The following is a 60,948-nucleotide window of genomic DNA, read 5'->3' on the forward strand; positions in this document are numbered from 1 at the left end:
GCGAAAACTAGCCGTCAGGGCGTCGTGATCGAGACCTTTGGAGTCGCGCTGCCGATACGTGTAACGGTTTTACAAATAAATACGGAAACTCGATTTTATATTTTGTGTACGATTTTCGGACAGAGCGATAGATGACAACGAACAGCATTAGTCGATGTGGCTCGCTGCTCGTGTTGAGAGGGATCGGTATCGATTTTCCGAATTTTCCACAATTTTATTAGATTTTGAAAACTGTATTTTGTATTTACCACAAACCTATTTAAGGGTCGGTGTATGGTGTATCAAATTAACATAAATAACTTTACAGAAAAAACTCGCAGGCTTCGTACAATTGTCGCATTTTGGTCATGAATGAAGGAAGACTTTCTTTAACTTGTTAAAGTTTCTATTAAACTCTGAATTTTTATTTTATATCAAATAATGGTATAAAATAATTTGTAAAAAAGCTTAAAATTATATTTTTAAAAGACTTGTAGCTATAAAGTTTAACATTAAAATATCATAATGTAGAGTTCAGCGTGGGCATTAAATTATTTCCCGATATCAATCTTTTTTAATTATTATGTTATGGTTCTAGAATTCCCGTAATGAGTGGGTATTTTTTAAGACAAAAAGACATTAGCACGGAGCATCTCCTAAGAATGTTTCACCGTCATACAATATCTAAGGAATTTTGTATTGACAGTTATCTGGCTTTTATGTAAATGTACACGCATTTAGCATTTGTATAGGAGTGGATGGGAATTCCAGGCAAGACTAAATAAGAGTGTTAGTTGTGTTGTGGAGTGGGAGCCGTGCAGGTGTGTAATTGTAAGTTATAAAAGTGTACGCGCTTACTTAAAACTAAGAATAAAATGGTAACTCAGGAATTTATATGCTTTTTTTGTATGGTATTAACAAGTATATAAATAATAAGGTTGTATACAACTGTTTTGGTTCAACATGTAAAAAATAATAGCTAAATATATTATGTGTTGCTGTTTATTACAGTAAAATAATAAGTTACGTACATAAAAGACCTAGGATGGATACTAAATAAAAGATGGATTTGTATAATTTTGTTATTAATTAATTTAAAAATATATTTTATATATCACATGAACTTAGAATATTTTACGATAAAAAGTTGAATAAAATCTCCAATGATATACGTCATGTAACGTATCTATGTCCACCAACTCGATGTACATCCCAGCATTCAGTATGCAAAACAATTGCGATTCAATTTTATGATTGGAAATATTAGAAATTGGAGTGTTGAAATTTTAGAATTATCTTTTACTAATTCTATTTAAAGTAATACTATTAAAGACAAATCAATTATCAATAAAATATAAATCAATTTATTTATCTCTTTTTTTAATTGTTGAACACCTGCGTTAAAAATATTTGATAATAATTTAAGAATTCTCCAGGCTTTAATGAATTAATATTGATTTGGTGCACTTATATGTACTAATATTTAATTTAAAATTGATAAAAAAAGTTTGAAATAAAGCTAAAATGGGAAACTAAAATTATACGTAAATATACTTTTGTGATGAAGATCTTGGTGCTGAAATTAAATGTTATAATAAAGAAAAAATTAAGAATGAAACTTTTATATTATTATAAAATAAAATGTAAATACATTTTATGAAATATTTCTATAGTGTGTCATTAAACACAGCATTAACTAATGTAAAAGTTCTAATACAAATATAAATTTCTATGCCAACGTGTAAGTAAAAAAAAAATGAATTTTACGTAATTAAAAGAGTAAACAATTATTTTGTTCATCATTATGACACGGTACGCAACGGTCACTGGTAAAAAGTACAGACACCGCAGCGACCTGTCTACACTGTCACCACTACCAACACGATAAAGACACAATATAGTCAACTCTCCTACCAACGTCGTAAAGCCAAGGCGGGACAGGAAGATGAGTCGTGCCGGACAAGCATCGGCCGCCAGCGATCACTCTCAGGTGTCACGACCGTCGGACGTCTAACAGTGTCTCATGTTCCGACTTGTTGTCCAAGGAACTCTACAACAACCCTACAAGGACTCTACTTCGTTGGATTCACCAAGTCGCGTCCAACCACTGAAGGTTAAAAATGTCTTCGCCGTATCCGTCTAACCAACCTGTTTGTGTGGTTCCACACTCGTGTGAGCATCCACGATCATACGACCAGCTTTCCGCAAATCAAAACCACGATAGCCGCCGAAGCCGCGTCAATTAGCATTAATAATAGAGACATTTATAACCATAAGAAATTATATTATACTTAGTCATTGAATCGTTTGACGTTCGACCTTTAAAGTGGTAAAATATATATTAGTATTTAGTTGTGGCCTGTGGGACGATGAGTTCTTCATAAGAAACGGACATAAAACAATAAATGTATATCATTGCATCTCACCAAAAATTGTCATTTAACAGAACAATTGAAATTGAATTTTGGATGTGGGTTCATTAATTCGGAGCGTCATAGAGTTTAGCGCGTGTTACTTAATAGTTAATACGAGTAATACCTATGTCAGTTCATAGTTGTTTATTTATAAATTATCATAATAATATTAAAAAAATTAATTCAACTTAAAAGTATTTAAATTATTTGTAGAAACATTTAAAATAAAAATATGTAATCTTATGATTAGAATGACAGGTATTTTTATTGTTTAATTATAATGTAAAAATATGATGTGAAAAATGTACGAAGCTTGTATTATCCTGATAAAGTAAAAATTTCTGAGTATAACAAGTGGCTTATGTACAGATTTAAATGCATGTAAAATTTTTGCTTCTATAAAAATTATACCAAAAGTCATGTAGTAAGGTACATTAAATAATATGGTTGCTCTAGAGCGTCAATAATAATTAGCACAGTACTGTTTGTTTATATTATATAACACCTAATCACTAATTTTATTTTTTAATATCAAATATGCTGACAATATAAAGTAAAATGTAATATATATCTATCTCAGTAAAATTAAAATATAAACAACCAAATTTACTTCATTCTTTTAGTAAGAAGTAGAGTGCGGATTTCTATACAATTGCATATTATTTTTCTTTTCACTTTTTTGGATTTTTGTCAGTTATCTTCATGAATCATAATAATTTAAATCTAATGATAATTTTTTTTTTTTTGCATATTTTTAAAAAAATTGACATATATTGCATATTAAAACAAAAAATTTTCATTAAGTATTTAAGTAATTAATTATTATAATTTATTCAATTTGTGAATTTTATAAAAATAAAAAAATAAATGTTTGCATATTATATATCATATTTTGATACTTTTTAGTGTATACAAATCCGTGCTCTAGTGTTAATAGTATGTCTATATACGTAAATACTGTAATAATTAATATTATATAGTATTTTTCCAGAATTTTGACAATAAATTTATTAATAACAATAAGCGATCGATTTAAGGATGGTATTTTGTCAATTTTACATTCTACTTCTACTTCTTATTTTTGTGTATTTTGTATTATTATTTATTTTATACATTTTTAAATAATTTTTGTTCTTTTTAATACTCGATAATTGTTGATTACACATGATTGTTTATTTGTTAATTGATTTTATGTTTATTATTGTTAATTAAAAGAGTTTTAAGCTCGTTCATGAAATATAAATTTATTTATTCTGTGTCTAATTTCTGTAGTTCAAATAAGACGATGTAGGTACATTTCTATTTCTATATATTTTTGTATACTCATTTATTAAAATCTCAATTTCTATTTTTGATGTATCTTAAATATATCTTTGCAACTTCTTTTATTTGCTATAAAAGTACCTATACTATTTAATAAAATGTTAGTTCTATGAAAATAAATTAAATAAATAATATTTTTCAATATCTATTTAAAATATAGATATTTTTAAATTTATATATCTGCTTCCCATACAATACTAATAACAATCCTTACCAAATTACAAAAGAACTATTAATCACATTATTTTTAACACTTAATAAATAATACTATAAAATATTAAACATCATCAAATCGACCAAATATTTTGATTTCAGCTAGATCGGTATAAGATTATTTTAATTTAAAAATATATTTCTGATTGTAACTGAATAGTTAATTGACAATGTACAATTTGTAGTTACATTGATAAATCTAAAAAAAAAATACCTAATCATAGTATTTATATTATTATTTTAAGTTAAAACTTAAAATGTTAAAAAAGAAATTGCATGTAAAAATAATAAATAATATAGTAAATTACACGTTAAATTACTTCAATTATAGTTAGAATAATTGTAACATTAATATTACAATACAACTTAACAAATATAATTTAAATGTGTTTTCAATAAAATAAATTTCTCAGTATTAATAGTGATTTCAATAGCTGTCTTATGATACTCACCCATTGTTCATTGTAGGTAGATTACAACAGTTTGTGAAACAAAAATTTAGTTTAAAAAAGTCATATTTGTTCTATTAAATCAACTAATGTTTTTGCGAATATTTACTGTTTTTTTTTTATTGTTTTAATTACTTGTCGAATTATTTCTTTACACAACAATAATAATATACCTAAAAGTATAGTATAACTCAAAATACAGTAACTTTTAACTTTTAAGTATCGTCAAGAACACTTTAAATGTGGTTTTGTAAATGAAAAATGATCAAGACGGGGACCATTCGCAATTTTACGAAATGCAAATTAAAATTAAAAATATGTATTTACTTAAAACGTTTACGAACTATAAAAATACAATATAAATCATTGAAAAAACTACCTAATCGCATGTTAAAATACACTAGTGTAGTGTAGTGTACCAAAAGGAATTACGGCTCTTGCCAATTGACATCAGCCCATGCGGGCATAGGTGTTTCGTATGCCCAGTCCGGCCCACTGTATTTTAAAGCGTGCAAATACATGACAAGATCTGAGGGTTTTGGGTCTTTGTAACGGATCTTGCACTCTTGACAGTGAGCGTCTACCGTGAGCTTTTTTTCGTCAAACCCGACGTCCGGCATGTCGATTCCGGTCTGTGTGGATACGTCGACCGTCGCACGAACCTTCACCGGTCCTCCATTCTCGGCCGTAGATAAAACCGAAAGTCCGTCGTCTGCTACCGGTAAAACGGGAAATCCGTCGTCGGTCGTCGACCAATTTTCAGCGTTGTGAGCGTGTATCAGGTCCTGGACCAGTTGCTTGTCGGTCTTGCCGAAATTGCCGGCTCGCCCCTTCTCCGGGCCGAATATGGTATCGTTATACAACGGATCGTTTTGAATCGGATGACCCAGGTACTGCAAGTGGACGCGGATCTGGTGCATGCGACCCGAACGGGGCTTACATAACACGACGCTGATGTCTGCCTGCTCGTTGTACCCGATCAGCTGGAACGATGTGCTACATTGTTTCCCGCTCGGCGACACCTTGCACACGCCAATCTTGTAGCTGATCACCTCGATTGGCTGCTCGCACTCGACCGACTCGGGAAACCTGCCGTCGACACGACACACGTACTGTTTGTTTACCAACCGGTCCCGTATCTGTGCCTCCAGTGTCCGTGCTCTGTTCTGCGTCCGGCCGAACATTAGAACGCCGCTAGTCAACCGATCGAGTCGGTGGATGGTTTTTAAGTCTCTCAGACCGTGCTCTTTCGCCAGCACGAATATCACGGTGTTGTGCCTGTAACGGCCACACGGGTGCACCGGAATGCTGGAGGGCTTGTTGACGACCACGATATCGTCATCCAAGTGTACGACGTCGATTGTGCCACTTGCCACTGGCACTTCGTGTCTGTGCACAACGTTCGCCAGAAGATCGTTGTGCTTCAACACGTAATCGGCGGTTACGCGTTCATTGTTTATGGTCAGCGATCCTTTTTCGATGTGACGTTCGTATTCGTCGGATGAATGGGCACGAAACTCCTCGCCAAACACGTCCATCAGGGTCCTGCCCACCCATCGTCCTTTTGTGTAGGTGGTGAACGTGAAGTAATAAGGATAAACCTTCCTCAGACCGTTTTCGATGTAATAAGACGTTTCGTCAAACCTTTCAGCCGTATAACCTGGGCGCGTTGTTAAAACCGGATCCAATTTGACTTTCTTAGGCTTCTTTGAGTGCCCAGTCTGACCATCAAGTTTACGTTTGCTTATCTGCAAGTCTGGGTTTTCCTGCCGGGCGTCTTCGTCGGTGTCAGATTTACAGTCGGTCGTTTCTAGACCATTTAGTGTGGAACACTGTACACCGACATCTGATTTATTGCGAACAAGCAAAACCGAATGTTGTAATAAATTATTTTCCATATTTTTTATCGGAACAGCGATCGATTTCATTGAAAACAATTGTATTAATCTCTGAATTCCTAATCCAATTCGACCACACAACATACATACAGCTCTGTGAACAAATTGTAAAATCAAATTTATAGCATTACAACACAATATTTGTATTTTATTTATATTTTTATACAAATAAAATAATATATTATACTACTACTACATACTAAAATACATTTATGTTATGTTATGTTATTATAATTATTATTTCTGCATTTGTAAAATTTTTTTTTTTTTAATTCTAAAACTGTTGAATACATCATATCATTTTAATTTCTTCTACCAGAGTCCAATACATACACATGTTACCATATAACTATTGTGCCATTTATATAATATCGGAAATTATATTAGATGCATACAATTTCAAACAATTGTCTCATAAATCAATTTATATCTGAAATAAATTAGTTTATTAATTTAAATATTTTATATTTTAACATTTTTAGTGTAATAAATTATCAACCGTACTTTTAAAAAGCCAAAAAATATTTTTTATAATATGTTTGCACTGTTTAAATTGAACTTTTTTTCAAAATATTTTTATAATTATTATTTTAATTTATAAGTACTATTAACAGTAGTAATAATAGCACTAAATATGTTTAATGTAGTTATGGTGTTAGGATGGTCATACATAGGACATTTTTCTTAATAATTGGAAACAATGATACAGTTTTCAAAATATTTTGTCAATTTTCAAGTTGTTTATAGACAATTGATATTTTCAAATACTATTAGTTTTACAATTGGTGGTGACTAGCAATCCTTTAAATGAAATTAAATATTAGGTTTTTCTAGGGGTTTGTACATATGTACACCAATAAATAAATCTGCAATGGCCAAACTTAAAAAACAATTTTATTTCAATTTAAAACTAAATGAACTTAAATATATTTTATACACAAACCTCTTGGAACAGTAGTTTCATTTACAAACAAATAAAGATAATTATCACCTATTTTCCTATTATTCGCTATATATTATAATAAACTGCATTATTTTAAATTTTCAGAATTTACATTTTTTTTTTTTTTAAGTGTTTTGTTTAGAATATTTTAGTCTATTCACTCTAATATTAAAAATAACACCGTAAAATGTATTATTCTGAACACAAAATTAGCTATGAGTCAGTAAGATGATAGTACAACAATATAACCACAGACCTATAAATTAGTTTACAATGTTAATATATACCAAATTAAAATTTTAATACCTATCTAGATTCTAGTTCTAGTATATTATATTATCAGATATTAGTATTGTATAAAAACTTTAATATAATCAAATATTATCTATTAAATAAATTGACACCAATTATATTAGCTTTATGTCTACACATAGCATGTTTACAAGTAATTTGATAGTCAAAAAGTAAATTAGACTTGTATTAGAAGACCAAATAAAAAATAGAGATGCACCACCTCACATCATTACAAATTCCTGGGTATGCCACTGGATTGCACAATTTTTGCTAAAGAATATTTTACACAAATGCTTAATTCAAGTATTTAAAAATACAATTCCATTTCTCACTTTTGGATAAGTAATGAAAAGTTATTTATTTTTTTTAATTATTAATTTTATCTAAATATTATTCATTTTTGTGTGGAATTAAAAATACATTTTAAATATTTATAGAGGTGTAAAAATTACTTTTTTAAAGTGATGAAAATATTTATTTTTTCAAATAATGCATTTTTGTGATAAAATAAATAATTTTATCATTTGTAGGAAGTATTTCCTTGTTTTTATTGTACTGAGCGATCCAATCTATATTTCATATTTTTAATTCATAAAAAAAAGCTATATCACAATCCATGGGTAAATCAGTATCAGTAAACTTAGCTTTGTGAAATGATTTGACCACGATGGGAAATTTGCTTGTAGTTTTATTTTGTCAGAAAGAGTTGAGTATTTTACGAGTATATAAGTTACAAATATGCAATCTTTTATTTTTTATTATTATTATACAATATAGATTTTATAAGTCTCTTTAATTTCTATAATATAAACAAAAAAATACTTTATTTTTATAATCCAAAACCATATTCTTGTGTGAAATACATTGTAGAAACCTCATTGGTTATTAAATAGGGATATCTTAAGGAAAATGTATGCAAAATTTAGTCTTAATTGGCAATTAGTTCAAAAGTTTCCAATATTACCAAATATTAACAAATGTGCAATCATTTTTATACATAACAATTAAAACTGTGTAATTTAACTAGATTCTTCAGTTAAGAATACAATTATTATTAAGTATCACTCATAGAATTTATTTACAAGCATTTTAAAAACTTTATCATAATTTAAAATCACCTATAATAGGTAGTCTGAGTAATTTGCTATAATTCACTACAAGCAATACAAAACCAACTAAACTTTTATTATCTTAAGACTACTAATAACATTGGTTTTATAATATAAATATTAAGAGATATGAATATTAAACGTGTTTCACTAGAATAAAAAGATGAAATATATAAAATGATTTAAAATAATAAATAATACAGTAATCAAAAAGTCACAATGATGTAGATTTCCTTGCTATAGTAGAGCACAAAATGACATTAAGCTGCATATAAAGAGATAAATATAATAAAAATATCTGTGATAACAAGCAAAAGAATTTAGAAAAATTATATCCAGGTGTGCAAGAAGCTAAATGAAGCAACTAGTACTTGTTAATGAAGGCAATATTATAAAAAAATATCTATAAAACACAGAGTAAAAACTTTTGGTCAATAACAAATAATTATTACCAGTTGACATCTTAATATCACTTGATTGGTTTACCTATACAATATCTTCTATATTTACACTTACTCAACTCAATTATAAACAAAACTTTATAGTATCGTAGTTATATTTTTAAGGTAAAATTAGCTAAGAGATAATTATTTACTCATTTCTATTACATAAATAATACAAAATTAATTAATCTGATGGAAAAAATTGCAATATTCATTAAGTCCAGTGTTTTTTTATTAAATATGTCTGCAAGTCAACTATCTAATAAATACAATAATTATTAAAATCAAAAATATGTATCTTACCTGAATAACTTTGTTATGTGTTCATAGAACTGTATATAATACAGGTAATTAAATCATAAAATAGAATGTGGTTTTTCTATATTATGACATCGACAAAGAAGTAATTATTATAAAATATTAAATCAAAATTTCAAAAATGAACAATTTTACAAGTTTGAAGTTTCTCAACGAAGTATGAACTGCGAAAGATAAGAGTTATCAGCTCTAAACACGATGTGTGATAATGCAGACATTTGTATATAGTACTGATAATTATGATAAACGATTTCAGAGTTTCAGACGAATACTATAAGAATCTGTTATTGGCGATAATGCTGTTGCAAATAAAATTAAGAGATTTTTATTTTTAGTGAATTTTTTGTTAAAATTACCACAAAGCTCAACTGATTTTTTACTCATAATTTTCATAAATACAAATATTTCATCAAAAAATATTTTTACATTTTATAATATTTCTAAATATTAATTATTATTTATTACTTCATAAAAATGGGAAATGTATGTCAACTAGGGATTTAAAAAACACATTACAATAATACCTAGTGAAAACCCTCAAAATTAATACACATTGTAACGTAGGTATTATTTATTTTTTTTCATTATCAAATTTTCAAATTGTACCTATCATAAAATTTATATATCATCAAAATATATACTCTAATAAATAGTAAAATTAAAAACATGCTATAAAACTACAATTATGCCAAATCATTAAAATATGCTCTATAGCCTTTTAATATTTTTTCGTAGTGTCATGAAATTAATTTTAAGCTTACTTAGCGATAAATCTTATAGCCAAAGAAAAATATGCAAATGTAATAACACTTATGTAATAACTTCCGAATCCTAGCATGGCACAAAAATAAAAAGTTAACAGACAATAGACTAAATCAAAACAACACCGAATTAACTTGTCTGAACGCAAAGATTACCAAAATACTACAACTAACTACTAGCTAGGCCACCTAACGTTCGATACTGTTGTGGCGCCACGATAATAATATAGGTAGTAAATACTAAATAGTAATAACTAATAAAAGTAATACAAATAATATAAACAATAATAATATTTGGGGTCATAGGTACTAACAAAAAACGATTCTGAGCAGCGACTTTCTATACTTCTATAAAAATAAAAACTAAACATTTTATAAATAATTTACATATTTTTGTAATTTTTAAAATGATTTCTAATTGATTACAAAAAGTAAACTGTAAATATGTTTTTTTAATAATTTTAAATTTCAAAAAAAAAAAAAAAAATTTATAGGATTTTGTATTAACTTTTAAGCTTTTCAACTAAACAAAAATATTTCATTATCATTTAAAAAAAATGACTCAAAATTTAAAATGACTATACATAACTTGGGTTTTATTTCATTGAGTATAGTTAATAATAATGAAACGTTTTTCGAAACATTATTAATTTTCTACGATTAATACTCTTTGAGTTATATTTAAAATAGGTGAGGATTACATTTTGAGTTATGTTTATTAATTGATATAATACGGTATAAATATACATCATTATAATAATTAATTACTTTTTATATAATAAATGCAATATTTTTAGAAAAATTATTTTAACCTACCTTAATACTTAGCAAATTACTTTGATAGATATACAAAATTGTTTCCGTTCAGAATAGTTTTTGTTTACAATGATCAATTATTGAACTCAAATTTAACACACTTATAATTGTGATCCACTCGACAACTAAATTATAGCAGAGCGGTATCTACTTGCCTACCTTTATTATTATTATTTTGAATATCACTTTATGCATAATATTTTACTTACTTACCTTGATTTTATAACACTCTATTAATGCCAAAATTAACATATTATTAAGATACCAATCTAACAATAAAAATAATAATTTTAATTTTAATATTAATCTTAGTTCATAGGTACATGGTTAGTCTAATTATTGTTTATATAATGGTATAATGTTATAATCGTGTTTTTTACTCCAAAATTTAATTATTTTTACAACAAAATCCAAAATAAAAATACCTTAAATTGAACGTCTTATTGTGATGTTATTTATTAAAAAAAAGTTTTCTTTTATGATCATATCTGATATTTGTATAATTAAGTACATCTTTTTTCCAATCAGTAATAAGTTTACCGTTTGTTGTTTTGTATTTTTATAATTTTCTTTAAACGAGGTTATACGAATAGTTTTAAGTTTTAATAAATTCGTAGTTTAGAATAGTAAAATATTTTGAAAATTATGTAGGTTCGTTATATGTATAATAGGTACTTATTAAATAATTTAATAACTTGTTTGAATATCACTGATATAATTAATGTTTAACAATAAAGTTTCAATAATAATAATTATTATTTATCCATCCTGAATCTTAAATTATATTTAAAAAACAAAATATATGTTAATTTTAACTCCTTTTAAGATATGCATAGGCAATAGATTATATAGTATTACTGTTATCATTCATTAAGCATATAAGTAGGTATAATAAATTCTACTTTCCTTATCAGAGTTGATAAGTAATAAATGTATGGTCAATCACTTAATGGATTTTACAATGTTTTTTAAAATAAAAATCTGTGGTATAAATGTTAAGCATATGGAGTATGGATGACTTTAGTCATTAAAATTCTTAAAAATGTATGTATAATTCATCCAGTAGAATGTAACCAAGTTTGCTAAACAATTGGTTTTGAAATGGAGATCTAAGTAAGTACTCACTAAATAAATTATCTTTATTAGCTATTTTAATAATATATTTTCTATTAATTTTTATTTTTCAAACCACTTAGTATTTAGAGTATCTGGGGTGTGATAAATGTGTTTAACATTAAATAAATAAAGAGTAAATTTATCCTTTAATTTAAGTCTTGTACATTCAATGGTTATTGGTATTTGCATTTAACATATTTTTGATATAAGTGGCAAGATTCCTAAGAAAAATCTTAAGTTTAATTTATTTGAAATTTTTATCTTTGCAGAGACAATTAAATTTGGATCACTGTTGGAAGTCCTGCAAAGTTTAATGATTCCATAAAGAATTGAACAAGATGTGATCAATATAATTAACCATAAACAGTTAATTGACAATACTAAATTGGATTGAACAACACTTTTAAAAATTATAAGTCTATTGTACAGATATTTTGTGGAGGTGCTTGTATGTACCAAGGGATAATAGGTATATATATATATATATATATACAGGGACGGATTGGGCCATCAGGAAATCGGGAAATTCCCGATGGGCCGCATACTAACTAAATGACAGGCTTACTGCTCGCTATATAATCTCCACTGCTGTAGTCTGTTAAAAACTTACTAAGATTAGGGATATACAATTTTCTTTGTTATAAGTATTTAATTTTATTATTTTTATTTATTATAATTTAATTTTTTTTCATAGCAAGAATTGTAATTTGCAGAACAACAAACTAGAAAGCTATAGACCAATATTTTATATGACTATTAAATATTAGTACAATGTAACAGTATAACATTTTATACTGGGCAATATTGTATTATTGTAATGTTAATATTTTCTATAGGTACTCTATAATATTGCTAATAATAAGATATGTAATTAAATAGTAATATTTTAGTATTTTTTAAACAGTATATTAGTACATTGTATATATACATTTAAAGTAAATTGATTTTTAACTAAAAATTACATCTAATCACAACTGAGTATCTATTTAATCTATCTATATGTAAACCTCACAAATATATTATAATATAATAATTTTTATTGAAACAATGAAAACACCATAAATTATCAATAAATATTTTCTGCGCCTTTAAAGAATAAAAAAAAAATTATTATCTTCAATACACTTAGTATACTTGCGCTTAAACCGCCAACCCAACGAATTACTGCTAGTGCAGGACCGCTAAAAAGTTATTTTCCCAGGCTGGTCCGAAATTCCAATCTGTTCCTATATAAATTTGATTTAAGTGATGAAAATTGAGTTAAAATAATTATTATAATTTTATTAAATCTGAAAAATAAGTAATAATAATTCAATGATATAATTACTTAGTTTGTTTTATTAATTGCAACTCAAATAAAACAATTTTAGAATATAATCCAATTGAACTTGTTAGATATACATACATACATAATTTAAAAACTGTTAAATACATTTTATGAAAATTATAGTTCTTAAAAAGTAATTATACAGCTTAATACAACAATATGCAACAAGACCAAAAACAATTGAAAATTAAGAATTTTTGTTGACAATTAATACCAGACACAGAATGAAAGTAGCGTGTGGATAATTGATATTGATTTTGTTGCTCGTATAATGCCAGCATTATGTGTAGTATACTTGGTTATTTACATTATATCTATAAAACTTAATTTGCGTTTGTGAAATTTATATCTTTGTTCTTTTAAAAAAGAGATGGTTGTCAACTCATGTACTTATTTCATCTGACCTGTGCTATATTTTCAAATTACTTAATACAATTTTAGTATTTATCCGTATTTTATTTTATTATGTATGTTAACTAAATATTAAAAACAACATTATTTAATATTTTTCTAGAAAGATACTCCCTAGGCGCTATGAAGAATCAGTGGTAATATATATTATGGATGACTGCAAAGTTTTGAGTGGAAGATTGGTAAAATGAAGCTGTGACATAATACCAATATTGATATCCGAACCTTTGTTAAATGTTTTTAATAGAATAGCTAATAATCTAAATAATCTATAATTGTCGACAAATTTAATATTATTTCAATCAACTAATATAATATATACATACTTATTTTATCTAAATTCTATAAAGTTAATAATATAAAAAAAATTTTTTTATACCAATTACAGATTTCTCTTGTAAGTCTATAATTTTTATTTATAAAATAATTGTATATAAACAAATCATAACATAATATTATAGTTGAATATTATTGTATGTTTTATGTTAGGTACCTATGTAATAATACATGATCATGCAATACACTTGTATAATATCAAGATTCAAATAATAATCATACAATAAAGTAATTAATATTTAATATGGTTATTAAATATATACTAGCTTATAATTCAAAAAATTTATATTGGTAATAATTTCATCTGTAATGTAGTAAGTTTAAAAATAGAAGCCAAGATATTTATTTTTAAATATGACAGATCATCTTATAATAACTAAATTAAATGGCATTCATAAAACAAAAAACATTTTAAAATGATTTTAATTAAGTAAACATATTAGTAATTATATACATCTTATTTAGTTAATTCTTATACTTGTTTTTTTTTTTTTTTTTTTAATTTTCATTCATTACTTCCTTGTTATGTTCAGTAACACTTTAATAACCCATGTTTACTATTTTTAATTCATTCATTGTATCCTTTCTTATTAGTTATTATTAGGGCTGGGATTTATATGTAAATACATATTTTTAGTGAAACACGATAAATTAATTATTGCAAATGATAAATTCGTTTCACGTAATTTGCAATAAAATAAGACATATTTTATTTTACATATTTTTACATATTTCGTCATAAATACATATTTTTACATACTTTGTAAAATTTTCGATTTTTTTTTACATACTTCGTAAATTTTGACAATTTTGATGGTTTAGTAATATTTTATATTTTATTTCGATAACGGTACTCGACAAATTGTAAGTGTATAATGCATATAGGAAATAAGTAGGTTAAAATAAATATTAATAACTTGATTTTAGTTTATCTTATCTGTTTCTGTTCAATAACCATATCTTAATGATTTTAGATTAAACTTTATGTTCAACAATTATTTGACAAAATATATTTATGAATTTACTTTGTAATGTGGAACGCTCCTTTAGTAGGCATAAGTCAGTGTTAAGACCAAATCGCCGTACATTTAATTTTGAAATTTTAAAACAATATATGGTTTGTCATTGTTTCCCTTACGATTGATTAAACATCAATTTATTGTATTTCAATTTTTCTTAGTACATAATTTTTATTTTATACAACATATTTTTTATTTTATACTACATATTTTGGCAATTTTAATTACATATATAAGTACATATTTTTCGTTTTTTATTACATATAAATCCCAGCCCTAGTTATTATTATCCTACTATTCCTAATATAACATCGTAACTAGGGCTAGAATTTGTATGTAATCACATATTTTTAGTTAAACATGATTAATTAATAAAATTAAGATAAATAATAAACAATTTCACATAATATGAACTAAAATAAAGCATGTTTTATTTTACATATTTTATCATGAATGCATATTTTTACGTTATTTTTAAAATTTCTGCTTTAATTATATATATTTCATCAATTTCGTTAATAATACTAAAAAATTGAAGGTTTGGTAGTAGGTTAATAACTAGACTAACTAATGTCTAATAGTAAGTACAATGTTTTATATTATACTTTATTATAATGTTTTGGCGACTTTCTTTGTTTCTTTTCGATAATTATGAAGTAAGAGCCATGAATTATGGCAGTGAATAACCATCCTGTAATGTGGAACAATCTTTTAGTAATTTTTACTTAAAGCCTTGAAATTAAATCTTGAATATTATATTATTTACAATAAAATAATAATTCATAACTCAAGTTGTAGGCTTTTTGATTTGATTAATTATAAATTGATAAATTTTAATAAAAATCGCATATTAAAAACTATATTATTAACTATATACTATTATAGGTACTATTAAATACATAACATGTTTTTGATTTCTAACTACAAATAGGCATATGTCATAGATTATTTAGGCATCAAAAACTCTTGTTCTTCCTTCATATTATTTTTTTTTATTAGCGTCACTTAATGGTTATGCCAGTCTTATTTGAAATTATCATAATAAATAAGTCAAAACTTATGTTAAACTAATAAGATAACAGTTTTCATCGTATAATCATCACCTACGAGAAAAATAATGCTAAGCAAATAGTAATAGCTCTTAGTATAGTAATTATTTTTCGGTTTTATTGACATTAGTCACGGTATGTGGTTAACTCTAAAATCATGGAATAGGTAGGTATTACATAGATTACAAAATGTATTTAATTTATTTTGTAGAAAAATATTAAAGCACACAAACACACACTGAAAAAAAACGGGTAAGTAGAAAATTGCTTTGTTGTACAGTAGATGTCGAGTACTACAGAATTAAGTAAGGTACTTAAGTCTTAACTCATAAATGGACGTTTTAAACTGTTTAATTTTAGTTTAATAAGTAACAAATTATTGAAAAAATAAAAACAACTTTGAGTGGAAATGGTTTGTCAGCCTATATTAGGTAGGTACCAAGTATATTTTAAGATGATATAATATTATATTATTATATTGCTATTATAGTAATTTATACTAGATAGGTTCTGTCAGTAATACGGTAGGTTGAATGCATATTTATCATATTACTATAGTATTATTACAAGTAGATCTATAATATTTATTTTTAGTTTTTTCAAAAGTGTATAACGGTAATTAAAAATTATAAATACCAATAGATTATTTTGAAAATTTTATTAAGTATTGAAACTGATAATTTGAATAACAGTGGAATGTATCAAGTTACTATGGTTAATAATTATTACCTACTTTGAGAATTACTAAAAAAAAAAACCTAAGCCGTCCAATGAGAAATTGTATTTTTACGTGTGAATATCCAAGTTCGATGATATTTAAACTTCAGACGTCTATAAAAATATCCGTGTAATTACACACAACTAAGATTTTCTTAAAGTTCATATAATACGATATAGGAACCTTAATTCATAGGACATAATTATTCTACTATTATAGTAATATTGTATTATTTTCTACTGTGATGATATTATATAGTTGAAACCAACCCACTAGATTCATTTTTAATCACAGCGGCTAATCTTTGTTATAATATACTAGAACTAAACTTCTAAACTTGATAATTTGTGTGGCTTATACTATTTTTGATATAGTTATTAGTATTTTTTTTATTATTTAATCGCATGAACCACATTAATTTTATTGTAGATTCGATATCAACCTAAGGAGTTGAATATAGGCAATTTTTGATGGGCCCTTGTGTATGTAGTATTGTAGTGTAAATGTGTGCGAATAGTAAATAATCATTAATCATTAGTCATTAGTATGATTCATTTAGTGTTAAAAATTATAAGGAATACCAGACCGCTCCTGAATATATCATTAACACAGTACATGAATATAAATTATTTTACTTCAAATTATTAATATATTTTACCAATTTATAGTTTTAACTTATCTAATATATTATTTAATATTGAATATATATATATTATATTTTTTTAGACCATAATTATTAAAATAGTTCAATTAGTAACTTAATATCTTAAAATATTTATGACTTTAGTTTGACTATTATTACATGTTTAATGTCTAGCATACATTTGTTTTGTACTTTTAGAGGAAAATTTAATATGATTTATTTGGTCTTAGAAAATTAATAGGTAGGTAATTTAAAATTATATTTTTTTTCAGCTATGATTTCTTTTTAAGTTCAATCAATTTGCCAACAGCTTTAAATTGCCTAAATTATTAATTTATTTTTGCTTATAAACATATTTTCTTGATTATTTGTTATAGGTAGGTAGGAAGGTACTAGGTATATTAGTACATATCTATAAATTTAGTCTTTTCTAACATTGAATTCACTGTAATATTATAGAATTTTCATCTTTAGCAGCAATTAATACACATTCAAAATAAATGTTATCATTTTTAATATAAGTAACCCATATATTTTTGATTGTGTTTGAATTGCATTCTTCTATGCTTAACAATGGGGAATTAATAGCTAAATAATTTGCTAATAATTACAGTTAAAAGTGATATTTCAGACAAAATTGATATAGATAAAGCAACAAATATATTTATTTTTTTAATTAAAAGAGGAAAATGCACTAATATTTTGGTTATTCAATTAAAATTTCCTAAAGTTTATAGAATTTTAATTTGTAAATGCAATTATTTTTGTAAAACATCTAGCTACTATTTTATAATTCCAAATCATGTTATTAGTTAATAAAAAAAGTTTTATTTCAAAAGATTAAAGTAAAAAAACTATTTAAGTTTTAAAATATATAAGATGATAATGTTAATTTGATAAAAATGTAAGTAGAATTATTGCGTTTCTAAAAGATACTGTCAGATTTTTTAAATTATTTATTTGGGCTGTTCAAAACTATTGTTTCCTCCTTTTATTGAAAACTGAAATGTTGATATTAATTCTAAATAATTTTGTCTGGGAAATTATATCTGAAGACAATTGATAAAAACAATTTGTAGGTACATCAATACATTTTTAGAAATATATTTTGTTTCAGATTATTAAATTATAAATATGGTCTTCTGTTTCAATACCAACATTTTCATCAACAAACATTAAATAAAAAGATTAAAATTTTTGAGTCGTAAGTAGCCATGAAACGTTGTTTTAATAATTTTCCTACCTTAATGATACAAGATATAACATTATCTTAAAACTGTTTCTAAAAAGAAAAAGTTAAAGAATGTTTATAGTTAATTAATTAAATACCTATTAGCATTTTTAATTTTTTTTTATGTGATGAATGTGTTCAGCTTTCATTATTAAAATAGAATCACCCTACGTATAAACTATAAGTTATTCATGTATTTCTTTTTGTTATTTAAGTATAATTTTAGTATTATGAGGCACCAAGGTGTGTAAAAATCTATGTATACGCTATTAGTTTTTTTTTATAATAGAACGCATTGTACAATAATTATTAATTCCCCAATTACCCACACTACACTATTAATGAGTAGTATGTAATTTATTTAGCTTATATTATGAATATACAATTAAATCATACAATAAAATACAATTTTACGTCAATTAGATGCCGTATTTGAATTTGCAAATATTTTATACATTCATTTTACAAAGAAAAAAATAAGGCAATCAATAACAACTTAATAAATAAATAATTTAGTAATATATTCATATAATCACATGATTATTAATTAAAACAATACATTGCAATATTTTTTAAATTTTTTTATTTCAAACTTTGTATTATAATGAACACTTTTATAACTATATTTTATTTTGTCTATAAATAACTCCGTTTAACAATTTCATAACATTTATAATATTATCATTTAATATAAATTTATATTACTTGGAAAAATATTATAACTAAAAACTATTAATTGAAAAAAATTGTCTGCTTTTATTTCTAAAGTAGAATTAAATTTTGTATTATAACATGAATAATACATTTAGGTATTAATAAGTATAATTATTGATTTAAACAGTTTTGCTCTATATTTCGTTAAATAAATACATTTATAGATATTTAGGTAATTTACGAACATATGTATAAGTGTTCGGGTGTTCCTATTTGCTGTTTTTTCTCATAAAATAAATCAAATAAACAAATCTTTTATGATATTTAATATATATATATATTTTAAACAGGCTAAATTGTTTTTTTTATGGAATAATTTAAAATTAAATATGTGTATAATAAAACGTTAAGTTCATTATATAAGTTTATTCATGTATATTTTATCTACTTAAAATCAAAATGTTTAAAAAAACATTGAAAAATTCATCAGGCTTTAAAACATTATAGGTAGCCCACCTTTTTTCAATACTATCTTTAAAAAAGAATGATCCTGCTGCAGAGTCCAAAAAATATCTGACAATCGGTGTTTTATAATTGCAAACAAAATAACATAACTACGTATGTAAGTTGTGGGCGGAACAAAAAAAAAGTTTGCGAATTACAAAGTTAAATATATCATACCAATTGCGGAAAAGTTTTCAATTATCATTTTTGATACGATTGCGGACGTTGGGCAATTATTGTTTGGTATCAACGATTGACATTATTGGACTGATTATATATCAGCATTAAGACCGCCGGTGCTTTTGAGACGACCGTAAAAAATATTTTAAAACAGTTTAACTACAACTTTACAACAATAATCTTTTTTACAAATTACTATACGTACAGTAAAAAATGTAAAGAGTTATGCGTGATTGAAGGTTTTTGGTTCCGTTTTCATTGCACAATGCGCAATGAAACTCAAAGGTGGGCATATACAAAAAAAAAATATGTAATGAATTTTTAAAATTTGATATACATGGTATTCAAATAGAAAATAATCTTGAACATAATCATGCGGCTATTGAAAAGTGGTCAATTTTATGGCAGAAGCTGGTAAGCAATTGCATTAAGCGCAAAGCGGTAGAGCATCCTAGCAAAATTATACTTTCAGAAATTTCACTAGATGATTTGAATATATGAAGCATAAAGGATGTGAATTTAATTCAAAAAAATATTCACATTGTTTGTATGAGTAAGTACCTATGATTAACTGAAACACTTTTTAGACGTAATAGATAAATTACACACCAAGAGAGCTGAAAAATTGATTATTGACATTGACATTAATAAAAGTTTTGTCTGTTTCTCTACGTTAAAAAAATAAAATTAATTTTATAAGTGTGATGCTGTTATGATGGATGGTGCTTTTCAAGCTGTCTATCTTAATTTAGTCAATTATTCGTGATTCATAGCTCAAAGAATAGTATTTATACGTACCATTATTTTTTTGTTTGTTGTTGGACAAAATCAGTTACCGATTATTGTACAGCACTTGAGTTCTGAAATAACGTTCAATAATATTACCAATATCTATTCATATTGGTTTTGAACAATCTATCCACTCAACTGTTCATCTAGTATAGCCAATGAGCAAAAATAAGGATTTAGGTTCCATATTGGATAAGCTTAGTATAGGAAAATGCAGTCATTAGGTTTAGCTTAAGTATATAAAACTAAAAATGAAAAAAAAAACATTTTAAAAACATTTTCGGGCTTTCGTTTTCGTCACCGAACGAAGTGGATGACTGCTTTACAGATGCCATTATGTTTACGTAGTCGATTGACTATTTATAATTTTACAAATTATGTGTTTATGAATAATATAAATACAGATTCTGCAATGTTTTTTTTTTAGAAATATAGGTAGAATTTTCTTCCTCGATTTCATAAACTACAAATGCTTGTGAAAGTTCTTATGTTAAACTTAATGTTATTTTATCATATTCATCTAAATAATAAACATCAACTGATCGAGGTCTTAAATTAAGTACAGATTGGTAGTGATATGAAAATGGTTTCAGTAATAGTTATGTCTTTCAATATTTGGAAATTTGGTATAAATTTGTTTATACAATTATGAGTAAAATTTAAAAATAATACAATATTTTTAAAAGGGAAAATAAAAAATAATTCGTGAAAAAAATAATTATTAATTTAATGTGACATAAAAATATTATACAGAAATAAAATTAAGTATTTGTATTCAAAATACTAATTTTATTAGAAATATTTTAAGAATACTGTTTTCAACAAGTAATAAAATACATAATTGAAATTTTTTCATAAGTATTTGAGAATTTGAATCAATTAATTATTTTTAAAAGTATTTTGCTCATGCTTGTTCGATACAAATAAAAACATTTAAATACTTAAAACCTTGAATTCAATACTTAAAAAGTTAAAATATTTAAATATATATCTATATATTTTTGAAATGTTATTGAAAAATTAAAAAAAATGAATTTAAATACTCAATTTTAATAAAAATCGAATTACACGGAACAATATAAATTGAAAAACGCTTTTAATAAATATCTATTGTTATTGTTTAAAAACTTGGCTTTGATCAGTTCAAAACAAATTAACACACGAAACGTGCTTTGATTTATAAGTCTTAACTATAAAATATTATTTTCTTATGCCATGGTAATTAAATTTCACCAAAAATGTCTAGGTAATTCAAAGTTCAATACGTATTACAATGTTAAAAAAATAAAAGTATTCTAAATAAAAAAAAAGAATAAAATTAATCATGTGACTTCGTATGTATTGTATAGTATTAAAATTAATAATATACTGAACTTATTTCTAGAAGATGGAAATTGTGTTTCAATCATATTATTGATTACTTTTTTCTTTGCATTTCTTCTCATATAATTAAAATATAATTTTTATCATATTTTTATCCACGTAAAACGCAGATTTTTTTTTTCATAAAATTGTTTTATTTTATTATTTAAAAAATATAAATCGTAAGAATTTGAAATTTTTTTTTTATTACGTATATAATCTATTGCTATTCACAATTATTATATTTTAAAAATGTTTAAAATCATTTTAAGCATATGACGAGTAAATTTACACCAATACCATTCTACGGTACGTGCGTTTATATTAAATTATAACGTACTTAGGGTTAGCATGTTTATGACCTAAAAATATCTAAAAAAATGCATGGAAATATACACAAAAAACTATTTAAAATTTCTTTAATAAAATCAAATATGGCATTTTAAAATTTTTATAGAAATTATATTATCTATTATTCGTTTAAAATAATATGTTATTAATTATTATGAGAAACTACGTTTTTATAAAAAAACAAAGATATATTTTAGGAAATTTAAAAAACTTCTTATTCTACAAAACTAATGATAATAAATTCTTACGATAATATCAAATTCAATTTTTAAATAGGTGTACATAAATACTCCATAAAGTTATCATAATAATTTAGCGATAACTACAGTTATTTAATAATTAATAATTAATATATTATATTATACGTGGGTAATATAATTACAGCAGTTCATATTTTGTAGTATAAATATTATAAAATATGAACGTTATAAATTTAAATTCTCACATAACTTTATTAAACTATTCCAATATTAATCGAAATTCGAAAAATATAAAAACTAATATTCAAATAAATATCATTTTTATTGGTAATGATTATTGGAATTTTTCAAAAATGTTTTAAAAACACCTAAATACTATACATTGAAAAAAATATATACACATTTTAAATCATAAAATAAGTCCTTAAAATGTAAAAACATACTAATAATATTTACACTAAAAAAAGGTGGTTTAATCTCATCGTGATAAGACATACATATAAAATGGGCGTACTTAGCTTATCACACAACTGACTAAAAAACACAAATGCGTACAAAATACAAACACTAATAACTTATTGGTAATAAATAATAACTGAAAATATGTGCATTTATTTAATATAAGTAATATAATTTACTGAAGACAATATAATTTCGATTCTATTAAAATTCTAAAATAATTTTTATAGTTGTACGAAATATACATACCTATCATAATTATTGGTTCTAATTGCTACATGCAGTGAAGATCTAACATAAGGAGATTTAAACTCAATTTGCGTTAATTAGAACTAAATTTGTGTTGTTAGTTTTAATATTAAAGCGAATTCACTTATTTTCAAGTAAGTTCTTTGCTCTCCTCTCTCTAAAATGAGAATTATTATTTTATTCTAGAAATTGGAATCTATTAAATAGTTAAAACTTGAAATACAACAACATAATATCATGATAAATTACATTTTAAAAACAATAGTAGTTAATCATAAAATAATAAAGGTTGTAAAAATTTAAAAATAAATAAAATATTAAAAATTGGCATTAATTTATTAAGAATTATAATTTTGATTATTTATGTGATCCTTTTAATTTAGTTTCCACTATTCATTTATTAGACATCTGTTATTCTATTTTTTCCCAACCGTTATTCTTGTAATTTATTACTTTTTACATTATGTCATTGCACATACCACTGCCCATTAAAAAAGTTCCAAACTGTATCATTGTATCATCGGCCGTCCTAATTTCGCACGCAACGAACGGATAATGAAACTATTTATGTACAACAGAATGTATTGCAGGGCTTAATATTTAATAATGAACTTAGCGTATACGCATAGACGGAAATGAAATCCTCGTTAATGGTTCATAACAGTATATAATTTAAATTTAATTATATACTTAATTTTTGTCATTAGAATATTTGACTCATGGCTTATTAAATATATTTAAATATCCGCGGACACAGCAATTTATTATACGAATATATTTCACACTTTGATAACATGAAAACTATATCTGCTATAATAGTATTTATTATAATATAGGCATTAGACACTATATACATTTTATAGTAGTGCACCACCTATTGTTAATTAAAAATGATATTGCAAAACATGCTAGTTCATCTGTTAACAAAACCATATTAGGCGAATTTATTAAACATCACTCATGTGTTTTTTTAGTCCAATATATGCTATAATCGTAACACTCTTGTTTAATTCGTTGTATAGATAAAATAAAGTTAATCAAACTTCTAAGAATTAGTATTAACTAGGTATATGGCTATATATATTATATTATTAATAAATGCTTATATAAAGTTCATTTTAAAGCAGATATATACATAAGTTCACTACATTGGTTAAAAATAATAATTTTTAATTACTCTTTTTTATATAGACGATGTTCAATACTACGTATACAATAATATATTTCATTATTTTTTTGTATATTATAATATTACTATCTACTGGAATTTTAGCACCTATAATTTTTTTTATTCTATTAATTTCCTGTAAATTATAATGCTATAATTATATTAGTAAGTAGGTAATTTATAAAATTAACTTGTTTGTTTATCTTACTAAAAATCATCATTATAAACTTTGAGATCAATTATGAATTTTAATTTTTAATGATCTATCGCATTGTTTCAATTTATTATTACACAATACGGATATATATATATATACATATTATAAATCATTGTTTAATACTAACTATACATTTATGCACTTCCAGTTTGCAATATAAATTTAAATCACTAAATTTATGTTCGAGTTGAATTCGTTCAAATTTACAAACATGATTTATTAAATCATTTGAATCCAATATGAATCCGTTTAAATTTCTTTAGATTGAAATGCTTGAAATTTCTTTTTTTAAATATAAATGTATGAATTAAAATTTTGAATTGTATCAACATTTTTTTTTATTTCAATTTATACAAACTAAATAAAAAATTTAGTTTTTTCCTTGTGGTATTTTGGTATTTTTAATTTAATTTATATTTTTTTATAGATTTTAATATATAATGTATTATATATACCTGTATATCATAATATATATTATAATATATTTTTTTATTTTAAAATTATTTTTCAATTTTATTTCAAAGATTAACTTTTGGATAGTATTAATTTTTGAAAATGTCGTAAAAATCATATATTTATTTTAAATTCTGAAATCTGAGTGAAACAATAAATGTATTTGTCTTAATATGAAAATGAATCATATTTTTCTAAAGAATTTTTTTTACGAACAAGAGTACATCAAAACTTTGAGTAGCATATCTGTAGATAAAAATCCTATCCGTCTTACCCAGATAGGAAGTTTTTGATATTTTCTTAAGTTTTTCTAAATAACCATCAGGAATTTTTAATGAAACATCAAGGAAATTTTAACTAAAAATCATTTTTCTAAAGCTTACTTTAAATGTATAGTAAGTCAACTATCTCATATCTGTCAATAAATTTCTAGACTACAGCGAGTTGAGTAAAACGATACAAGTTTAATCTAACATCTGCGGTTTCTATATTATATTGTATTCTATCCAAATTTCTTTTTTATATTCATTTAAAAAGCTTTTCATAAAAAAATTATAAGACCCCGAGTTGTACACAGAGTCATTTCCCTAAAGTAATGAATTATTTTTATTATTTTAAATATCAAAACAATTATACAATACTAGGTACATGGCTATGCGCCAAGGTGATATTATAATGATTATTGCGTAACTGACATATTTTAATGATCTCTATATTCTACAAGCTATCTTTTTTATTTGCTATAAATAGATTATTGATTAACTATAGTAGGATTTAAAATTTTTGCTTGAAAAACATGTCTTGAATGTATTATACTGTAAGTGTTCCACCAATCACCGATAATATAATAATTATCAATACGAGTATACCCATTTTAAGACTTCATTCACTGTTCTCACTTTTTAACTCGTCCATATTTCAAAGTTTCCTTAGCTAACACTTGACCAACTAATATTTTTTATTTAAAATCTCAAACAACTAATTATGCTTCAAACATACCACTTTTAAGAATCATGAAAATGTAAATAATTATAATGTTGATCCGGTTTATTCCATTTCATTTTACGCATTTAAAAATCATGTTTCCGCTAGTATAATTAAACTTTTATATTGATATATTTACAATATATAATTGTATTTTGTTTCTGTTTTATAAACTAATTATTTTTATTGTTAAAAATCTTTTCGAATCCTATGTATAATAATAATAATTAATTCATGTAATTGGGTCCAATTCCGTTTAATATTTCAATAAATAAATAAATAAATGAAATGTTTTGATAAGTCAATGAAGTTGACAAAATATTGTCAAATATAAATCAACTATATACTTATCTTAAATTTTTAAATAATTTAGTAAGATGCTTGTGCGAATTCTATTTTTTTTTTAATTTTTTTTTTTATTTTTTTTGAAGAGGAAAACATCTAATTTAGGTTAGATCTAACCTTACATGGTGCATTATGTTTCGATTTTTAACATTTTATTTCTAAACTCTATAATAAAAGTATAAATGTAATACAATTAATTAAAGAATTATCGAGTATAACAAAAAATTGAATTCTAACGTGTGCCGTAGAAAATATTTTCCTTACTAACAAAAAAAAAAACGTGGAGAGAGATTTAATGCAAAATGTATTTTGAGCAAAAAATCGTGATTTTTATTTTCCTATAATTAATTAGAGATTAAATTACTAAATAATGATGATGAATTTACTCAAACATTGATTTTTAGAATTTTTAAGTATACACTATATATATATTACTATATTTTCAATTATTTATTTCTATACCATTTAAGAAATATCTTTTAGTTATGCAACTTATTATTTTTCAAATGAGAACCAAATTTTCAATTTAAGTTATTTCTAAGATAATATTTGACAAATGAGATCAATTTTTTAACCAAAATTCCAAAAAGTAGATATTGTGTTTTTAAAATGTATCGGTACGTCGATATTAACAGCAGAAACTTAAAAATGGTTTAACAAACATATAACATATATATTTTTTAATATTTAATTATGTACCTAATTTTTAAACTCAAACAGTTTTTAGCAATTATAAAAGATTGATAGATTAATAATAATTACTAAAATGTTCAAATCATAACTTTCAAAGTTTTAACATATTATTTATTACCAATATATATATAGTATACAAATTATTGAATCAAAACCATTTGTTCTAAATATGATATAGATACATCAATATTTTTAAAAAAGACTTCTATAATAAATTAATAATTTATAGAAAAAATGACGATTTTTATTTTAAAAAAAAAGTTACCGGATGTTTTCTAAATGGTGAAAAAATGCTAAGAAGCATTTAGAAATATGATTGTATAAAATTGAGCTTACTTATAAATTCAAAATATTAAAATTTAAATTAATTTATTATTAAAAGACAAAATGAGGATAAGCATAATTAGTAAATTATTCTACATATTTTTTACTTAATAATAAAAATAAAATAAGATAAATTTATTAGGTTTGAAATTAATATTTCACTTACAACATATTATGAAACAGCTTAATTTTTTTTATGTGTCTAATAATATGAAAAACAATTTAAATACCTACCTAATAATTTATTTTATTATTTTTTTACTTAATACTAGCTATCGTAAAATGAAAATATGATATTTATTGGATTTTTGATTACCAAAAAGTTTATTAATTATGTAATACTCGTTGCTTATTATAATATATCCTTAGTATTTATTTAATATTTTAAATTCGTGATTATACACTGAAACACAGATCAATATATTATTAATTAGTAATGAAGATGAAAATGAATAGAATAATAGGTATTATCTCCTGTCAACAAAGATATAATAAACTGTAAACTATATTAATTAATTAATTATTATTATAAAAACAACAATTGCTTTTTATTCTTTAGTTCTTTTATATTATAATATAGTTACTGAATTTTATATATATAATAATAAATCCCGACATTATATTTATCTATATAGCCTTCACAGCTATTTGTCACGTTAATATTAATAAGATTGTTTGATGATGTTGTCATTCATAATATAAAAATAATTATTTTTAACAAGATGTGAACTATTATGAAAAATGTTAAACTGAGTTGGAGTTATAAGTGATTACCCAAATACCCACGTAGCTACATGAACCTTATAAAAACTTGCAAAATTTAACTGTTATTTATGATTTAAACTGTAAACATATAGACTGTATTAGTGTTCGGGACACTACTATTTTTAGTAGGTAGTACACTAACACTGTTACTATACTTCCTCCCAAAAAGTATAGCTCGCAATTGCTACTTTTTATTTTTAATATAGCATCTCATTTCTTTGCATATATTATTTAAAAAAAATTTTTTTTGTTGGTTCAATCCCTTCAAATTCTGACATTTTTTGATTAAAATAACAAAATATTACATAAATTATTTTAAAAATCAAAATTCAAAATACTTGAAAAATTAAAATTGTGTTAATAAAATATTATATTTATTTATACTTTTATCCAGTGTCATAACAATAATGTAGAATGTAGCACAGTGTATAAAAAGTCATGGGAAGTATATACAAATTTTTATTTTTCACTATTCTAGTTATTTCATAATAGTGAATATAAATAAAAGGTTGAAATTAACGAGTGTAAGTGGTTTAGCGGCTTAGTATTATTTTAATTTGAACTAGAAACCGCTTCGAAAGTGAGTTTTGTGGAAATTGTTGACGTATATATGGAAACATAAACTACAAAGAACCAATTTAAAAAATATTTTATAATATAATTTAAATTTAATTGTTTATATATTATATGTAATAACACTTTATTATCATATAATGTATGATATTTAAAAACTATAATTCTGGTATTTTTTGCCACAAACCTTGTAAACCATAATAGGTCACTGTTCTCATATATAAACTATACTTATATAATTATTATTATGAAACTGAGTTAGTTAAATATTAATTGCTTATACTAGGACAAATTCAAAAATACACTAATCATTATTATGATACAATAGTTTAACATAGTTATCTTGTGTTGTATTAAGTTAAATCGCGCAAACAAGTTACATAATTTTAAATAATTTATTTCAATGTATAATTCCATTATAATCATGAAACATATTATTTTAAACATTTTAATCATTTTCATTAAGTAGGTTGTAAGTAGTGACAAATGAAAATTTTCTCATCACAATAATCATAAATTTCAAACGCACTAAAGTATTTCGCTACATTGTGTGTTGTACTGTAACGACACTATAAATATTCATTGCTAGTTGCTACAAATAAAGTAGTACACTACTTCCCGATCACTAAACTGTATAGACACTCAGTTATCGTAATCCATTTATAAATGATAAAAAAAGTACCTATATAAAGTATCATTAATATTTCGATTTTGATCTAGTAAACCATTGGAATTGTGTGTAGTGTATGAAATTATTAAGAGTGTCAATTCAATTGTACATTCTGCATAATATATTTTCGATTAATAAAATAAAATATATTTAAATATGTGTACAAAAATTAGTATATTTTGCTAATTGATTGAGTACATTTTGAAAAATACATCAATTAAATTATAATTATGTGATATAGTATACATGCCTTAAAATGGTCATTGAACAATTATATTATTTCTAAATTCAGTTGAAAAAAATTATCTTCAATTAGTTATACTTTTCATACATTGTATATTGTTATAACGTAATATCATTAAAACCGGGAAGGCGCTAAGTGGATGACGACTAATTAACAAACGCTGCGCTGTGCGTTAATACTTAACATTTATATTATTATCATTTGATGATAAATTTGTAAAATTATATAAATTTAATTTCTAGCACAAAATATTTATTTGTTATTAATTTTAATAAAAAGTTATAAAAAATATATTTTACAATAATAACAATCAGTAGACCTTAATAAGCATTTAATAATTAATTTATCATTGTTTATAAATTATAAAATATAAATATTATATTTATACTCAATATATATATATATATATATATTATAATAAGTATTTTGTTAAACTAAATTACATAGTGGTACTTATATGTGAGTTTGTGTGGATACGTTTCAAATTGGGATTTATGATTTTATGATACATATTATTATATTTATTGTACGCAATTATTCTGAAAATAACGCGTATAATATAATATTTAACTGTCATGATTCATTTTTGAAAAAAAATTATAATAATACACTAATATGTTTTAGGCTTAAGGCTTTACACCATTTTCTTGTGCCAAAATTGTTCAATGTATACTTTTTAATTTTAATGTAACAAAATTACACATTCTGAATTGCATTTATTATATTAATTAATATCCCCGAGTTGTCCTTGTATTCCGGATGCCGGATGTTAACATTTATAACCAATACGCCAACATCGACCATATTAATGTGATAATAGTATAATATTATTGATAATAATTCTTTATAAACAACAGATGATTTAATAAAAAATTAATTACTGCAGATACGTCATACTCGTCGTAGTAATCAGTTTGATACGGGTTTGACTTAAGTGCGTAAGGTAACAGGTTACGCAACATTATAATTGTATGTTGTGCATAAAATCATTTTTTCGTTTGCATAACAGTTAAGTCAATATTTTGGACATCTGGCGATCACTAGTCGTTAGTCACCAACATTACTCTGTAAATAATATTTTACATATTAATCGTTTTTGAGATTTTTAAATGTCATAGTACACATACGTTTTATGCTTTGTAGCGACGAGAAATCTTCGAATTTTTATCGACTGATTTGGTCTGTCCGGTCAATACGGTTTTAGCCACTCAAAGAAAACAAAATAAATAACCTATTTACATGGAGGTCTATACAGTTCTATAATCTATACGAGTGTCTACAACATCCTTAAGACAAAAGCACAAATTGTTTATAAATATTTAAGGACATTCCGATCGCCATCGATCCCGCAATTATTTCATAAAATCGTTATCATTTGTCATCGCCGCGAATGAATAAATAAAATGATTTTGATTCATTGGAACTGTAATGGGTATTACAAATTATTGACATCCATAATTTAAATCATTGGTACCTACAACTATTCAGCTTATGGATGGTGTACCTACTATCATAAATTATAATTCGTGTGTGTTGCTAAAAAGCGCTCTTATAATAAACTATTGTAGCAATCCAACTTCACAAAGATACGTCTTATATTCTTTTAACTGTATATCATATTATACAAGCAACTTATAGTATTATGACGATCACGGGGGCGGGCCTGCAAGTGTAAATATGTGTGTATATGTCATTCGTTAGACGAGCATTGCATGTCGCACGAGGATCAGCTTAATAATATTATATTATTAATAATAATAATGTTGCAATAAAAAACGGTTGTCGGTTGTTCGGTCGCGCGCACGTGACGGTCGGCGGATAGCGAGAGAGCCCTCGTTAGGAAACACCAAACACAATGGATATAATATATTATAATATACCTCATAATAGATAAATACCTATATATTAACGCGCGCGTTTTTCCCCTCCCCCACAGGTTCCCCACCACCTATCGTCACAATATATACGCTGTAGCTCATAGACACATGGTCTATCGCTATTGCCACATATAAATATATATATATATATATATAATATATAAAATTATTTAGCGGACCACGCAAATCGTAGCAAACGATGAAGGGAGTGGTAGGACGTTTTTTTTTTTTTTTACTGTCTCTGCGTGTCTCTCTCTCCGAATAATAATTATTATCACCGTTGCTTCAATGCACGGTGCGCTGAAGGAGGATGGAATAATAACGATATTATAATATAGACGAGCGTGCTCGCGTCCTCTCCCAACAACGGCGTTTGTGCGTGGTGCAGTCGGCTATATACGTATTTTACAATAATATATAAATACATATATAAATTATGTATAATATTCACGTACACAACGACGACGAGATTATAATACGATGATGATAATTATTATTATTACTATTATTTTTATCCTTGACAACAGCTGATGGTTCGACGTAAACCCGTTCGCTTTGCGATTCACACAATATATAAACACGGGCCAGCGCGCGCGCACACGCTGTATATAATAATAATATATGTATTATTAAATAGGTGTACCTATATACCACTACACGTCAAACGCTCGCTCAGCGCTCTCCGGTAAATTATTATTTCAGGCACACACACACATATTATATCTGCGTCCCCGTGCGTCGCTGTGTGTGCGTGCGCGTTTGTGTCTCATAAGTACAGTCTCACTCTCGCACACTCGCCATCTATCTGTCTGTCTGTCTGACTGTCTGTCTCTCTCTATATATATTTCTTCCTCTTTGTCTCTGTCTTTCTATTAATCATAATATTGTAATACGCGAGTGTAAGGAAGTGCATACTATACATATTACATATACACACACGCGCAAGCACACATATATGAGTAGGTAGGTACTATATTAAAAAATCTACCCGTTTTTTTTTCCATTTTTGGTTAGGATACCTAGCTCGCTCCATCAGTGCTAAAATATAATATTATTATTATTGTTGTATATTGTACCGCTGTACCATCCACATATACAAAAGTTTAGTAATAATAATAATATATTTATTTTTTTTTCGCAAACAGTATATAATATTTATATTATGATGAAATAAATATTAAATAAAAAAAACTATTTATATACACAATAAGAAACAGTGCCGCACCTATTTACTGTTCAACACCCGCCACCGCCGTTGCCGTCTCCAAGGTCCTCCTCGTCGTCCTGAACACTCTGCTGCGATACATCACCGCTGTTTATACACTCATTCGCCGCGGATTAATTACATTGAAACGTAAGTAAGCCTCAAGTTACGTTAACCGTATATTTATTGTTAATTTTCCTCTCCGACCACCGAGATTTTTCAACTTAATTTTCCTCGATATATTTATTTTTATTTATATTTTGAATTTATTATATTATGCCGATACAGTAGTGCGTATATATCCCATATTTATTATTTATTCACAATAATTATACACCACGTGTTATATATCCTCACAAAACTACCACGAGCTAGTAGATATAAATATATAATGAATGATTTGGTACCTTTCTAGTCAATTGCTGTTATTTTTGTCACTATTGTTATGATTATTTAAATTTTAACTATAAGAAGTTTAATACTTAACAAGACTTCTTATTATATGTATACCTAAATCGAATTAATAATTATCACCATTTGAATTATTTACGATTGCGACAATTCGGAATTTCGATTCCCATAAATTTCATAAAAGCATGTGATTGAAAATAAACACACCATAATTTTACTGTACAATAAAAATAAGCTACAATCTCTATCATTTTGTTCCGCGGTCTTTGATTTTATAGGAATTAAATCAACTTGCTTTAATAATAAGTTCTTACTTCTTACGACGTTTTTGTGTGTAATGTTACAGTAGTGAAATGAATCTCGACGATCGTGTATCTGAAATGTAAGTAAATCATTCTTTACACATATATATCTACTGATTAAGTTTAAACAAATACATTTATAATATATGTAGGTAGCAGGTGCTTATAAATTACTCTTTGTTTATGATGTATTGTTTTATTTTTAAACGCAAAGTTTGAGATATACTTAGTAAATATTAACACACAATAAAATTAAAATGTTCATTGTTTTCTAAATTTCCGTACTTGCTTTGTAAATAAATAGAAGTGCACAAAGATTTTAATTTTTACCGCATATTTAATTTAATTTTCTAAGCACGAATTTTCATAAATTATTTAGTGTAATTTTTATTTAACATTTATATATAATACATTTACGTAATATAGATCTATAAATACTGAGCACTTTAAATTTCTATATTCTACAAAAATTCTAAAGATAACGAAACACAATTGAGTACATATTATAGATATTAAAATGTAGAAACGAATATTTTTGTCTTAAGTACATACCTATGTAAATATTTGTTACATAAAACAGATTTGTGAGTGCAACTGTTTGTTCTCAGTGATTTTTTTTTTTTTAAATACCCGTTATTCGTATACCTATGTAAAATATTTATCGTAATTTTAAAAATAAAGCTTATATTTTAGTATATTGGTCATGAGTTAAACGCTTCCCACGAAAAACACGAAATGGCGTAACTATTTTGATAGTTGCTTAAGAAAAAAATAGGCGCGATATTTTTATGCTTTTATTAAAATCTAGCTAGAAGGTTATTGTCTAAATTAATTTAAAATTATATAGTTTCTGATACACAAATAGTTTATACTATTCATAATATTTATAGCTACCAATTTCATAACTACCTACAGAGTTGTATAACCCAAACCGGTTTAAAAAATATATTTGTTATAGTGTTTAACGATTTACGTGTAATAACTAATAAATCAAAATCGCCATAAAGGAGATTTTAAATTGCATGAGTATCTAAATTTGAAATAATAATATTATTGATATAATTTATGTGAAAGTAATTATTATCTCGATATTTGTTTGTAATCGCCTAGTCATATTGTTTAATGCCCAGTAAAAAATACTGCTTTATATTATTGAACTTGACAAAGTATATGTTATAGAATAACTAATAATAATTTATAAAATCGATGAATCCTAGCTTCTATCTTATATAACTTAAATATAAATAAACAATATTTTTAATTATTATATAGATAATATTAGTAGTTAATAATACCTATTTTCAAAATATTTAGTCGTTATCATTATACCCAAAGAAAAAATTGTATTTTATTTATATTTTATTTTTAATTCTAATAAATCAAAAATAAAGCTCTTATCCGAGTATATTTTGGCATTAAACTTTATGTCTGTATACAATTATTATTTGGAGAAGGTAAATTAATATTCTTGTATGAATTAAGTAATAAGTTCTTATGAATTAATATTAATATTTTACATAGCCTTCTAGCAATAATTATTATGGTAATTATATGTTTTATTAATATATAATTATAGGTACATAAATATGTAGGTAAACTATTATTGAATATATAATTTATGTGTTGATTTAAGTTAAGATGCTCTAAAGTTCAATTATTCTTATAATTATTTATACATTTAAATTTTTCGATGTTTGCTACTAAAATTGTCTATCCATAATCTATAAAAACTTACGTATAAAGGTAAATACAGTTACATAATTATACTTATATTTTATAATAGAAAATTTAAAATAATACATAAAGACTGAATTTAAATCTTTAAGTTTTGTAGGGAGGCTCCTTTACAATTTGGTCGCTCTCTAATATCTACATATACTATATTGCTTTTTTCTAGCTTATCGACATATCCTCAAAGTAAAATTTATATCATACATGATTGAACGTAAATATAAAATAATAAATACTATTTTATTAAAACAAAAATATAAATTCAAGTTTTAAAAACATTTATATTTCTGTACACAAGTATACAATTTATTCGTTTTACGTTTTATTTAAAATAATTGACACTGATTTTTTGACACTTATGAGACACACTCGATGCAGTTGTGTTCCAGGTTTTATAACTTGTATACATTGTATACATAGCAGCTCGTAATTTTATAAATATGTCGAGTAGTACTTGACCTCCAGTACAATAGGTTGGGGCCTATTTGTTCCAGCAGTTAACTGTTGAAACCCATCCGGGACACGTTTAACAACTACTAACCGTTTACTACATGCCATTGTAACTATTCTATAATGCCGATAAAACGCGTTCACGCTTATTTCATCGGCTGCCCGCCTACAGCTCCCCCCGCCTCGATTCACAAACAGCCACAGTTAGTGAACTGCAGTACATTATCGTATACATATTACATATAATATTATAATATTATCACGGCAATCTCCTTTTTTACTGCCTGCGCCTATCGCTCATTCTATTTACTCCATAAACTCTGTCCCTATCATCTCTCACCATGACTCCACCTCCACCTAGATCAATCGCGTGTTGATAATTTTTAAGTCAGCCTCAGTATCTATCATTCCGAGGGCCCGTTGCATATATTTATTAAAACGGTCGATTGTAGTCGTGGGATAGCGGGCAAAATAATGTAATGGGACCAACGTGATGAGTGAACGCGTATAATATCCGGCAATATGCGTCACGTCCGGAGGAAAAAGGGTGTATTACAAGCCGCCAAAAAAAAAAAAATATAACTATATAGGCGACTCGGCTAATTAATTAATTGTCACATTACGTTCTCACGCCAGTTTAATTGTTCGCTAAATGTCATCTCCAAGAAATTACGCTCACTTTACGTGATGCCAAACGCAACTGTTATCTACTTTTATTCCACGCGAATTTATACAACATTTTTAAGTCCAATCTCTGATAAAAAGTTTGACCGAAAAATACCAATTGATGGATAATTTACTCATAAAATATTAGTTTTTATATCATAATAGGTATAGATATTAAAAATTGATGTAAGGGTGGGTAGGATATCATTTTTTATATCATATAAGTTCTATTACTTTTTCAATATACAAACTGATGAATACTTTTTCTTGTTTCTAAAGCCTCTGTGTAAAATGGTTTGCCTATTTAACACAAAACCGGCTTACTCAATTACGATTACAAATCGGATATTTTTGTGTTGGTTATAAATTATAATTGTCTACCGAAGCTAGGTGTATAACTTTTTATACGTTGTAAATTATTAATTAATATCATGTATGTTCGATTAAATATACCTACATGGTTATAAATAATATATATTATACCTATAAAAACATTTATTTAAGTAAAATTTAATTTAACTAAGATTATTTTATCTTCAAAAAATTTCTCCTTTAAGTTTTTTTTTTTTTTGTCCAATGAAATAATTATTTAATATTTTAATTTTACTATTTAATAAATTAATGAAAATACATTAATAATTTTGAAAAATATATTTAATATCTTTTTCATTTATATTTTTTCTATATATATATATGTATATATATGTATACTAAATTTGAAAAAATATGTAATTATTTAAATAATTAAAATATGAATTTACTGTATTTAAAATACGAACAGAATACATCTCAATAAAATATAGGTATACAAATTATTTTTTCACGCAACAACATTAGTCCTAAACCTACCTATGTTAAATTTATTTTTATAAGTGTACAAATCACACTACTTATTATTATTTCCTATAATTAATGCGTTATAAGAACTATTTGACTGATTTAATTGAAAGATACATTTCTTGATCATTGAATAAATCATTTAACACGTTAGAAGTCAATGGTGTTAAAAAATGATTTGATTTCAAAAAGTACTTACCTACCTATTAATTATGAAATAACTGATAAGATTAATTTCATTAATTAGAAGACTATGTTTTTTTTTTTATTTACAGATTATATTGGTACAGTTGATAATTATTAACTATATTCTAAATAAACAAATAAAAAACAAACAAATGTTTGCAATTTAAAAATAATTACGTATACAGCATACATAACCACATCTTTATAATAATTTTTAAACATAATAAGTCGCTTATTAATTATTTTTGTTAATATTTATAATTTCATATAAATTCTTACACAAATAATTGCGTTGTTTAAAATTCAAATAAGTGTTTATGTGGAACCATATTTAAAAAAAGTTGAACATTTATTACTCTTATATTGTTACCTACTACCTATAGACTTTTGTTGTGAAATAAATTCTTAATATAACTTTCAATTTTACCCATTATGTTGAATTTTTCTAATATTATAATTTTTAAATTTGGCTCTGATAAATTATATTTTGAATAGTCTAGTTAAAAGTTATTTTGAAATACGTTTTATGGAGATAATTTCTTTGTTGCCATGGTATATAATTATTATTTTTAAATTATAAAAGCAGTTTAAGTTGCATTACAAGTATGTATAATATTTATGTATATTATATGTAAATAATATATTACTAAATACTAACACATTAAATTGTAAACAACACATATAGCCAAATGTTGTATTTTATATTACTTATATTTCAAATTGATCTATCATTATAAATAATTGAAGTATATTCTAGTATATTCTTAATAAAAATAATTATAATTATGATTGTATTTTTAATCTATTATGTATGATCAAATCTATATAAATAGTAATAATTTAAATAAAAAACTAAATAATACATTATTTTATTTTTTTTTTTTGTAAACCAATTTAATCATCAATTAATAATCATATATAACGAAATTTCAATCCGAGAATTTTTTCTCCAAGCGATATGATATTTAAGTTTTGTATGTGTATAATGTTATGACATGAAATAATTTTACGCATTATAAATGATAAATACCTCATATTTAATTTAAATTAATTATTTTCATAACCATAATATACATACCATTTTATTTTTTTCATTTGTTATACAATTTTTATATCTAAAACACTACTAAAAGCAATAAAATCGGTGAAAATTAATTGTATTTAATTCTCTGAGTCCGTTTAAATGTATGTTATTATTAATAACATTAATAATTCAGTATAAAAATATAGTATTTATAAAAAATATAATGGTTAATAGTAATGTTTTGTCAAATGAATGGTATAGGTATGCATTAAAATAATTAAAGCTGATTTGATTTCATATTACATGTGATAATAATATAATATATACCTATATAATACGTTGGTATATATTCTATGTATTAATTAAAATAACCAATTGTGTTATTAACTATTCAGTTTAAAGTAAAATAGGGATTTATATGCCTATTAGATTTGAATTTTAAATTTCAAAATTTTTAGTCCAATTTCGTTTGTGCATCATTCTAAATGCAATAAAAGAATTCTTACCAAGAGTGTAGTGTAAAAATGAAATATTCTTTTGAAATTTAAACATATTTTATTCAAACCAGTTCGTTGCAGGTAGTCCCTGTACCCAAAACTACCTATTCACGGTCACACCTCTAGTTCTTTTAAACCGAGAGTTGCATCATTTTTTTTATTACTGGCTAGTGAAAATATTCATTTATTAGGTACAGTAGAGTTTCAATAATTCAAACCTCATGAGATATAAAAATAAAATCGAATTATGCTTTGAACCAGTTGTATTCCTCAAGTACAACTTATAAATATAACAAGTCATAGGAAAAAAATTGAGTTATACAAGTTTTTGAGTCCTTATAAATCGACTATTTTGAAAACATGCATTGGTCAATTAATATTTACAAACTTATTTTTATAACTGAAGTTTTAAACAATAAAATTTAAAAAATGCTTTTTTCAAAATTATTAAAAATATTTGTGGATATATTAAGTATATTCTTATAAGTAGAATTTGAATCCTATGATGTGTAGGATTAACAGCGCTTAAAAACAATAATTTTAATTAAAAATTCATATACTTGTATTTGTTAGCTCTAAAAAATTGTTCGAAATAATTTTTATATCTTCAACCTGGTTGTTCTACAATATTTATATATTTTTATTTTATTGTACAAACACTACAAACCAATATTCAATGACTATTCAGTAAAAATGGGCGTACACATTCTCTAAATGATGGTCACTACCTGTATGAATACCTTACTAAGAAAAATACCTCTACGCAGCTCTTCTTGAGTTACAACAATAGTGAATTTTTACTAATCGCTACGGGTGCCGGTGCCATCGTGACAGGGTCAGATTATTACAAGCAACCTACTCTCATGCCCAAGATTTTTCAGGCATCCAACATAAAATCGTTTTATATACATTATTTAATTCATAGTATTTAGTATACGTCTTATTCTTATTTTTATTTTGATACTATGGATTATAGATATTTTAATCACCTAGAATAAGTACATGAACAAAATATATTTATTATAATTGCATGTATTATTTATTCACATATTTTTAACAGTCTTATCAATACAAATATCAGCACATTCAATACGTTTAATGATTATAAATATATTATAAATGCCTAAACACGAATATTAAATGAGATAAGACAAATTGATTACTATATTAAATTAGGTCAAATTAAAATGAATGAAAGTTTTATAAATTAAAAAAAAAAATCACATATTTTGCTTGTTAAAATTTTTTTTCTAAATTTTTATATTTATACCTCTTTATTTACAACATTTAAAATAAATTGAAATAATATGCTAATTAAACAACAATAATTAATTAATTAAAATTTAAATTAAAACCTAGTCTCGATAACTCGAATCTTAAGGAGATAAAAATAAGTTAAACTTATGCGTTTTTCGAATTATGTACTTCGATTATAGCTTATAAACACTTAAAGGGACAAAAAAAACTTCAAATTAATGTAATTGAGGTTTGAGATATTTCAATTCTATTGTATTTACAATATGTATTGCATAGAAATGCACTTATTCAAGTATAAAATTAATCGGAGAGAATTTAAAATTACTTATAGAATCATCCATAAACTGTTTACACGTATATTTAGAATATTACTGCCGTCGTCATGTTTAATAATTGTGACATATATTCTTGAATATTATATTGATTAATAACGTTCTAACTTATAGCCTAAAGAATTGTAATTACTGAAAAAATGTTCTCTTAATAAGTATCATAGCTGCAGCATACTAATAGAACGAAAACTCGAATCGGACATGGAACGATACACGTTAGCTCCAATATTAATAAAAACTACTTTTACTTATACATCATGGCGTATAATGCAGAGGTATGTATACCTCTACTCATAGACTTTAATCTTTACGCATGGATGTATTTAGTTATACCCACATAAAAATAATACGGAAAAAAAAATGTATAAAAAGTTAACGAAATCTACGACGGCGAAGGAATTCACATGTTGGAAACACTAACGGATTGATTGAGTTACCAGTCGCGGTCGCTACAGTTATAATACCTGGTAGTGGTTAATATTTATAACGTACTGCGTTGGACAGTTATTAAATCTGTCGACAATTTATTTTTCTCGGTTTACTTCGAAACCGAGAGAATGTCGCGCACAAAATCGTACAATAGTAGGCATATTATACGGCGTGCGTGCCTATCCAAAAAGCGCATCCGAAACCCTACTTTCCCGTGCCTACCAGTGGTTCTTGGTACCACGCCGCGCCGCCGCGATCTCCCTCTACCGCGGTCCACAGCCGCGCCAAAACAACCTGTTGCCGGCGACCGGAGGGGCCGAGACGAGCCGACGCGAACTCGAGCCGGACGACGAACGCACACGCTCTGAGCGCCGTTGTTTAGTAACACATACCGGACAGTTTGGGTACGTTGGTACGTGGTCGTGGTCGTCGTCATCTTTGCCGTTGTGTGCACACATCACTGCCTTTTCACCGGTTTACGGTTGTCAGCCACGATTTGCGGTACGAATTATTCTTTTGTTTATCGTTTTCGTGTATTATAATAATTTCTCGTGGCACATCGGCTCGAAACAATACAAAGTATCGACCAATATAACCATCGTCGCGTTTATAAGTACCAAACCAACCCGTTCGCGTCAAATTCAGATCATTCTTTACAACGAATTTACATTATTGACATCGTCACATTACGATACGAGCTTAAAATAATATTATCTACACGACGACCCGCAGGGTTACAATCTTCGTCACACGGACACGCCGCCGCGTCCTGCAGCAGCCGTCCAAGCTCGTTCGCGCCGAATCCGCGTTTATGCGTGTCCAGTTTTAGTGAGTATAAATAGTATTATCATAACTAGCTGTTGTGATGTGTACATGCATAATACATGTGTACTTGACATTTGATATTATATGTATTAGAGATTGCAAACACGCGTAGGTATTATTGTACGTATATGGAAGGTATCTGTGTACCCGCCGCGTATACCTGCATATCATAATATTTTGTCTTATATGCCTATTCGACTTATCAACTACAATTTTCATCCGTCACACGTGCTGTATCGCGATAATTCCATTGCAGAAAGCATACAATAATTAAATAGTATGATATATGTAACGGTATCGTTTTCTTTACGACAATTTTTATTTTTATTATTTTTTTTTTAAAAACAATACGTTTAATATTATAGATATGATATGTTACTTACATGTATCCAGGCGCGTAGGTACCCAACCATCCGAAAACCTGCAACGGATTTCGTAAACTATAATATTATAATAGGTACCTAAATAATATGATGTTTTAACGTAGATACTATAACTCTTTTTCGATGATACATGTTTTATTAATTTACCTATATCCTTATATTGAATCAAAATGTTATTGACTATTGTACCGGTAACCGCTTAATATAATATGACAGTAAATTACAGTAGTGTGTGAACTGTGGATAACTGTATGGACAACTATGGATAGGTAGGTAGGTACATGCGCTTAAATTATGAAATCAATTGAACATTTATTATAAATATATAATATATATATACATAACTATAGAAAACACTATAGTATTTGAAATACAATAATTATATTATCATGAGCTGTATATTCAAATACAGAACTATAAAATAATGTGTTTATTAACTTAAACTACTTCAATACCTATAACTATATAATTATGTGCATGCTTTTTAACATTAGTCATTTTTTTTCAAATTGGATCGGATCAGTCCGCTTTTCTATCCATACAATGCGTGCGCAGTATAATTACACACCGCAAAATTAAAAGTTTCCATCCAGACACTTGCTGTTTTGTGTTTTTTTCTTTTCTAATAAGGCGCTATTCAGATGATTTTTCACCGTAACATCGATTATCATACTAAAATATTACAATATGAATGAAATAATTAATGTAATTAAATGGAGAAAATATTAGCGAGTTTACATTATCAATCAATTTACTTGTCATTTGTAAATGCCACATGTCCTGTAGTGCCGTGTTTAAATAGTAATGTTTTTGTAAAAAATTACAATATTCTCCACACATTATCTACTGAATCATTTTTAATCATCGGTAAGGATAAACACTAAACAGATTGAATAACCATGTTACCTCTATAATATTTCATTCAATAAAAGTAAAACTCACATAAAAAGTGCTTATTTAGAATAATATATTTTGTATGCATTTAAAAAAAATAATTTTAGTTGTGGTATTTCCAATTGAGTTTTTAATTTGGCGATTGAACTAGTTTAATGTAGTTATACATTATAATATCCTTTTAATTAATAAGTAATTTTAACTATGATTTATGATAAAACGTAACATCTATTTGAATGCTGTTTATATTCATCAAGTTTGAATTATTAGAAAAAAACTTTTTATGATGGATGTTTCAAAAATAGGTTTTTCCATAAAAATGCAAATAATAAAACATTAACTACCTATACGATATTTCATCTGGTAAAACTCATTTGTATTATAGATAATGTATTGGTATCTATAATTATGATAACGTATTTTATAAGAATAATTGTATGAGAAGAATTTTAATCATGATAGTTAATTTCTATTTAGTTTTGAATTTGACGGTTGAACCAGTAATGTTATTATAATAGGTTAATGTAAACCAAGATTCACGTAAAAACAAATTAACTCATCAACTTCTGTTTGAATTCGTTAAATTTTAGTTAAATATCAAATAAAAAACTATTTGTGTGTTTTAAAAATATTTCTTATCGTAAAAAAACAATTAATAAATCGTAAATTATGCGATGTTATATCCGGTAAAATTAATGCGATAGACATAGTTTAGATATTTTATTGTATTCAAAAGAATTTTAATAGTGATTTTTTTCATTTAATTTTAAATTTGACGATTGGACTAGTAATATGTAAAAAATTCATATAAAAACAAAATAACTCATCAATTTCTGTTTGAATTCATTAAATTTTATTTATCAAAGCAAAACTATTTATGAATAATATATCTTAGCATAAAAACACAAGTAATAGCTAATCGTATACCTTAATAATAAAAATGGATCTATGCCTTCTTTTTAATAACTAATAATATACAGAAATTGTAACTTTCCAAATGTAGATAGGTACATTCTTATTCGGTTTGCTATGTATTATTAGACTACACTTTTATTTAAATAAAAATTCATAATAATATAAAATTCATCACTTAATGAAAGATTTATACCTAATAGTAATATAAATAACGATATAATTTGTGTTAACATTTTATCTGTAACTATACCTATTACCTATGTAGATACACGATTAAAATTATTATAATATTTTGATGAATTTGTTTAATTTTAATAATAAAAAAAAAATATATTAACATTAAAATCATTAAACAATAAATATATTACTAATTATAAATTATATACATTTTTAAATATTCCAGTTATTATAATAATATCTAATTAGAACATAATCAATCTTTTAAATTAAGTAATACGTGAACAGTAAAGATTAAAGATTAACAAGGTATATTAATACATTTTATGTTTTATGTATTATTAGAACAATATAGTTTAAATATGCTATACTCGTAGTTATTTCCGTATAATCGATTTATGTTACCTAATATAATTACATACTATTATTATTATTAAAATTTGCAATCTGTTGAAACGTTTACAGTAGGTAAATAATATGTTAGTTGAATATTAATTATATTTATATAATACCAAAAAAAAGTAATCAAGTGGTTATACTTTATAAATTCAAATAGTTTATTTGTATCATTTCATTATAATATATGCACGACATCGACAATGACGTACTTTTAATGTAATGTATAATTCTTGATGGGTATTTTGGCGTACTGACGAGCATCTATAGCTTCTTTACTCTGCCAGTTCTGCTATATTACGTATAACTAAATTATTTTAAAACATTTTATTCAATTTGATTACCTAACCAAACTTATTTTAGAATTTTGATATACTTCGTTTCTTTTTTATTATAATAGATGCAAACATAGAACAAAATAAAACTAAATAAACTTTCTACTTTCTAGAGAAAATTACAATTTTTAGATTTTGAGTAAAGTGAGGAATATATTGGTTTTACCAATGATGTTTCTGTGAATTTTTTTTTATTTAGAAGGAATTTAAAATAAATTATGTTATGTGCTATGATAATTATATTATAATTTAATTTAATTTTGACGTTTAAACTTTAAACTACTAGCTAAGAACTTTGACTTATATCAATCTTTATAAAGTGTATTTTTCGTATACCTAGTCATACCTCTGCTATGCCTAACCAAATATATGTAATGTCAATAAGAATGATTTTATATTATGATATTAAGTATTATTTATTCATTCATATTGATATTTGTTATCATATTAAACAAAGCTTTATTAAGATACCTGTCAAATAATAAATATTTCAAAAAACATTGTTGTTTAATGTTCTATAATCAATAATCATACTATATATTTTAAGCAAATATATTAACAGGACGCAGATATACTAAAATGAAAATTATATTTTTTAGTTTTGTTATTAATCATTATATTTCTTTGTATCTTTTTTAAAAGACTCTAAAAATTTTAAAACTTTTAAGGTAAAGATTTTAAAAGTTTCAAATATATAAACTTTATTTAGATTCATAATTGAGTATAAATACATTTAAAATAAGTTTATTTTCTAGTTTCACAAATGCATTGACATGCCAAGCATAATAAAGTTAAACATTAACGACAACAAAGCAACTAAAAAATTATTAACACGCATGGTTTTAACTATGTTCAGATCAGAACCATTTTTTAAATACGACTATCAATCATTAGTTATAAATTTAATATACAAACTTACAATACATTGCTATTTTGTGTCAAAATGAGTGATATGCTGATATACTGTATAGATACCATGATTCCACATTTTTAAATTAGTCTTTAAATCTGAAAGTCTAATACTAAACAACTATTTGATCTACTTTAATAATTATTTATATTTATATAGTTTAATCAAACACCACACTGTTTGCCTCGTAAGTATATATAAGCACATATAAGCAACAAAAGAGTATCATTTTATCTTTGCGTAGGTATTTGTTTACTTATATTTTTAAAATAAAGCTGCTGTAAACATTTCACACAAATAATTATTTAGATAATTACAATAAAACATAGAACGTATACATAAAAATGTTTTTAAAGCGTGTTTAGATTATATCATAATTGAATATAAATACAAAAACAAAAATTTTAAAATTATTTTTGATGTATTTAGTTTTATAATTTTATTAAACATATAGGTAATTAATCGTTTATTTTAAATTCTCTAAAATAAAATGGAATTATAAATTATGCATATTCTGTACATACATAACAGTGTTACACAAATATGAGATTTTTTTTAAGTGTGGTAACTACTCATATATGATATCATTTATATCTAAATATCAATTTTAACTTCATATGTCTTGCCAAATGTCATTTCAAATACTGTAAAATACAACATGTGAGGTACCTGCTTAATGCTTATTTGTCCATAAATAATAATAGTAATTATAATTACTTGCTACTTCTTAAAAATTATACATTACATATAAGGTAATATTTCATTCCCATGGGTTATTAGTGCCGATTTAGTAGTAGTAATCCACTTTCGTGTAATTGTTTATTTTATTGTAGCATTATACTGCATAATAAACGTTGTAACATTAATAATTATATGCATTTTTTAAACTTAGCTTCATGTCTGTATTATAATAAATTATATTTACTACTACGATACGTATGCAAAGTGATCCACTCTCAAAAGCTTAATATATCGTTGTTAAAAGAAAAGCTGAATAAATAATAAGAATTAAATGTTAACATTAGTAATAATTTTCATCATACTTAATAACTTTTAAATGTATATGCATATTTTTGTGAGGGTGTAGTCTATTATTATAAAATGTATAATATTCAATTAATAAATTCTAGTTGCGTAAATTAAAAAAAATAAATAAGACTAAAGCATATCAAACATGATTTAATAGTTAATTAAATTATTTAATCAATTTGTAACTTCCTTCATTTTTAGGTAGGTGTGTTACTTACTAATCTATCCCACGAAGTAATAATATAAATGTAATATTTTATTTTTAATTTTTTCAATATCTATGTATACACTTATGACCTATATTATGTTTAGATACATGCATATTTTTAATTTATTGGATAACACATTTTTCACATTTATAAATTCCATCTTCACAAGAAATGTTCATAATTTATTAGTAGGTATATTTTAATATATATATATATATTGTCATGTATAGTACACAATATTTTTATCCAATATTCCAATAATATATTATTATAAAACTACAGTTATTTCATATTAAATTTTTTTATTATTTTTTTTATAATAATAAATATATCAATAAAATAAATGGATATTATTGAAGATTTAAACATAAATTGTGTTATTATTACATACATTTTCATACTAAATAAGAGTACAAATCATTACTTTAAAAAATATATAATTTATATGTTAACATAACTTATAACTAATTAGTTCAAAAGTAATCCTTGAATAGGCCCTTTGATAGTTACTAGTTTAGTACCCAGACTGACCTTGGTTATTATTAATACATTTGTAACTGAAAAATAATACATTTAAAAACAAAATTAATAATTTTATAGATATATGAGTATAGTATTATTATTAATCGTTATACTTGGGCCTGACTCACTCAAATAAACTAGCAAATTATATTTTTAAAGGCCCTTTTATGTTATAATAGGAATATATAATATGATTATTGACTAGAAAAATTAATATCAAAAAATAATCTATATAAGTTATTATATAAATACCTACACAATTTTAAATACAGTTATTAAGGCGGATGAAAATTAATTAGTTTTAGGTATAACACAATTATACAAATTAATTTAGATAAAAGAATGAGTTTAAATTTATGTTTATGAACTAATTCATAATTTTAAATTAAATATCTAAGGTCTGGTTCTAAACTATCAGACTACCTATATGTTTTCGTGTCGTATCAAATATGTTATTATCATTTTACAGCAAATTTCTTTTACTACAATAAAATTTACATTAACTAACAAACTATATTAAATAAATATAAATACTTATATATAGTGTAATATTTATCATATTATGTAGATACCCCACTAAACATTTAAACATTTCGTAAATACACAATACAAAACTACTATTACACAAAACCTATTGTGGCAATATTTTTTTTTAGTAATACATATGACATAAGTATATAGTGTATACGTAGTAATTAATATGTTCTTAGGTAGGTAACTTAGAACCTATGAACTTGATTAAAATTACCTAAACTATCTAAACGTAGTAAATATTTAATTAAAAGTAATTAAAAGTGTTCATAGAAAGTTATTTTTAATAATTGATAATATTAAAAAAATCACTAGTAATTAATTAAATGCAATGACGGTAGTAACATATTATAGAACATAATATAAAGTGCTGCGTTTACTTAATCGTGTCTACCTACAGTAAATAATTATAAATTATGAATATGTTTACATTTAATAAATTGTACAGATATAAGAATATAATAATGATTTGATTTATTACAATAATTAAAAAAACAAATCAATGATAAATGCTTCCAAGAATTCAAGATGATTTTAAGTTATAATTAGGTACTTAGACAAATAAATAGGTATATTTAGTATATACTAAAAAATCAAAATATTTAAAGACATCGAATTTCTATTTAATATTATAACTATTAATTGAAATAATGACTAACTTATAATTTCTTTGGCTCAAATTATAATTAAAGAAAATAATAAGGGAAATGTAAATTTATTCTAATTGAATATATCATTTTTAAGTATATTTTATGAAAATAATCAGAGAAATCTCTGTTTTTTAGATTCTAAGCGGGTCGATGAATATATAGATACTACAATAATATCAATCTTAAATTTTAAGGGCGATTTAATAGAGGAGATCAAAATTGAAAATTCAGAGTACTTTTCAGATTAATCAGAAAAAGAAAATAAAAAAAAAATAGAAAAAAAACTGAAATATTTATGCAACAACAATTTTTGAAAAAATCAATTTCATTACAATTATAAATTCATAAAATTTTAAATGTTGACATCTCGGTATAAAAAACGTAATACATGATTACTAAAAATTAAAAATAAACAAGCATAAAGCTATTTTATTTATTTATGATCGATTGAAAATTGATGACATTAGATATTTAAATGTAAAAAATAACATTTATTCAAAAGAAATTAATTTAAGAAACTTGAAACGTTTTATCAAATTATAACTGTTTTTATACTTATTGCAGTTTTTAAATTATTTGAACTAATTTAACGCTGAAGCTGAAAAAATCAATTGACATTTTTGAATTTTTTAGTTTTTTTGATTTTATAAATAAAGATAAAAATGTATGCTCAGTAAAAAAGCTTAAAAATATATTGCTATAAATTCCTTATAAATTTAAAAATAAAAATAGTTAAAGGCATTTTTTTATAGATGCCTATTTATATAAATATATAATTATAATTTTGACGAAATTGGATATTTTAAATAAAAATAATTGTTTCTTTAATCAAAGAAATATATGCTGACAAAGCTATCACCGCTCAGAATTATTATTCTTATACAATTTTATATTGTTTATTTGAATTCATTTTATACTGAAGTATGAAATCACTAATTAAAAGTAATGAATAGTACATTAAATTTAAGCTATAAATTAGATAAAAGATCTTTAATTTATCGCAAATTTAGTAGTTATCTACATAACAGTATACAAATTAATAAGATAATACTAGGTTACTGTGTATATGTAAATTGAAACTGATTTAAATTAATTTATAACAACGCATATTACTATTTAAAATAATAATGATATACCTTAACAGCTTTTTTTTGTGTTTATATTACTTAACAAAAAATGTTTTCATTCATATGTAGAACCTCATTAATCCGAACTTATTTGGGCTTTAGGTTGTTTGATATAATGAAAGTCCGAATTAAACAAAATAACCAAAAAATATGTATAATACATTTCAGAATATATACTATAATATACAAGATAAATACACATTATTAAGCCTTGGAAAATAATTATTAAGTACTTAGTACATACATATAGTCATTTTTTCTGGTTTAAAGAAATAGTTGATATTTTTTGTCTCGCTAATTTTTTTTAATTCACGTAAATATCTTGAATGTTCGTAATATTTTAATATGTTTTCATCGTTATTATTTTCAACGCATTTAATAAAAATTTTTTGTTAGGTAGTCTTTAATTTCACTGAGTTTTTGTTTTGGATTAATAATATCGTCTGTTTCATCCTGGTTATATCTATTCGTTTTAGAGTATTCTGCAGCGATTACATTTTAACAATATCCTCTGTTTAAATGTGATAACCTAGATCATCTTCAAATGCATTTCTAGCTATAACTTAATGTCTTCTAGTGTAGCTGAGTTTTCACCACCTTGGTGGAAAGTGTTATGAAAATCCTCCGGTTCAATCGCTTCATTTATAAAAAGTTTTATTCTTGGTTTTATATCTTTAACAGCAGATGCAAAATAAATATTATGGATTATCCTAAAATAAATATGAAAACAACCTTAAACGGCTGTTCGGATCAAGCGAAGTTTAGTGTAATAGGGTATTAGTGAAGTTCTAATAAATAATAATCTATAAATCAATTAATTTTACTGTCTTAGTTGTATTTATTTTGAATAATATAAATTAAAATTTTGAAGTAGATAAATAATATTACATTTTTATTAATATGGGCAGGAATTATTGAATTGTGCGAATATTAAAATATATTTTGATGGCGTGTTTTACAAATATCAATAGATTTAAATTTATTTTTATTTTTATAATTAATCTTTATTACGCGTTGTTGGCTTAGCATTAAATTCTGCATATATTTTCATTACTATATGAGCTTTTTTTTGTCGAATACATGGCATTAAAATGAATGACTTATTTAACATTCGTAGAACTAAAATTAAGAATAAGATTAATATTTTAGCCAATTTACTGATTATCGGCAGAATAGTAATTATTAGCGTAAAACATTATCATAATGATTTCCTTAAAACAAAGATATTAATTCTGTATAATTTATACAGTCTCATTAATTTCAAACATTATTATAATATTTACTCGTTACTTGTTATCATGTATGTAAGTACACTATTAAAATTATATTTATTAATATTTTAATAACTATTTTAGTTATACTTATAAAATTTCATTAAAGTTCCTTCATTTTAAACCTACCAATTACAAAACTGAGAGGTTTAAAATTAATAATATTTCATTTGTTAGGGATCGTTCATGCAAATATAAAATCAATAAGATCAGATTATCAGAATTTTAGCTGCGATTTTAATTAATTTTGAAGCGTTAAAATTGTATTGTAACATCTAAATTATCTAAAAGTTTAATGTAAGGTTATGTGTTTAATAAATAGAAGCAAGTATTTTTTCTAATTAACATGAGAGCCCCTTTGAAAAATATTACACACCGCTCAAATCGTTTGTACGTAAATAGTGTTTTATTCAATGACCTCATTATCCATTTCCAATCTTTGTAATAAAATGGCTTTTAAGAATCCGTGGAATATATTATTTACAGATAACCTATTCTTTATCTAGATACCTATTCAACTTGTACTATTTAGTAAGATTATAATATTATCATTCGTGTCTGACATAACTAAAGTGAATATTGCAAAATAATTTCTGATATTAATTAAGTAGATATAGTATTTTAAAATATTAATACAAATAATTAGATAAAAAATAACTATATAACATCAAAAAGATTTTAGAATTAAATCACTAATTCATCAGAGTTAAGGATTTTAGAATAATTGTTGTAAATACGATTTAGGCTTTTTTTTCCAAATTTATAGTTTGACATAGATATCTTAAACTTTATCACATACCTATGTTTTTTAGTAAAATAAGAATTGCTTACATCTGTATTTGATATTAAATATTAAATTTTAATTCAAAATTGGTAGGCATTATTATACTTGCCAATTGCCAATTAAAATTTAATACAAAAATTAAAAAATGTTGAAGTAATTATTGGTATTACTTCATTAATTTAATAATGAATGTTTAAAATATTACAAAAAATTTAAGTAACTTACCTTTTTTATAAGTTGTTCTCATTTACAATAATATATAAAACATTACCTATAACTTAGAATTATTCTAACTCGTATAACGAATTATGTAGTTTTACGGAAAACAATCACGTTACAGTAAAAATAATAATTATACATTTACAAAACACGATAAATTATTATAGTAATCATTTTTTTTTTTTTTTACATTAAACACGAATAATCATTTTTATATGTTGCATTATTTTTTTCTTTTTGTTATTCATAACGCGGTTTATCAACTTAAAGTATAAAGTAAATATTAGCCATTGAGACATCGAAATCACAAGTTTCAAATCCGGTTTACCATGCTATAGGTTAATAGGGTCACGGATAGATAAAATAGTTTGAATAAATTTACAATTGATTTATTTGTGTTTACTCGCAAATAATGATGTAGTTATTAACAAAAATATTAAAATCTTAATTAAAATATATGTGTTTTATTCTTGTTAATTATTTATATATTTTCTTTCAATAGATCACCTCTCAAACCTTCTCATTCAGATCAAGGACGCAACACAATGAGTACTCCCAGGAGACAAAGCAAAGAGAAAATTGAAGAATCATGTTTTCGTCATAATTTGCTTACTATATTAACAATAGCTTCCGTAGCTGGTGGTGTAGTTTTAGGATTTATTTTAAAAGGATCTAAATCAGAGTAAGTATTATACTATTTTAATACAGACTTCAAAATAAATATTAATCTATTACAAATCTAAATGTATTCCTATTACACGATTTATTTCCAACCCATACGGGCCACAACTGTCACAGGTAAAAATAAATTATAGTAATAAATTATGAAAATAAATTTTAAGTATATTTATTACGACATCGATATTTTTTTCATCTATGAATATTTTTATTTCTGATTACTAATTGACAATTCCTATACTGGTATCATTATTGAAGCATGCGGCAGCGTGACGTCTTCAGATTTGCTTTCAACATTATTCATTGTTCGACATGTAATATGTCTAACCAATATGTATTTTTTCGAATTCGAATTTTTAATTTATCTAATGAGTATAGGTACTGGCGATTGCTGCACTTCATTAAACGCTTCGAAAAAAAATAGAACTATAGGATATAATAATTTCAAAAACAATGAAATATTGTCGAACGGTTTTGTTTGAATAGTGACATTATCCGACTAGGCTTTAAGATATATTTTTTTGAGAAAACCACAATGTCGTTCAAATTTATATAGTAAAAAAAAATATCAGATAAATCAATAAGTTTTGTGAAAGAATAAAAACAGGTAGGTATATATTGTATAACGGTTTTTCTGGCGATGCAGTTTCAGTAATTTTCACTAACCCTACATTAACTAGGTATACCTACGTAGTACGTATCACATCTTGAATAACTTGTTTTGGCATTTAGATTTTAAACTAGTTGTCTGCTGAACGTATGTTATAAACTTATAAGCTATAATTACTGTAATAAAGGATATTTCTCAATATCTAAACTTTTATTAAACTGTTCCAATCTGCACAATAATTAAGTGTTTGTGAAATATAATAATAATAACTATTTTATAATACAAAACATTTTGAAATAACATCATCAATTAAATTATGTTTATAGATGGACAAAACGCGAAATAACGTACGTGCAATTTCCCGGCGATGTTTTCCTCCGTATGTTGAAAATGTTAATTGTCCCATTACTGGTATCGTCTATTGTATCGGCTATCGGATCGTTGGATTTATCTTTGTCTAAGAAAATAGGATTTCAATCAATTGCTTATTATGCAGCCACCACATCAATGGCAGTTTTGCAAGGCATATTTTGGGTGATGTTAATACATCCTGGTAAAATTATGAGCATGGAGGAGCAAACGGCAAGCGTACACCAAGAAACTAGACCAATCACTACTGTCGACACTATATTAGACTTAATAAGGTAAGTTTATAATTTTTAATGTTTTTTAAACTTATTTTTTTTTAACAAATTCACAAAATCTACAAAGAAAAATCATTATGTTTTTAGCAAAATATTCACAATTTAACTACACGTAATTAACACACGTGTACATACTTGTATATATATATTGTTTCCTATACTATATTTCTTAGCTACCGTTTACTACCCGTAGTTGCAGTATTAAGTATTCACATTATATCACAATAAATATCGTATATTTAATCATAAAATATTTTAAGTATACCTAGACATATTTTTTTCGTGATAATCCATAATTTCAAAATTTTGAACGTTATAAGTTATAACAATCTATGTAATTATAGCTATAAAAATGATATTAAAAAATAAATATTTTAGATAATATTATTTACGAAATTTTACAGAAATATATTTCCGGCCAATCTTGTTGAAGCAACAATATCGACTGTAAGTACATTACATTTCTATTGTTATTTGTTTTCATATTAAATAATAATTATTTTATTCTCTTTTTTTTTTAGTACCGAACAGTACTTATTCCTCCTAAAGCACTATCGAATTCAACAGGTATTTATTGTTTTAAGTCCTAGCTTATGTTTGTAAATACAAAATTATACTATACATTTTTACTATTTTTTTTTCCTTTGTTTTATCTAAAATATGCAAATTTTTTTTTCAAAAACATTTTAATTATTTTAAAATAATTTAAACACAAAATAATATGTTCAAAATAAATAAAAATCTATAAATGCAGTAAATGTACGAATTCGAAATATTAATTTCTCACAGTGCAACTTTAAGTTAGCAAAACGAAAATGAATTATTTCAGATAGATACTATCATAGTTGCACAAGCATAATATTTATTAATATTAGACATTATTCTTATAATATCTCACGTAATCATTATTTCGAGCTTTATTTTTAAACATTTAAATAAATAGTAATTTTTAATGCTAGATCCGTTAACTTCGTTTAATTTTAATAAGCCGTCAAATATTTTTTAATTTTGGCATAAAGTTTTATGCTTAATAGTTATTAAATATAAGATATAAATATTAGATACATACGAGTAAAATGACAAAATTAATCATCAACGCTGTATAATTATTATTTATACGATTATGCTAAATTATATTTTAATCTAGTACCTATATAATCATTATATAACAGAATGATTAATATTATACATTACACATTGACTAAAAAATATATGAAAATAAACTGATAAAACTTTAATCAAAGATTTTTTTTATTATTTGACTTGAATTATTAACTAGTAAACTACCTATAACTTATTTCGTTAATTTGAATTTTCTTTAATTTTGGTTTAAAATACTGATCAATTTAAATGACACTATAAAAATCATAAAAATTATTGATTCTAATAAAATGTTACTAAGTATTACATACTATCCGTTTTCATTCAAAATTTTAGTTTGAAACATTAAGTGGACATATATTGTAAACCATGTCTATATATTAAAATAAAATGTTTTCAAATTAAAACAAATTTAAATTTAAAAACTAAAAAATTAACTCTGTTGTATAATAAGTGCTAAGTGTACCTCGTCATTGAGTATGTCACAGTAATATTGATGTGTTAAATTTGAATTCAATGATACACTATTGTATACTAAAAACAATTCTGTGCAAAAACGGTCGGTCAACCTATATTTTTAAAGATATTTTTTATTTAAATAATAATAACACGATAAGTTGCTCTAAGACTCAAATATTTTGAAAATATAATTATGTATAATAATAATTACCTAATAATATACGTAATGGTAATAAGTCCTGAAGAACAAATAATATTTTTTGAACTGTAAATTTTTAATTAGTTACAAAATAATTTTTAAATCATCGTGATATGATCATGATTTTGTCAAACTTGAAATTCAAACCCTTATAAAAAAATTGTAATCATGCTATATTTTTAATATTTTAATTTCTGCAACAACAACTTACAATGAATGTTTTATTAAAGGTACAACTGTTTTATCACTTATAACTCAAAAATGTACATAACATTGGTAAGTCAAAACATAAAAATATCTTTAACTACCCGAAAGGAGTCGAAATATTTAAAAAATGTAAATATAAGTATTCGGTGAAAGTTTTTAATACCTATGTTTGTTCGTTTTTGAATTGCAACATATTAACGAAATCGATATCATCGAAAATTGGTGTTGCATAAATATTCCAGTTTTCCGTGATTTTTTTTTTGTTTACCTATCATGAAAAATACTGAGAATATTTTAATTTTGTTCCCAAAAGTACTAGCTGGATCAAATTTTCTGCTATAAACCGTCCTCAAGGTTAAAAATTGAAGTATTTTTTACTGCTTCAAAAAATGATAACTGGTACAAAAAAAAAAAAAAAAAAAAAAAAACACATTATTATAAGACACTTCATTTAGAGCCTATAATATTCTTACTAAAATGAAATCACGTTTAAATCAAGTTATGATTTTTAAAACCTACCAAACTGCATTATGAATTATCTGCGAGTATATAACGTATGTTACAAATATTTTACATATATTTTATGTTAATTAAATTCAAAAAACCTATTTTGAAATACAATAATAACGTTATTTTCCTATCTGTCTGTGTTGAAATCAATGTCTCCGTTAATACTTTAATAGCACTTTATAAATGTAGGTAGTTATTACGTGTATAAATAAAATCGATATAATATTTTATAAGAGATTTTAAATGAAAATTATTATTTCTATATATACTAAACCTCAATAAAAAAATTTATTTTAGATTAAAATAATAAATAAAAACAACATGTTAAAAAATAGAAAAATTTACCTAACAATAGTACTTATAGTATATACTATAGGTATAAATATTATCTTTATTACGTAAATAATATAGTATATATTTTAAAAAGCATATCGATCATCGTGTACTTATAAAACGTGTATATATTAAAATTAATATTTTATTTTAGTTAACGCTACTGATATGACATTATGGGAAATAAAATCAGAAATGGTTGAAGGATCTAACGTTCTTGGATTAGTCGCATTCTCTGTAGCTTTTGGTATATGCATTGGAAAATTGGGACCTATGGGAAAGCCACTTTTAAACTTTTTCGATAGTTTGGGTGAAGCTGTGATGTTAATGACAAACTGGGTGATATGGTAAAAATTTAGTTTTCATTCATATTTAATAGGTCATATACTTGAAGAAAATCTTTTATTTTTATTTCAGGTTATCGCCAATGGGTGTGCTCTTTTTAGTAGCATCTAAAGTATTGGAATTGGACGATTTTGGTGTAATCGTTGGTAGACTAGGAATGTATTTCTTGACAGTAGTGCTTGGTTTGTTTGTTCATGGATTTGTTCTATTACCACTTATGTACAGTTTATTCACACGTCAATTACCATTCCAATTTACAATGAACATGGGCCAAGCTATCATAACAGCATTCGGAACAGCTTCCAGGTATAAACATTATAATAAATTTAATTGTTCAATTTTCTCGTAAAACATCCATATTATTTTGATGTTAACCATTTATAAATGAACTATTTAAAGACTAATTAATATGTTGAATGCAGATAAAACTACGAATTAAATTCTTTTATTCATTTAAAAAAATTTAGGTTGATAGTAATTGTATTATTTTGATATCTAATAGTTATATTGTTTCTTTATATTATTTACTCAAACTCTCCTAAAATTAAAAAATTTTACATTACGATAGTTAATTTTTAATAACAACCTTAAAATCCATGTTTTAGTTCTGCATCTTTACCAATTTCAATGGCCTGTCTAGAAGAAAACAATAAAATTGACGTTCGAGTTTCACGGTTTGTAATGCCTATTGGAGCAACGATCAACATGGATGGTACCGCCTTATATGAAGCAGTGGCTGCAATTTTTATTGCTCAACTAAAAGGCATACAATTAAGCTTTGGTCAAATTGCAGCTGTAAGGTATGTCATAATAATATCCCACTAAGTGTTTACATATACACCACTTAAATTTCAATAATTTATTTATTTTAAATTCTAATTAGTGTAACTGCTACTATGGCATCTATTGGAGCAGCTGGAATTCCTCAAGCAGGATTAGTTACAATGGTGATGGTTTTGGACACATTAGGACTACCAGCAGATGATGTGTCATTGATTATTGCTGTCGATTGGTTGCTGTAAGTATAAATACTTTTTCGTATTTTAAGTATACGCTATACAGCATATTATAATATATTGAAATCAAGTGAAGGCACCTAAGAATAGTTACTATAAATATTATTAAATTACGTGTGAAATGAAGAAAACAATTTAATAAAAGTATCACCAAGTCAATTTTATTTTTATCAGTAATCAACGAAATACATATAATAAATAAAATAGACTTTGGGAAGAAGAGAATAAATTTAAAAATTTCTGCATCTTCATCATTCTATATAATTGTGTCCATTTAGCAAAAACGCCAAGTTCAGTCATTATTTATATTATAAGTAACTCAAATTCAATCTATTCACAGTACATAGGTTATACATATATCGACTACAATTCGTACGCGATAATGCGACAGAATCATTGACCGAAATTGTATATTTTTTAAATTTTATTTTAATACATATTAGTGTATTTTTTTTTTTTATACTTTTTAGCATTATAATGTTATGTTATGTTCAGTATAAAATATGCCAACACAATTTGTCTATATGTATTAATTATTAAACTATAAAAACATAAAATGTCTCCTAGGCGTTTTTTTTTATAGTAATATTACCCATCTGTGCATTTTTATCACCTAATTTGTATTTTGTTTTCACTTTTTAGTGACCGATTCCGTACCACTGTGAATGTACTTGGAGACGCTTATGGTGCTGGAATTGTAGCAAAATTGGCAGAAAATGATTTGGAAATTATGTCGTCCAACGGAACCGTGGAAACAGGAAAAGTGCCCAACGATGAATGGCACACAACATCTATGTAAACACAATCAGCCATTTTTATTTTCATTTTGTGACTATATTTTCTAATTTCTGTTCTATTTTAGAACATTTAAACTTAATCTTAATAAGAGTGTACCAATGTACCATCATTTTTATTATTAACCAGATATCAAATTGTTTTGTTTATTGTTTTAACGAAATAAAATCAAATTAGTTTTAGACATAATTATTATATTTATTTTGATTATTGTAATCCATTATTAATAGCAACATTTTTATTAAAAACTGTTCACCATAAACATATAGGTTACTAAAAAAAATTGTAAATACTCATATGAAATATACCTACCTTACTTTTTAATACACCTAATCTAAAAGGTTAGGAAGATTAGATTCTCTTAGATTAAGTATAATTAATTGCTTAAATTTCAAAAATATTTTTCAACAAGTTATTTATTGTACACAAATATTAGGTATCTATTTATCATTATTGATTTTTTTTGTACATGCATTTTATCATTCAAAGTACAGTTCCAAATTAATTTTAATAACTTTTTAATGACCTACATTTAAAAAAATATCATTATAATAATACTATGATCTGTTAACATAAGCTTTTGCATCTCAAATTAGTAAAATAATTTTTAGCATATACTTTTAAAACTGCAAATTACAAATATAAAAATGAATACATTTAACTTAAAATTAAAAATATATGATCTTTTAATTATTAAAATTATTGTAGAAATATACAATTTCATGTTTTGCATTTTAATCAGAATCTTAGCCACCTAATTATTGTAATAAATTAATTATAGATTGGCTTACATTGAATTGTTATGTTAAAAAATTCATAACATATATTTAGTTTTAAAATTTTTACTTGTGTACAATATTAAACTAAGTAAGAATAACATATTATTTGTATTCCTCTCCATACTAAAATATTCCATTATTATTATTTAGACTTTAAAATCATCTTAAAAATTAAAATTTGAAATTTTTAAACGTTTTTGAATACCTAATTTAATAATTATTTTGATAAATTGTATGTTTTTTTTTTAATAATTCACATTTTTGTTTCAATATTGTTTCATTTTATTTTATATTTTAAAAACATTTCATTAATACTATTATAATAAATTATAGATAAAATAAATCATATTATATTAGTTGATATTTTGATCTTTAAATCATTAGTTTATTGTTCAGTATTTTAAGTAATTTGATTTTATGAGTTATTACTATGCTTCAGTTAATGCTGTTTTTTTTTATATGGTTATGTTATTAGTTTAGTAAAAAAAATAAGCTTTTATGATAGGTACACAATTATAAACAGTGTATTTAATTAAAACTGTTTAATAATTTACACCTAAATTTAGAACAACAATAGAAATAAACAAAATAATAAGTGTTCATGTTAATCATTAGTATAATTACACTTTCATATTATATTATAACATTAATAATTATATTTTTATTTAATTAAAAAATTATATATTAGTATAAAATATTTGTACTTCCTATTACTCATTTAGACACATATCTATTGAAAATTTGTCCTGAAAAAGCTTTTGTATTCATAAATGATAAAAATATTAATTTTTCAAAGTTTGTACTTACTGGGTTTATTTTACCCAAACATACTAACTGTTTAATTTAAAGTATATGCAAAATGTATACTGAATAGAAGCACAATAAAAATAAGTAAACT

General features: G+C 24.5%; 1 protein-coding gene, 1 long non-coding RNA gene and 1 pseudogene across 4 annotated transcripts; 2 read left to right on the top strand and 1 right to left on the bottom strand.

Moving 5' to 3' along the window:
- Positions 1–4,681: 4,681 nt before the first annotated feature.
- Positions 4,682–9,492, bottom strand: LOC112599442 (annotated as a pseudogene).
- A 2,407-nt stretch (positions 9,493–11,899) lies between these two features.
- LOC112599484 lies at positions 11,900–14,116 on the top strand. Its single transcript, XR_003114942.1, has 3 exons — positions 11,900–12,073; positions 12,346–12,545; positions 13,918–14,116. It is a non-coding gene; the product is annotated as an uncharacterized LOC112599484 (long non-coding RNA).
- An 18,403-nt stretch (positions 14,117–32,519) lies between these two features.
- On the top strand, positions 32,520–59,418 carry LOC112599461 (excitatory amino acid transporter 1). Of its 3 annotated transcripts, XM_025346379.1 has the most exons (12): positions 32,520–32,556; positions 33,083–33,225; positions 33,833–33,868; positions 52,877–53,056; positions 53,989–54,306; positions 54,711–54,753; positions 54,828–54,873; positions 57,270–57,462; positions 57,533–57,766; positions 58,066–58,260; positions 58,344–58,478; positions 59,119–59,275. In XM_025346379.1, the coding sequence occupies exons 3-12, from the start codon at positions 33,840–33,842 to the stop codon at positions 59,273–59,275; spliced, it is 1,530 nt and encodes a 509-aa protein (XP_025202164.1). In that variant the 5' UTR covers positions 32,520–32,556; positions 33,083–33,225; positions 33,833–33,839. The 3 variants fall into 3 exon arrangements, with proteins under 3 accessions (XP_025202164.1, XP_025202162.1, XP_025202163.1); XM_025346377.1 differs by lacking the exon at positions 32,520–32,556 and having other exon boundaries at positions 33,021–33,225; positions 59,119–59,418; XM_025346378.1 differs by lacking the exons at positions 32,520–32,556; positions 33,083–33,225; positions 33,833–33,868 and adding an exon at positions 41,566–42,025 and having other exon boundaries at positions 59,119–59,418.
- Positions 59,419–60,948: the final 1,530 nt, after the last annotated feature.

This window comes from Melanaphis sacchari, unplaced genomic scaffold (genome assembly GCF_002803265.2).
Source record: "Melanaphis sacchari strain LSU unplaced genomic scaffold, SCAv2.0 Contig51_pilon_pilon, whole genome shotgun sequence".
NCBI lineage: Eukaryota > Metazoa > Arthropoda > Insecta > Hemiptera > Aphididae > Melanaphis > Melanaphis sacchari.

Bases quoted from the DNA above. Each gene is read 5' to 3' on its own strand.
- LOC112599461 (XM_025346379.1), top strand. From the start codon at position 33,840: ATGAATCTCGACGATCGTGTATCTGAAAT. The intron at 54,754-54,827 runs GTAAGTACATTA...TTTTTTTTTTAG, and splicing joins TTGAAGCAACAATATCGACT to TACCGAACAGTACTTATTCC. The intron at 58,261-58,343 runs GTATGTCATAAT...AATTCTAATTAG, and splicing joins GGTCAAATTGCAGCTGTAAG to TGTAACTGCTACTATGGCAT.